Consider the following 69949-nt stretch of genomic DNA (forward strand, 5'->3'; position numbering starts at 1 on the left):
ACCGCCGCCCACCCCCCTTTGCAGCGCACCCACCACCATTACCGCTAGCAACACCAGCACCCCCCCTTCCCCTTGTCGCACCTGTTGCCTCGTGACACCTGCTCCATCACCGCCACACCACACCCCGAGCACCACCTCGCATACCTCTCGCCTATAAATTCCCCCAACAGCTCCCTCAACTCCCATCTCGCTCAAAGCAAAGCACACTCCAGATAAATCCCCTCTGCCAAATCGCAAGCAACTCCATTTTCCACTCCCTCGCCCCTAAGATCACAATGCTTGGTGATTCTTGGGTTGAAGACTGTTGCACATGGTTCATAGTCTTTGGTTTCCTCCAGTGTATGATAGTAATACTCTTTGATAGAATCCTCCAGTGGGAAGAGCAAAGAGAAAGAAAGAGGCAGTGAAAAGTTAAAAGTGAGAAGAGAAAAGAAGATAGTGAAGATAAGATAAGAAGAAGGTTCTCCCAGAATCAACCCTATGTCAGTCATCTCCCTGCAGCCTGCTCAAGCAACAACAGTAGAAGAAGGCCCCGTAACACCCTTGTTATGTGGTACTTCAAGGAGTTCAAATCCCCGAGATTCAAGAGTTCTACCCTCATTCCTTTTAAGTGGGGTAGTGTCCCAGTAAGGTTCCTGCTGTGGAGAAAAAGAAGAAGGCATGTAGCAAGCTTGTGAAGGACCAGATCATCAAAGCTTATAAGTTCTGGATGAGAAGTGGTCGCCCAAGTTTTGTTGATGAAGCACTAGAAGACCAATCAATGAAGGAATCCATGTGGGAGTTCGCAAGAGAAAGGTTTGTGTGTTGGCATCGATGCTTCCTCAATAAGCTAGCTACCAAGCGAAAGCTAGAAGCCTGAAGATGATCTTTGAGTAGCCAGAATCAGCGTTTGCAATCAGCAACCAGATGCTCCTCCAAGGCCGGATTTTGTTGAAGCTCCATCTCCTCGAAGAGTCTGCAAAGTGAAGATATGTAGCTGAAGTAAAGCTATACCCATAACCCTTCTAAGCCGAATCTCGAGGACGAGATTCCTTTTAAGTGGGGTAGATTTGTAGCATCCCAAAAATTCAAATCTTGAAATTTTCTCAAACTCGCTCTAAATTCAAAATGAATTTCAAATTTCATTTCAAAATGTTTGTTTGCAAGTTGATATCAACAAATAAAATTATAGTGGTTTATATTCTCTCTAAAATCCTCCTCAAAATATCCTACAAATATTTCCCCAGTGATCACCCTCAAACTCTTTCAGAAATACTGCCCAAATATTCCACCGATATATCTCCAAGTATTTTCTTCCTGAGAAATACCTTCAGAATCATTTTTCAAGTCCCTACAAATATTTTCTCCATAACTTTCCTCATGCTCATACGTATACGTATGCCTCCGGTGTCATACGGTGAGCTCTACATGCTAATTACACTCATATAAGACAAATCTATGCTAATCTTCCACTAATCCTCTCATCCTCCGACTAATCCTCTCATCCTCCCACTAATCCCCTCATCCCTCCCCCTAATCCCCCCACCATGGCTATAAATAGAGGGGCAAGGGCCTCCTCTCATCCCACCCCAAGCCATTTCATGGCAACTCTTCCCCCCCCCCCACACACCCACTCCATGTTCCACACAAGCACACACTAGCACAAGGATCGTTCGGTCGTTCTTCGATCGTTCGTCCCCCTGTTCTTAGTTTGTTCGTTCGTTCGTCCGATCGTTCGATCGTTCGTCCGATCGTTCATGGTTCGTTCGTCCGATCGTTCGTCCGTTCGTTCGTCCAAATAATCTTTTCCTGCCGTTATGCTGCCAAAATTCTAATCGTTCGTTCGATCGTTCGTCCGATCGTTCATGGTTCGTTCGTCCGATCGTTCGATCGTTCGTCCGTTCGTTCGTCCAAATAATCTTTTTCCTGCCGTTATGCTGCCGAAATTCCGATCGTTCGTTCGTTCGATCATTCAATCGTTCATCGTTCGTTCATAGTTCCTATCCATCGTTCATCGTTCGTTCATACGGACTATTCACCATCTCTATTTACCGTTACTATTCACTATTACTATTCATCGTTACTATTTACCGTTACTATTTACCGTCGCTATTTACCATCACTATTCACCGTCACTATTTATCGTCACTATTTACCGTTACTATTCACCGTGACTATTCACCGTAACTATTCATCGATCATCCGATCACCCCAAATTTCAACTACTCATCCATCATGTTGTCCAGTCCACATAAGACCAGCCAGACCCATATTTCAGTCTTACGAACTCCGGTGACTGTGATTTTCATTCCAGTAGGGAACTTCCCATCTGGTCACCCATCCCAGGTTTCTCCAAGTTGAGCACGCTTAACTTTGAGATTCCTTCGAACCAGGCTTCCAAACTCCGATTCCAATAATTCTTGTTTCTAAATTCTTATCGAATTATTCCCTATCCAACCATGTCATCCCTTAAGCATGGTTCATGTTCTAGAAAAATCCCAAAATACTCTTGTCCCATATTCTGCCTATAACTCTCCTGTTCATACTAAGTCAGACGATTCATTCGTCACTATTCTCACCAACAGTGAACTTCACTGCGCTACACCACACAAACCCAGCTATAAATTCACCCAGCTACCCTCTCCCTCTCCGCACACACTCAACACCCTCAGCCAAGGCAAACACCCCACCCACTCAGTTACTCCGCTCTGCCGGCTACACGCATAGTGTCGCTTCGCCTCCAGTCCACCCTCCTGGTAAGCACCTCCGCTCCACCACTAGTAGTATCTCAACACCACATGCCATAGATTCTACTCAAGACTCTACCCATCCATATATCGCTATTCTGACCACTATACTAAATATTTGTTGGGATACTTGCTTGTTTGTATGTTTGCTTATTCATGTTGCATAGTTATCGGAGCGTTCGTGCCGTCTCGTGGAGGCCAGATCTGCAAGTCTACGCCAGGCAGTGGAGCTAGAAGCTAGTTCCGCGAGCTCCCCTTCCCCCTTCGCCGAATAAGCACGGCAAGCTCACTGGATCCCTTTGATGCATAAATTACCTATGATTTTTCAACCACAACCCTCAGCCTGTTATTTTATGCATGATATAATTTTGAGACAAGTTATTATGGCCACCCAAGCCGCTTGCCGCAATCAATCCCTGATATATTTGTTACAAATGATTTGAGAAAAGGTGTGAGTTTTCAAAAGAAAATGCTTTTCAAAATGAGTATGATGAAGGGTTTTCACCCTTATCACCTTTGAGTAGGGATAATCAGGGACTCCCTGGTTTAGGGGAGGGCCTAAGGTGATGGCTCAGCTGGTTTAGGCGTGAGCAGAAGGATTGTCCCCTCACATAAGGACCGGTTTGTCATCCTTCACTACCTGTACTCATGATAAGTACAACCACTCGAGACTGTGTGGGCAGTCACTCAATCATAACTCGTACGGTCCAAACCCCAGGGTTATGAAGGCTGGGGAACACCGGGAGGATAAGGAGGGGGAATGTTTTGTCCGGTTTGGACATGGCGGTGGCCTGACTCCTTCCGGTATAACCGTTAAGGTTAGGACATGTGAGGAAAGAAAGAGATTCGGATTCGGGTCTCACTAGCTATGGGATCGCAGAGCCGGACTAGTGGGTAAAGTGTACACCTCTGCGTAGAGTTCAAACCTATTCGAATAGTCTGTGTCCACAAGAATGGACGAGTCTGGTGTGGTATGACAATTAATGTTTTGTTTTCCAAAAAAGGTGCTTTTGAGAAAAGTGGTTTTTAAAAGGTCCGGCGGTTGAGCCGTGAGCTATGGTGGACGGGAAGTACAGTAGCTGTTTTTGAAAATGAAAACCAGTGGGAAACTGCTGAGATACCTGGATGGTTTAGTCCAGGGGATTTTGTTCTATATTGAAAAACTTCCTGCTCCTTTGGGAGAGGATGCGCTTTGCAAAATACAAAATGTTTTGCAAAACAACCCTGCATAAAATATTGCTGTTTCTGCAAGATATCCTGAGCTCCAGATATTCCATGCATTATATCTGATTTCCCCATTCCGCGGGTGAAGGTGGGCTGCTGAGTACGTTTGTACTCACCCTTGCTTATTTGTTGTTTTTCAGAAAAAGGAGATCGGGTAAGAGTTACGACTGTTCCCAACCTTGCCTGTGGCTGTTGGACCACTGAGTTGCTTCGCTGCGTATATCGGGCTGCTTCAGCCCCACTCTGATGATATGTCCCGAGTTGTGGACCAACTCTTAAAGTTGTTCGCCACCTTTATAGGTTTGTATCGTTTAAGCAGATCTGTAATCATCTGATGTATAAATGTGTTTACTAGCCTCCTGGGACTAGTAATTGTATCATATTTGAGTCCCAGAGGATTGGGACGCTTCAGCCTTAGAGAGCTTGAACACATGGTCGGGGTACCTGTCATCCTCAAAGCCAGGGGGTTGTTCCACGTATACCTCCTCCTTTATTGGCCCATTGAGGAAAGCGCTCTTCACATCCATTTGAAAAAGCCTGAAAGAGTGGTGAGCGGCATAGGCTAATAAAATTCGAATAGACTCTAGCCTAGCCATAGGAGCAAAAGTCTCCTCGAAATCCAAACCTACGACTTGGGTATAACCTTTTTCCACAAGTCGAGCCTTGTTTCTTGTCACCACCCCGTGCTTGTCTTGCTTGTTGCAGAACACCCACTTGGTTCCCACAACATGTTGCTTTGGACGTGGCACCAGGCTCCAAACTTCATTTCTTTTGAAGTTGTTGAGCTCTTCCTGCATGGCCAACACCCAATCCGGATCCAGCAAGGCCTCTTCTACCCTAAAAGGCTCAATAGAAGAGACAAACGAGTAATGCTCACAAAAGTTAGCTAATCTTGAGCGAGTAGTTACTCCCTTGCTTATGTCACCCAGAATCTTGTCAACGGGGTGATGTCGTTGGATCGTTGCTCGGACTTGAGTTGGAGGGGCACGTGGTGCTTCTTCTTCCATCACTTGTTCTTCCTATGCTCCCCCTTGATCATGTCCCTCTTCTTGAGGTACCTGTTCACCGTCTTGAGTTGGAGGATGCACCATTGTGGAGGAAGATGGCTGATCTTGCTCCTGTTGTTCCTATGGTCGCACATCACCAATCGCCATCGTGCGCATTGCGGTCGTTGGAACATCATCTTCATCTATGTCATCAAGATCAACTTACTCTCTTGGAGAGCCATTAGTCTCATCAAATACAACGTCGCTAGAGACTTCAACCAAACCCGATGATTTGTTGAAGACTCTATACGCCTTTGTATTTGAGTCATACCCTAGTAAAAACCCTTCTATTGCCTTGGGAGCAAATTTAGAATGTCTACCTTTCTTCACCAGAATGTAACATTTGCTCCCAAATACACAAAAGTAGGAGACATTGGATTTGTTACCGGTAAGGAGTTCGTAGGAGGTCTTCTTGAGAAGGCGATGCAGATAGAGCCGGTTTATGGCGTGGCAAGCTGTGTTCACAACTTCCGACCAAAACCGCTCGGGCGTCTTGAACTCTCCAAGCATCGTTCTCGCCATGTCGATAAGCGTCCTGTTCTTCCTCTCTACCACACCATTTTGCTGTGGTGTGTAGGGAGCGGAGAACTCATGCTTGACGCCTTTCTCCTCAAGATACTCCTCAACTTGCAGATTCTTGAACTCGGACCCATTGTCGCTCCTTATCTTTTTCACCTTTAGCTCAATTTTGTTTTGAGCCCTCCTTAGAAAGCGCTTTAGGGTCCCTTGGGTTTCTAATTTATCCTGCAAAAAGAACACCCAAGTGAAGCGGGAAAAATCATCAACAATTACAAGACCATACTTACTTCCCCCGATGCTAAGGTAGGCAACGGGTCTAAAGAGGTCCATGTGAAGAAGCTCCAGTGGTCTTGATGTTGTCATCACATTCTTGCTATGATGAGTGCTTCCCACCTGTTTCCCTATCTGACATACTGCACAAGGCCTATCTTTCTCGAAACAAACATTGGTTAGTCCTAACACATGTTCTCCCTTTAGAAGTTTATGAAGGTTCTTCATCTCAACATGTGCTAGACGACGATGCCACAGCCATCCCATACTAGTCTTAGCTATTAAGCATGCATCTAGATCGGCCTCCTCTTTCGAAAAATCAACTAAGTAGAGTTTGTCGTCTAATACACCCTTAAAAGCTAATGAACCATCACTCATTCTAAAGACAAATACATCAACGTTTGTAAAAAGACAATTGTAACCCATGTGACACAATTGACTTACAGACAGAAGGTTGTAACCAAGCGACTCTACTAGAAATACATTCGATATGGAGTGCTCGTTGGTGATGGCTATCTTGCCCAAGCCTTTGACCTTGCCTTGGTTCCCATCTCCAAAGATGATCGTATCCTAGGAATCCTTGTTATTGACGTAGGAGGTGAACATCTTCTTCTCCCCCCGTCATGTGGTTTGTGCATCCGCTGTCGATAATCCAGCTTGAGCCCCTGGATGCATAAACCTGCAAGGAATTTAAGCTTGGGTTTTAGGTACCCAACTCTTGTTGGGTCCTACAAGGTTAGTCACAATAACTTTTGGAACCCAAATACAAGTCTTGTCTCCCTTGCATTTGGATCCCAATTTTCTAGCTACTACTTTTGTATTTTTGCATGTAAGTACAAAAGAAGTATTGAAAGCATGATAAATGGTAGAGGGTTTATTGCACATTTTTCTAGGAGCATGAGACATAGCATGATTTTTCCTAGGCCTACTTCTACCATAATCATGAGTGGAGCTAGAGGCAAACATAGCATTTGAATCATAATAAGCAGCATGAACAAAACTCTTATTATAATTGAAACGACTGGCAATTTTGCTATCATAAATAAAAGCATGGTTCCTTTGAGGACTACTAGCCATAGGGGCCTTCCCTTTCTCCTTGTTGAGAACGGGAGCCTTTTGGCTTGTTAAGTTCTTGGTTTCCTTTTGAAAACCAAGTCCATCCTTAATTGAGGGGTGTCTACCAATAGTGTAGGCATCCCTAGCAAACTTTAATTTATCAAAATCACTTTTGCAAGTCTTAAGTTGAGCATTAAGACTTACCACCTCATCATTCAATTTAGTAATAGCAATAATATGTTCATCACAGACATCAACATCAAAATCCTTGCATCTATTACAAATAACAACATGCTCTACACATGAACTAGTTTCATTTGCTTTCTCTAGCTTAGCATTTAATTCATCATTTAAACTCTTTAAACTAGAGATAGATTCATGGCAAGCAGATAACTCAGAAGATAGCATTTCATTTCTCTTAGTTTCTAAAGCAAGGGATTTTTGCACACTAACAAATTTGTCATGTTCCTCATACAATATGTCCTCTTGCTTTTCTAGCAGTCTATCTTTTTTATTTAGAGCATCAATTAATTCATTAATTTTCTCTACTTCGGCTCTATCTAAACCTTTAAATAAACTAGAGTAATCTACTTCATCATCGGATGATTCTTCATCACTAGATGAAGTGTACTTGGGTGTGTCCCGAACACGTACCTTTTTCTCCTTGACCATAAGACATGTATGGCGTTCGTTGGGGAAGAGTGAGGATTTGTTGAAAGCTGAGGCAGCAAGTCCTTTGTCGTCAAAGTTGGAAGAGGAGCAGTCCGAGTCCCATTCCTTTCCAAGGTGCGCCTCGCCCTTTGCCTTCCTGTAGTTCTTCTTTTTCTCTTTCTTCCTGCTCTTTTCTTGTCCCTGGTCACTATCATTATCGGGACAATTTGCAATAAAGTGACCAGTCTTACCGCATTTAAAGCAGGAGCGCTTCCCCTTGTTTTGTTCTTGTTGGGGTACTCCTTGCATCCTTTAAGCGCGATCTTGAAGTGCTTGATGATAAGCGCCATCTCATCCTCGTTGAGGCCAGCAGCCTCCACTTGTGCCACCTTGCTTGGAAGCGCCTCCCTGCTACTGGTTGCCTTAAGAGCAACAGGTTGAGGCTCGTAGATGGGTAGTGGACCGTTTAGAGCATCGTCCACGTATCGAGCCTCCTTCACCATCATGCGCCCGCTCACAAATTTTCCAAGAATCTCCTCAGGCATCATCTTGGTGTACTTGGGATTCTCACGAATAAGATTGACAAGATGGGGATCAATTACAGTAAATGACCTTAGCATGAGTCGGACGACATCATGATCCATCCATCTTGTGCTTCCATAGCTTTGGATCTTGTTGACCAGGGTCTTGAGCCTGTTGTAAGTCTGAGTTGGCTCCTCTCCCCTGATCATCACGAATCTCCCCAGCTCGCCTTCCACCAGCTCCATTTTGGTGATCATGGTGGCGTCGTTTCCCTCATGAGATATCTTGAGGGTGTCCCAGATTTGGTTGGCGTTGTCCAAGCCGCTCACTTTATTATATTCATCCCTGCAAAGTGAAGCTAGCAAGACAGTAGTAGCTTGGGCATTTTTATGAATCTATTCATTAATTATCACAGGGTTATCCGTACTATCGAAGTGCATCCCATTCTCTACAATTTCCCAAATGCTAGGATGGAGAGAGAATAAATGACTATGCATTTTATGACTCCAAAACGAATAGTCCTCTCCATCAAAGTGTGGAGGTTTTCCAAGGGGAATTGAAAGTAGATGTGCATTTGAATTGTACGGCATGCGAGAATAGTCAAAAGAGTAGTTTTGATTAACCGTTCTCTTTTTCGACGAAGAGTCGTCGTCGTCGTCTCTTGGTGAATAAGAGGAGGCATCGCTGTCGTAGTAAATGGTCTTCTTGATGCGCCTCTTCTTCTTCTCGTCCCTCTTCTTGTGACTCGATCCTGAGTCAGTGGGCTTGTCGTCTCTTGGCTCGTTGAAGAGGGACTCCTTCTCCTTGTCATTGACCACCATCCCCTTTCCCTTAGGATCCATCTCTTCGGGCGGTTAGTCCCTTAGATGAAGAGTACGGCTCCGATACCAATTGAGAGCACCTAGAGGGGGGGTGAATAGGTGATCCTATAAAATCAAATACTAAATAGCCACAAAACTTAGTTATTAAAGTGTTAGCGCGACTAAGTAGTTTTGAGGCGAGTTCTTGTGGATAAAACAATCATAGAGAAGGCAACACAAGAGACACGCGATTTTTATCCCGTGGTTCAGCCAAGTGACACTTGCCTACTTCCACGTTGTGGCGTCCCAATGGACGAGGGTTGCACTCAACCCCTTTCAAGTGATCCAATGATCAACTTGAATACCACAGCTTTCTTCCTTATAGTCTTTCTCCCGTTTGCGAGGAATCTCCACAAGTTGGAGCCTCTCGCCCTTACAATAAAGATCACAAAGAAGGCACAAGAGTAAGGCTAGGAGAGCAACACACACAACACACAAATCCATAGCACACACACGCACACAAGCCAAGACTTGAGCTCGAAACGTAGCACAGAGAGTTCACAACTAGAACAGAGCTCAAATCGCTAACACAATCGATCAAATGCGCGGAGGCGGAGTGTGAGAGTCTTAGAATGCTTAGTGAATGCTTGGAGATTTTCCTCCATGCGCCTAGGGGTCTCTTTTATAGCCCCAAGGTAGCTAGGAGCCGTTGGAGACAAACTTGGAAGGCCATCCTTGCCTTCTGTCGAGTGGCGCACCGGACAGTCCGGTGCGCCACCGGATAGCTACTGTAGCCTGTCCGGTGCGTGATTGCCTTCCAAATCGGGCACAGACGACCGTTGCAGCTCTGGGCCCATTGGCGCACCGGGCACTGTCCGGTGCACACCGGACAGTCCGGTGCCACCCGCCGACCGTTGGAGCTGCCACGCGTCGCCCGCAGATTTCGTGGCCGACCGTTGGCTCACCGGACAGTCCGGTGAATTTTAGCCGTACGCCGCTGATCCTTTTCCCGAGAGCGACGAGTTCGCCGCGGATGACTCACCGGACAGTCTGGTGCACCACCGGACGGTCCGGTGATTTTTAGCCGTACGCCGCCGTCGAATCCCGAGAGCGGCGAGTTCACGCGGACCAGCCTGGCGCACCGGACACTGTCCGGTGCACCACCGGATAGTCCGTTGTGCCAGGCCGAACTGGAATTTGGCTGCACAGAGCCAAGTCTTTTGCAATTCGATTCTCTTCTTCTCAGCACTGTTTCTAGCACTTAGATAACCTCATTAGTATTCAAAAACAAATGTACTAAGTCTAGAAACATACCTCGTGCCTTGATTTGCACTTTTCAACCTTCGGCACATTAGGACTTAAAGAATATATGTTGGGCATCTAATCACCAAAATACTTATAGAAATTGCCCAATGGCATATTTCCCTTTCAGTATTTCTAACCCAGATGGTCAATACCAGGAAGGGGGGAGGAATTGATCTACCCACTAATCCACATAACCTGAGGGTAATTAGACAACAACAAGAAGAAGGGATGAATCCTCCAAATCCTCCACCCGCTGGAACTGATCTAGTAGTTGCAGCTTAGATGCAGATGATGCAACAGATGGCTGATACAATGGCAGAGATGCATGCGCAGATGAGGCAGGAATGCCAAGAGATGTGTCAGGAAAGGCAAGATATGCGAGAGCAGATGTGTCAAGAGAGTATGGGGCGACAGCAGCAAGTCCCATTGCCACCGCCTCCACCACCACTTCCACCCTGGGACAAGCACCAGGAATTTATGAGCCACAAGCCGCCTACCTTCACCAGTTCTCTAGATCCTCTGAACGCCGATGACTGGTTGAAGTCAGTGGAGAAGATGCTAAACATTGCCCAATGCTCTGACCGGGAGAAGGTTCTTTATGCTTCTGATCGTCTGACTGGTTCTGCTGCTGATTGGTGGGATTCTTATGTTGCTGCCCATGATGCTGCTGACACTATTACTTGGGCGAAATTCACCACACAGTTTAGAAACTACCACATTCCTGCTAAACTGGTGAAGATTAAAAAGAAGGAATTTCTGTCATTGAAGCAAGGCAACATGTCTATCAGCGAGTACCGTGATAGATTCATTCATCTATCAAGATATGCTCCTAATGAGGTGGCTGATGATGAAAGAAAACAAGAGCACTTCACAGAAGGACTCAATGGGCCACTACAGTATGCACTGGTTGCTCATACATTCCCATCATTTTAAAGGCTCCTTGATAAAGCTCTAGCTATTGAACACAAGCGTGTTCAACTGGGTGACATGAAGCGGAAGGCCATTACCCAGGGGCAGGGTAGCATCAGTATTCGCCCTTGCTATGTGCCGCCCCAGGGTACACCAACTCGTCTGGGAGGAGGACCACGCCCAACACAGTACGCTCCATAGGGGACTCCACAGACACCCCACACTCGTCAGGATGCCCCCACTGGCACCCCGGCGAGACCTACAGGATAGAAGACATGCCCTACATGCTTCAAGTGCAGTCAGATTGGGCACTATGCAAATGCTTGCCCGGTGGGGAATTCCAGTGCACCAGCTCAGAACAAGCAATAGACTCCTGGCAAAGGATTCAACATTGCCAGGGTTAATCAAGTCAGTGCTGAGGCCACTACTGACGGTGTAGACATCGCTATCGATATGTTTTACATTAATGCAATTCCAGTAGCATTATTATTTGATTATGGAGCTACGCATTCGTTTATTTCTGCTCGATTTGCAACCGCCAATGAATTACCACTTCAAAATATGAAAACACCAATGGTAGTAATTACACCTAAAGGACATGGTGAAGCAAACTATATGACACAAAGATTAACACTGACAATTATGGGAAGAGAATTCTGGTCTACACCCATAGTGCTAGAAGAAAGCAGTATAGATCTAATACTCGGGATGTCCTGGTTGAGGAAAGCAAAAGCAGTTATACATTGTGAAAGGGAACCGTAGAACTCACTAGTTCCAAGGGAGAAAGATTCGAAGTAGAGATTACCATAACCGCCTCTACCAAACCTGCCATATTTCTAGTAGATGGAAAATTCGTGGGTAGAAACATCCGAGTTGTTAGAGACTTTCCATATGTCTTTCCTGAAGAGTTACCTGGTATGCCACCAAATAGGGAAGTCGAATTCATCATTGATCTCTTACCTGGTATGGCTCCCATTTCAAAAAGGCCATATAGGATGTCAGTGGAAGAGTTAAAAGAACTTAAGAAACAGTTAATGGAGTTGCAGGAAGCAGGGTACATTCGTCTGAGTTCCTCACCTTGGGGAGCACCGGTACTGTTTGTACAGAAGAAGGATGGTTCACAACGGATGTGTGTGGACTATAGATCACTTAATGATGTCATCATTAAGAACAAATACATGTTATCTCGTATTGATGACTTATTTGATCAGATGAGAGGTGCTAGGGTGTTTTCTAATATTGACCTCAGGTCGGGCTACCATCAAATGAAGATTAGGCCATCTGATATTTCCAAGACGGCTTTCTCTACCCGATATGGTCTATATGAATTCACAGTCATGTCGTTTGGCTTAACCAATGCACCAGCCTACTTCATGAATCTGATGAACAAGGTGTTCATGGAGTATCTTGATAGATTCGTCGTGGTATTCATTGATGACATTCTTATTTATTCCAAGAATGATAGTGAGCACGAGGAACATCTGCGGATGGTGCTACAAAAGCTATGTGATAATCAGCTCTATGCCAAATTTACTAAGTGTGAGTTCTCGCTTGATGAAGTACATTTCCTCGGGCATATCATCTCCAAAGGAGGAATTTCTATGGATCCGGCTAAAGTAACGACGATAGTTGGTTGGAAGATACCAAGTACAGTCTCGGAGGTCCGGAGTTTCTTTGGACTCGTAGACTATTACCAGCGATTCATTGAAGGATTTTCTAAGATAGCGAAACCTATGACCTCATTGTTAGAGAAGGGAAAGGAGTTTAAGTGGACTTGGGAATGCCAAGAGAGTTTCAATCAACTGAGGTTTAAATTGATGGCAGCCCCAGTGCTGATTATGCCAGATCTACAGAAGAGTTTTGATATATATTGTGATGCAAGTCGCCAAGGCTTGGGATGTGTGCTTATGCAAGAAGGACACGTCATTGCCTACGCGTCTCGCCAGTTCCGAAAACATGAGTTGAACTACCCCACTCAGGACTTAGAACTGGCAGTTGTGGTGTATGCACTCAAGATTTGGAGACACTATATTATGGGGACCATATGCCAAGTCTACACTAATCACAAGAGCTTAAAATATATCTTCACTCAGAAGGATCTCAACCTTAGGCAACGTCGTTGGTTGGAGCTCATCAAGGACTATGACTTGGAAATTCACTACCATCCGGGCAAGGCGAATCTGGTTGCGGATGCCTTGAGTCGGAAGAAGCATGTCTATGCAGCTTTTGTCACCCAGTTATCCGATGAGTTAGCAGAAGATTTTGAAAGGCTCAATCTGGGGATAGTTGCTCATACCGAAGGAATTACCATAGAAGTGGAACTTACCTTAGAGCATGAAATACGAAAGGGTCAGAACAGAGATGTCAAAATTCAAGAGATCAAAGATTTGATAACAGAAGGAAGAGGCCCAGATTTCACGGAGGATGAGCAGGGCACGATATGGTTCAAGAACCGGATTTGTGTTCTTGAGATCGACAGTCTTCGTGAAACCATTTTGAAGGAGGACATGACTCAGCTTACTCCATCCATCCCGGCAGTACCAAGATGTACCAGGACTTGAAACAGAAGTATTGGTGGTATGGACTAAAGAAGGATGTTGCTTCACATGTAGCACTATGTGATGTTTGCCAGAGGGTAAAAGTGGAACATCAAAGACCTGCTAGTTTGCTACACCCGCTTAAGATACCTGAGTGGAAATGGGAAGAGATTGGCATGGACTTCATTGTAGGTCTACCCCGCACATCTACTTGGTATGACTCTATATGGGTGATTGTGGACAGACCAACTAAAGTAGCCCACTTTATTCCAGTGAAGACCACATATTCAGGAGCCAGGCTGGTAGAGTTGTACATGGCACGGATTGTATGTCTACACGGTGTGCCTAAGAAGATAGTGTCAGACCGGGGATCACAGTTTACATCTCGGTTTTGGCAGATGTTGCACGAGTGCTTGGATACAAGATTGAATTTTAGTTCAGCCTACCATCCTCAAACTGATGGGCAGACCGAGAGAACCAACCAAGTACTAGATGATATGTTAAGAGCCTGTGCTCTTAAATATGGTGGCAGTTGGGATAAGAGTTTACTGTATGCAGAGTTCTCTTACAATAATAGCTACTAGGTCAGTTTGAAGATGTCATCGTTTGAGGCTCTATATGGCAGAAAATGCAAAACTCTACTGTATTGGGATCAAACTGGTGAAAGGCAGTTCTTTGGACCAGAAATTATACAAGAGGCAGAAGAACAAGTCCGGCAAATAAGGGAGAATTCGAGAACTGCGCAGTCAAGGCAGAAAAGATATGCTGATACCCAGAGAAGACTACTAGAGTTTAAGGAGGGTGATCACGTATATTTGAAGGTGTCACCGATCCGGGGTATGAGGAGATTTAAAGGCAAAGGGAAGTTGTCCCCTCGCTTTATTGGACCCTTCTTGATCCTGAAGCGAGTGGGAGAGGTTGCCTATCAACTAGAATTACTCGATCATCTTGCGGATGTACACAATGTCTTCCACGTGTCTCAACTGAAGAAGTGTCTTAGGTACCCGAAGAACAGCTATCTATGGAGGACTGTAACACCACAAAATCATATTTTGGATGAATTAGGGAACTTTATCTCGAAATTTAAATAAATATGTTTAGAAACAAGAGATTAAACAAAAGATCTTATATGAATCAAATTATCTTTGGCTGATTTATATATTTAGATACATATTCTCTAAAAAGCATTAAGTTAAAACAATCTCTTAATAAATATTTTACACTAGAGTTTATTCCCCTAAAAATGGCAAATAAGTGATGTACATTTATTTTGAGATAATTTTTTATTTGTCTACATATTCAAAAATAATATTTCCCTAAAATAAAAAAAAACGTGTGAATTATTCTCTTATGAAATTATGTATATAAAAGCATTTATCTAGGTGAATAATTAATCAATCAATAAATAAAATAAACTTTGCGTGGCATTCTGGATTTTTTACTGTGAATTTGAATTAAGCTTGAAATTTGAACTTTGTCTATGTCTGATTTGAATTTGGATTGTGAAAAATGAAGACACACAAAAAAAAGGAACGATAACTATCTTGGGACTAAAAGCACCAGCCGACCAACTCATTGTCTAGATATCCCAAACGACCAGCCCACAAGTCATTTGTTTATTATTTCTCCGGCCACTTGCCTCAGCACGACATCAGCATGGTATCACGCATTAAACTAATCCCACGTGCCAGGTGATTCTATTCTCCTTCTCCGCGCGGCCGGATGGCTCGAACAGACCATAGTTCAGGTCTTCTCATCTGCGTTCGCGTCCATGCGGAGGGGCCGTCCGCGGGACGTCTGTTTCCGTAAAAATCTCCCGAACAGACTCCACAGATTTCGGTGTCGTTACGATTCGACGATCTGGTCCCTACTCTTCCGCATTGACCCGCCCCTAGGCTATATAAACACGGACGAACTACTCCCAGGAACCCATCTGCTGTAGCCGTATCGCCTAGCTCGATTCGTGCTCCAGTCGGGATTCGGCTGACGCTCACGTCGTCAACGCGGCGATCCGCAAACACGCTGACGTCTGGGCGTTCTTACTTACCATCTCCGCGATCTGCTCTTGCCGCGGCGACAATAGTCCGCAGGGGCGTTCTGCTACTCTGGCCAGATCGTCACTGCCCAGTCACGGTAAGCTAGTCGAACTCGAGTTCAGGTCTGTCGTTTTTTTACATGGTCCTGTGTGCGTTGTGTCATTGGATATCTAGCGAGTGGGGAGCTCGGCTGTAGGCGTGAGGTAGATGACGGGTCTGTGGCCGTCGATCTCCAGATGGGTGGCTAGGATTAGATCTTAGTTTACCCTTTCGTTCCATCGAGACTATGCCGTTGGATCGAGATCGGGTGTATGAAATTTCATCGCGGCATTTTTAATCCCGAACGTCGAATTCCGATCCGAGGGTCGTGAGCACGTACTGGTTCGTCGCAGCCGGCTTTTAATCGGGGCCCTCGGTTCTGGATCGGGCGGCTCGGATTCCATCTTACCCCTTCGCCGCGGTCACTTTCTAAAAGAGACCTCGGGGTTTTTCTGAATTAACCCGCCGTCCCCGCGGGAGTAGTCTGAGTCTGGTAGACTTTTGCAAATTTAACCCTGGGCTCTCTGATATTAGTGTCCTCGGTCCAGAACACTTAGGATATTCAGAAATTAATAAAGAAATAGGTTTTTAGTATAAAAATAAATCCATAAACTTGTTTAATCCGTATTTAATTCATTCTAACTCCGAATTGACCCATTCCAGTTTATATAATTTTGTTTTAATATATTTCTATCAACTAGTAACACTGTTTAGCCATGAAACTTGAATTAAAATTGTTCAATTGAATTAATCTATTCTAAGCACTAAATAATTTCGGAAATTCATAACTTAATAATCGTTGCTCCGAATTTAGTGGTTCTTGTTTCTACGATCTCGTTACGATGCGTAGAATATTATTATTCGGTTTGTGTTTATGTTTGGTGTGTTGTTAACTTTTCCTATACCATGTATGTTTATATTGTTACGACTAGCAGTGAGGACACGTGTCATCTGAAGATCATCCTGGTACCTGGAATCTCAAGTCCTAGGCAAGTTGTGCCCTTGATCACTTCTTTTTACCCAGTCATGTTCTGATTAATCATAATGATCTGCATAGGTTAATTTTGATGGGACCCAACAGGTTACCCTAGTTTGATTATCTTTATACCTTGACTCCACTAAACTTTTTGGGTAGTACCTGCTATTGCTTTATGTGGTTTTGGGTATGAAGATTACACTATTCATGATTATACTTTTGTTATCAGTTGTTATTTATTGTTCAGGTTAAGATCATTATGTTAATTGGAACATGGAGAACCACCCGGGAAAACAGTGCTACCACAAGGGTTTATGGACGCCCTTGGCTGATTAACTAGGAAAGCTAGTGGATGATTACCTTACCCGAAAGGGGCAAGGGCAGTAGGGGAGTGGTCAGTGCAGGGAGGTCCTTGGTTGATTTTGCTGCGATGGCGGTCAGGCGAGGGATTCCTGCATTGGAGCTTCCTATAACTGTAGCGGGTTTTCTGAAGCTAGTGGAACTTTGTAAAGGCCTCGTAGTGTTACCCTGCCTCGCCTCCTCGGTAGAGGTGTATGGGATTGGCCGTCTCTTGGCAGATGGGTAACATGACTTATGGGTAAAGATGTGCAACCTCTGCAGAGTGTAAAACTGGTATACTAGCCATGCTCACGGTCATGAGCAGCTCGGACACTCACAGGATTAAATTATGGAACTTAAACTCAATTTGTCATATGCATTGCATCGCATGTGAGGTTGTTACTTTTGTTCTACTACTTAATTGGGTTGGTATTTACTTATACTTAGTAATTGCTAATAAAATTTTGACCAACTTTAAAAGCAATGTTCAGCTCTAACCATCCTCTTTGGTAAGCCTTACACTTCACGTGAGCTCCCACCTTTGGCGAGTTCATGCACAATATTCCCCACAACTTGTTGAGCTATGAACGTATGTGAGCTCACTCTTGCTGTCTCACACCCCCCCACAGGTCAAGAACAGGTACCGCAAGATGAGGCGCTTGGAGGATGTTGTGACGAGTTTGTGAGAGGTCTAGGCCGTCGTCTCCCAGTCAACTTTGGGTTGCTGGACCGTTGTCTCCTTTTAATGTAATTATTTATTTATTTTGTACAGAACTCCTATTATATAGTAAAGATGTGACATTCAATCCTGTGCCATGATTCATCATATGTGTGAGACTTGGTCCCAGCACACCTGGTGTTTATGTTCGCGCTCGGGTCTTGGTGCCTCGAAACCCAGGTGTGACAAGGACCTTAGTGTTCAAGATGATCTGACTTATACTGAATATCCTATCAAGATTATCGATACCTTGACCCATGTCACAAGGAGTAAAGTGATAAAAATGTGCAAAGTGCAATGGAGTCATCATGGTGAAGATGAGGCTACATGGGAAAGAGAAGAAGAACTACGAGTAGATTTTCCCCACCTCTTTCCTAGTCCATCCTAATCTCGAGGTCGAGATTCTTTGTAAGGGAGGTAGGATTTGTAATACCCAAATTATAAGACTTATAAAAGAGTTAATCTCCTTATGTGATTTGCCATCTACTTTTGAGGCATGTGATTAATCATAGTTAAGAGGGAATAATCCCTTATTAAAAATCCAAATAAGACAAGCATCAAGCTCGAGTTTTGTTTGGTTGTGCACTTAATAAAAAGAACAATAATATGAATAAAAATATAATAATAATGAGATGAAAATTTTAAGTAAAACCAAAATTTAAATTGAATTTGAAAATGAGAAAAAGGAGAGAAAAGAAAAGGGGAGGAGTATAAAATAAAAATAAAAATATATCCTTAAACGTGGAGTAGGCAAGTGTTATACTTGGCCGAACCATGGGATAAATCATTGTGTCTCTTGTGCTTGTTTTCTTTGTGACCATTGTGTTTCACAAGAGCTCGGTCCTTAGCCACTTAATTCCATTGTGCTAACACTTAACCAAGTTTTGTGGCTATAAGTTTAAGTTTTTACAGGATCACCTATTCACCCCCCTCTAGGTGCTCTCACCCTCTTCATTTAAAATCTACACCGTTGACTGGAGATCCGAGGGATCTCGTAGCATACATGTTTAGTAAAGTGACTGACCTAATCCAGACCGTCCAAGTTTGATCTAGCGACCAGGAATCGTTGATACCCCTTCGGCCTGACCATTTTGCAAAAGAACCCTTATTGTTTACAGAAAACAACCTGCAGTCTGTAGTTACTGTGGATTGAGTCTAGGAAACATTGCGCAGAGACCCCTGTTGTTCTCTGAAATCATGCGCGCAATCCAGACAGTTATAAAACCGATAGAATCATTTAGAAATTTTTTTTAATATAAAAACAATTACTATACCTTATTTAATTCATATAAAATTCATACTTAGTCAAATTGATCCATTCCAGTTCCTATAATTTTGTAATAATATTATCTATCACATAGTGTCTCTGTTTTGACATGAAAAATGTATTAAAATTTATCTCTTAATTAATCTTGTATCAAATACATAAAACCTTCAGAAATTCATAACTTAAAATCCATAACTCTAAAACTAGTGATTTTTATTCCTACGATCTCGTTACACAACGTAGAATAATATCATGCATTCTGTTTTGATGTTTGGTGTGATTTTAATTTCTGCTATACCCTGTTTGTTTGTATTGATGCGAGTAGACGAGCCACCCACAGAGGATCCTGGGGTTTAGCAGGTGGAGACTGCTGAGCAGGAGCTCGTTGAAGGCAAGCTGTGCCCTTGATCACTTCTTTTTACACAGTCATATTCTTATTAATCATAATGATATGCATAGGTTAATTTTGATGGTACCCTTTAGGTTACCCTAGTTTGACTATCTTTATACCTTGACTCCACTGAACTTTTTGGGTAGTACTTGATATTGCTTTATGTGGTTTTGGGTATGGAGATATACATTATTCATGATCATACTTTTATTATCTCTTTATTATTACTGTTCATGATAAGATCATTATGTTAATTGGAACATGGAGTGACCACCTAGGAAAACAGTGCTACCACAAGGGTGGTATGGGACGCCCTTGGCTGACTAACTAGGAAAGCTAGTGGAGGACTATCTTACCCGATAGGGGCAAGGGCAGTAGGGGAGTGGTCAGTGTGGGGAGGCCCTTGGGTTGATTTTGCTGCGATGGTGGTCTGGCGAGGGGTCCCTGCATTGGAGCATCCTAGACTGTTGCGGGTTTTCTGAAGCTAGTGGAACTTTGTAAAGACCTTATAGTGTTACCCTGCCTCGCTTCCTTGATAGAGGTGTATGGGATTCATGACCCCTTGGCATATGGGTAACATGACTTGTTGGTAAAGATACGCAACCTCTGTAGAGTGTAAAACTGGTATATCAGCCGTGCTCATGGTCATGAGCGGCTCGGACCCTCACATGATTAATTTATGGAATTAAATTCAATTTGTCATTTGCATCGCATTCAGATTATTTATTATTACTTTGATTTACTATCACTATGGTTTGGTATTTACTTACACTTAGTAACTGCTAATAAAATTTCACCAACTTATAAAAGCAATGCTCAGCTTCAACCTTTATTTTGTTGATCAGCCTTACACTTCACATGAACTCCCACCTTTGGTGAGTTCATGCACATTATTCCCCACAACTTGTTGAGCTATGATCTTTTGTGAGCTCACTCTTGCGATATATATACCCCCCCACAGGTGAAGAGCAGGTGGTCGAAGAGGAGCCACACAACGAGGAGTTCGACTTGATGTTGGTGGTGTCTCCTAGTCAGCTTTGTGGCGTCAGGAAAATAATATTTAGTTCGTTTTATATTTATTATTTATTTTTGTAAGACTTCCGCTATGTAATAAGTATATCTATGGTATTTATGACATTTATCTCTATACATTCTGTCATTATATGTGAAGTTCTTTCTTGGCGCACATATGAGATGCACCCGGCTTTATCTTTTAAATTCGGTTGTGACAGTAAACCTAATATTTATATATTTATAATTAAGATAGTTTTAATATTATGTCTTATTTTATAAAGTATAGATCAGACCTTTTCAAAAAGAATACCTTATATTATAACCCATGCGGTTGGACCGTTTTTTTGTATTTTAACCTTTTTTTTGAAAAATGTTCACGTTTAGACTATTCGATGACTTAATCTCATTTGTAGACTCTTTGCTCGGTACCATAGACTGTGGCGCCGAGGTAATACGGCTCGGCGCCACAGATCTTGGCGCCGAGATACGTGCTCCGCTGGCGAGAGAGCATGATACGACGCTGACGTGGCCGAGCCCGGCGCCATGATTCATGACACCGAGCTCGAGTCTCCTACCGTGCGGTTGGCTCGGTGCCACAGTTTACGGCATCGAGATACGTGCTCCGCTGGTGAGAGAGCATGGCACGACGCTATGGCCGAGCTCGGGGTTGGCTGGTTTGTCTCTCTAGTTGTTTTCGTTGGGCGTAGCACAAAATGAGTATTCACTTTTAAGACACAGTGTTTCCCTTGGATGACGGGTCAAGGCACATCATCATTGTCGAGGCACATCATTCATGGTCTCGTCGGGACAACTGTTGGTGTCAGTGAGCAGATGACCATCACGCCATCACCAACCCCCCCCCACCCCACCCACACACACACAGGTCCCTTTTCTGCCAACTTAGGGGGTGTTTGGTTACTCCTGCTAAAGTTTAGACCGGGTCACATCAAGCGTTTGATTTTTAAATAGGAGTATGAAATATAGACCCAACCAACTGGACTAGATTCGTCTCGACTTTTAATCTTCGGCTGACAAATTAGTTTTATAATCCGACTACATTTAATACCCGGAACGAAGGTTCAAACATTCGATGAGACATGGGCTAAATTTTAGTTTGGGGTAACCAAACACCCTATTAGAGCAGTCCCGTATGGGTTGTGATTTGTGAAGCCTCCTGCTCTATGAAAAAAAAAACAGAGAGAGAAACGTATCGTTGAAGCTTTTTATATTTAATCAGATTTATAAAAACATCAATAGTGTTACATTTGTAACTAAATTAAATATAATATGTAGTTAGGGATTTTTTATTGATACTAACTAGTATAAATATCGATATTTTTATATACAGTGTGTAAAACGGGACCCTTTCCTACTATCATATTCTTTTTTTCCCTCTCTCTTAGGCTATTTCTTTTGTAATCAGGTATGAGGCTTTGGAATTGTTGTTGCAAGCACACGCTTTTTTTTTCTTCTCTCTCCAGATGAAACTTGGAAGCACATGATTCATTCAAGCATGCCCGGCTGCATCATGCATGCAGGCGAAAAGGGCCACTACTAGTGATACCCATTTTTTTGCTGATAACCAAAACACCGAGAGAGAGAGAGAAACTACACAACCAATCCATCCAATCCATCGGACGCGGTGGTAGAGGGGAGCTCGGCCCCATAATTCATGGCGCTGAGCTCGGCCACGTCAGCGCCATATGAGCTTCTCTCGCTAGTGGAACACACACCTCGGCGCTAATATATGTAGCGTTAAGCCGTGTTACCTCGGCGCCACAGCTTACAGCGCCGACTAAAGGATTAAAAATGAGATTAAGTCATTTAAGAGTCTAAACGTGAATATTTTTCAAAAAAAGATTAAAATACAAAAAAATCGGACGGTTGGACTAGCAATGTCTGATAAGCTGTCTATTTATGTGGTACTGGCATACTGCTCACGACATATGGAATCTGGTCCCTCGCATAAATGTCTTCTATATCAGCACACATGGCATGTACCTGGACAACCCGCGGTGGGAAATAAAGCTTGCTTTAAGAGCAATGTCTATACGATGATATATAATTATACTTATTAACTATAAAAAATAAATTTAATGTTAAAGTCAACATATGGTTCATATATTAGATATTAAATTAATAAGAATAAATATTATATTTTATTTTATTCAAAAGACCGAGAAATATATGAGTTGAAAAGAAGCACATCATCCCATTTTTCAGAGTTCGCTCGATCGTTCGAGCTCCTTCATCTAGCGAAGTGGTACTGTCTGCGTTGCGTGTTGCTTTTGTCATGTTGAGCTTTGATGCTTTCTCACAAGGCATATCTGGTGTAACGTCCCATACTCCTATCTATGGTGTAATAGTCCATTAGGCCATTGTTAGACGATAAACAGAGAAAGGAATATATCTACACGCTTCACATGTGGTGCATGACGACGAAACTGATGCTTTAAAGGAGTAGAGATTCTAAAAAACTAGTTAGATAATTTTATTAAGCTAATTTTAGCTATTATATATAAAAAAAATATCCCCAATAAACTCTACAAATTACTCTTCAAATTTAGAAGTTTTTCATCCCTTCGCTCTATATTTTTGGATAGTCTGCTCCATTCGTCCTGTTGGTTTATAGAGTCTGTTAGACTAGCTATTCATCAGTAAATTTGGTTAATTTTTTTTTGGAGTTGTTCTAAGGTTGTCTACAACAGCTTACCCATCTTATCTCCTATCCTATCTTGTACTTTAAACTTCACACTATGAACAGAACAGTATAATCTGCAGTGCAAAATAGTGTTTTGCACGACCATATACACTATTAACTAAAGACAACCTAAGGACCAAGCCACCAAATAAAAACACATTAAAATTTATAATTTTTTTTCAAAGAGGTAGTCTCTTTTTCTCCCTTAAACTTAGGGTTTGTAATCTTGTATGCACATTTTTCATACAATAATTACAATAATGTAAGAACATCTTCAAACGAGAGTTCTACAATTGGGTCCTAAAAATCAAAATAAGACTTGATTTAAGTGATATGGGACCCAACAAAATTTCTTTACTCCAACAACGAGTCCTATAATCACGTTAATTGAGGAGAGATTTGTTCAGACGATTGGAGAGGGAGACGCACCAGCGATGAAATATCACGTGAAGGCAGACAGTAAATTTTATAAAATAAGACCCTATATTAGTTTAACCAAATTTTATAAAATAGAACCTCTCTTAAAAACTAGTTTTTGATCTTGAGCATTATATTAAAAATAGAACTTAATTTAGCATCTTTGTTGGAGATGCTCCAACATAACCAAGAGGACACAAAGTGTTACGCGCTCAACATCTCAAACCTCTATTAAAAAAATTAGCATATTATTTGAACTTAGTAGACATACTCAGCGGTACGAGAGATCACACTCCACTTCTCTAACAATCTTCCCTCGAGTACCTCTAGTATCCTGACAGATTATTATTAGAGGTAATAATTTGCTCTAGATTTTACATTATAAATTTTAAGGATCAAATCGGATTAGGATCGAGCTCTATTCCTATTTAATATTGAACTAAAATTATTTAAAAGCTCTAACTTTTGTGTAGAGACATTTGTATCTGATCTATTACCACCCTAAGGCCCCGTTTCAATCTCACGGGATAAACTTTAGCTTCCTGCTAAACTTTAGCTATATAAATTGAAGTGCTAAAGTTTAGTTTCAATTACCACCATTAGCTCTCCTGTTTAGATTACAAATGGCTAAAAGTAGCTAAAAAAAAGCTGCTAAAGTTTATCTCGCGAGATTGAAACAGGGCCTAATTGTTATCCAGCATCCTAGCCTATTAATAGCATGCAATATCTGACACATATGTTGCACATGAGAACTTGAGAAGTAATAAGGCATATTTAAAATATACATAGATGCCAAAAAAAATACAGATATGAACATATACATGTATTTGCCCCCTTAAATGGTAATTAATAACTTTGCTGTAACTAAATATAGAATAAATATAGAATATGGAGTATCTATTAGGTCTATTATTTTAAAAGGTAAATAAAGATAAAAACATAAAATTTAATATAGACACTCTTTATTAAAGATGTCGACAACTTGCGGTGGGAAATAAAGCTGTCGACTTTGGCATGGCATGAGACCGTCGACAACTTGCGGTGGGAAATTAATAAAGCTGTCGACTTTGGCACCTCATCAGGACCGTCGACAACTTTCGGTGGGAAATTAATAAAGCTGTCGACTTTGGCATCGCATCAGGACCAATCAATTACCAGAACGCCATATAAGCATACGTCGGTCCTCGGCGCTGGGCAACATCCAGCCAGCAGCACACGCACACTGTTCTTTCGACTTCCATCTCGGCCGGAGCAGAAGATGGAGGTGGCTCTGGGAACGGCCAAGTCTCTCCTTGGCCATGTTCTCAATAATCTCCCCGACGACTGGATGAAATCCTACGTGTCCAGCGCCGAGCTCGGCACCAACCTTAACATGATCAAAGAGAAGATGCGGTACGCTAGAGCGCTGCTGGACGTGGCCAAGGGGAGGGACGACGTCGTCGCCGGGAACCCCAACCTGCTGGAGCAGCTCGAGACTCTCGGCAAGAAGGCCGACGAGGCTGAGGATGCTGTGGACGAGCTTCACTACTTCATGATCCAGGACAAACACGACGGGACTCGAGACGCCGCACCGGAGTTGGGCGGTGGCCTCGCAGCCCAAGCTCACCATGCCCGCCATGCTGCTCGCCACACTGCTGGTAACTGGCTCTCATGCTTCTCTGGCTGCTGTCCCCGACCCCGAGACGATGCTGCTGCTACCGATGCCATGTCTGGTGACGGTGGCCATGTTGGAAAGTTGTCATTTAATCGAGTGGCTATGTCCAACAAAATCAAGCTCCTCATAGAGGAGCTGCAATCCAACTCTACTCCTGTCTCTGACTTGCTCAAGATAGTGTCAGACACTAGTAACCCTCAAGACAGTAGCTCCTCCACTAAAAGGTCCCCGACAAGCTCTCAAATCACACAAGACAAGTTGTTTGGGAGGGACGCCATCTTTCAGAAAACTATAGAGGATATTATCATAGCCAAAGATAGTGGCAAAACCTTGTCCGTTCTTCCTATATTTGGCCTAGGGGGCATTGGGAAGACTACCTTCACCCAGCACCTATACAATCACACAGAGTTTGAAAAACATTTCACTGTTAGGGTCTGGATATGTGTATCGACTAATTTTGATGTGCTTAGGCTCACCAAAGAGATCCTGAGCTGCCTACCCGCAACTGAAAATGCAGGAGATAAAATAGCAAATGACACAACCAACTTTGACCTGCTTCAGAAATCCATCGCAGAGAGGTTGAAATCCAAAAGGTTTCTGATTGTCTTGGATGACATATGGGAATGCAGCAATAATGAGGAGTGGGAGAAACTAGTAGCTCCATTCAAAAAGAATGATACCACTGGCAACATGATTCTTGTCACAACCCGATTCCAGAAAATTGCAGATTTGGTGAAAAAAGAAACTAACCCAGTTGACCTTCACGGTTTGGATCCTGATGAGTTCTGGAAATTCTTCCAGATATGTGCATTTGGTAGTATTCAAGATGTTGAGCATGGTGATCAAGAGTTAATTGGTATTGCAAGACAAATAGCAGATAAGCTAAAATGCTCCCCACTTGCAGCCAAAACAGTTGGTCGGCTATTGATTAAGAAACCCCTTCAGGAACATTGGATGAAAATTCTTGAGAACAAACAGTGGCTAGAGGAAAAACATGGCAATGATATTATCCCAGCCTTGCAAATTAGCTATGACTACCTTCCCTTCCATCTGAAAAAATGTTTTTCATCTTTCGCCCTTTTCCCTGAGGATTCTAAATTTTATAAGTCTGAGATTATTCGTTTATGGGATTCAATAGGAATCATAGGTTCTAGTATACAGCAAAAGAAAATAGAGGACATAGGATCAGATTATTTTGATGAACTATTAGATAGTGGTTTTCTTATAAAAGGGGGCAATGATTTTTATGTGATGCATGATTTAATCCTTGATCTTTCACGGACTGTTTCAAAACAAGATTGTGCCTATATCGATTGTTCTAGTTTTGAGGCAAATAACATCCCACGGTCTATCCGTTACCTATCCATTTCCATGCAAGATCATTGTGCTCAGAATTTCGAGGAAGAAATGGGTAAACTGAAAGAAAAGATAGACATTAAAAATTTGCGGAGTTTGATGATATTTGGAAAATACATTAGGTTACATCTGCTCAATATTTTAAGGGACACATTTAAGGAAATAAGACGTCTTCGTGTTCTATCTATATTCATATACTCCCATAGTTCCTTGCCAAACAACTTTTCAGAGCTTCTTCATCTCCGCTACTTAAAACTTTTGTCACCTTATTACTCAGAAATGTCATTGCCAAACACGGTCTCAAGGTTTTATCACCTGAAATTTCTAGATCTTGAACAATGGGGAAGTGATCGTTCTTTGCCTAAGGACATTAGCCGCCTTGAAAATCTATGCCATTTTGTTGTTTCGGAAAAGATTGATTCCAATGTTCCTGAGGTGGGGAAAATGATCTTCTTACAAGAATTGAAAGAATTCCATGTTAATAAAGAGAGTGTTGGATTTGAGCTACAAGAATTGGGTAAACTAGATGAGCTTGGAGGGAAGCTCAATATATACGGGCTTGAAAATGTGAGAACCAAGAAAGAAGCTAAAGAGGCCAAGCTGATGTCAAAGAGGAATTTAGTTGAGTTGGGATTAATTTGGAACATGAAACAAGAGTCCACCGAAGATGATATCCTAGATAGTATCCAACCACACTCTAATGTTAGGAGTCTTTTTATTGTAAATCATGGTGGTACCCTCGGTCCTAGTTGGTTGTGCAGCAGCGACACCATATACATGAAAAACTTGGAGACTCTACATCTAGAGAGCGTATCGTGGGCTAACCTTCCACCTATTGGGCAGTTCTATCACTTAAGAGAGCTAAGGCTGAGTAAAATTGTTGGCATATCACAGATTGGACCTGGCTTCTTCGATAGCACGACAGAAAAAAGTGTCTCACACTTGAAGGCAGTTGAGTTTAATGATATGCCAGAGCTTGTCGAGTGGGTTGGGGGAGCTAACTGGAATCTGTTCTCAGGAATTGAAAGAATCAAGTGTACTAATTGTCCTAGGCTGACAGGGTTGCTGGTTTCAGATTGGTCTATTTCTTCTATATAAGACAGCACTGTATGGTTCCCTAATCTTCATGACCTTTACATTTATGAATGCCCGAAGTTGTGCCTTCCACCCTTGCCTCACACTTCAAAGGTATCCCGTATTCATATGGGAGACTTTTCTTATGAAGGTCGTACCATGTTGAAAATTAATAACCCCTCTAGATTTGCCTTCGAAAATCTGGGTGACCTAGAGACATTGGTAGCTTGGGATGCACTACCCTTGTCCTTTATGGATCTTAAAAAGCTACATTCCTTGAGACGTATAAATGTCACTAGATGTGAGGAAACATTTTTGAGAGGACTGGATGATGGTGTTGTGCTACCCACAGTCCAATCTCTCTACCTTGGACGATTTACACCTACCAAAAATTATTTGTCAAAATTATTCAAATGTTTTCCAGCACTTTCTTCTTTGCATGTGATGGCATCACCATCAGATGAGGACAACGAGGAAGTGGTACTGCATTTTCCACCCTCTAGCTCGCTGAGAGATGTCAACTTCACAGGGTGTAAGAATCTGATCCTACCCATGGAGGAAGGAGCTGGATTCTGTGGCCTCTCGTCGCTCGAGTCAGTGACCATACACAAATGTGACAGGTTATTCTCTCGATGGTCCATCGGAGGACGAGCAACTCAGACTCAGAGCATCATCAACCCTCTCCCACCCTACCTGAGGAAACTCTTCCTTTCTTATATGGAAACTCTGCCTCAGGAAGCTCTGCTCATGAATTTGACATCTCTTGAGAAACTCACACTATGTAATTGTCTTGGCTGTGAGCAAAGCACCGAGCGAATGGCTGTACTCGCGAATCTAACATCTCTTACCACGCTATATTTATATAATTGCAGAAATATCACAATGGATGGATTCAATCCTCACATCACATCCAGCCTCAAGTATCTATGCGTGTACAATGAGAGAAATGATGGAACTGATCCGTATTCTGTAGCAGCAGATCTACTTGTAGCGGTGGTGAGGACCAAAACAATGCCCGACGTTTCCTTCAAACTGGTGGGACTTTATGTGGACAACATCTCGGGAGTGCTTGTTGCTCCCATCTGCAAGCTGCTCTCCGCTACCCTCGAGACGTTAAACTTCAGTAATGATTGGCGGACAGAGAACTTCACGAAAGAGCAGGACGAGGCGCTTCAGCTCCTCACGTCTCTCCAATTCCTTGAGTTTTATAACTGCAGGGCTCTGCAGTCCCTCCCCCAAGGACTGCACCGCCTTCCTTCTCTCCACGGAATAACTATCTATGGGCCTCAAAACATTAGATCACTGCCTAAGGAGGGCCTCCCCGATTCACTACGAATACTACGTATAACTAACTGTTGTGCTGAGATTTATGAGGCATGCCAGCAATTGAAGGGAACAAGGCCAGATATAAATGTACTTGCCTCCAAAGCTCGTGTGCAAAATTGAATACCTGCTTCTGCATGTCTTCACAGTCAGCTCTGCTTCAACATGCCTTTCACTCTACAGGTTAGTTGCAAATATATCTAAAAACAGCTCATTATGTTGAGTGATTTATGATTTCGTTGACTGCGAACCGAACTGTTTTTTTATTTTTTGCATATCGATATGTTCCATCCTCAGATGCTATTGTATTACAACTGCCAACTGGAGCCACCATTCATAATTCCTGTCCATCCATTCATTTCTTTAACCAAGAAATTTAATTTCTCTTACATACTATAGTTTCAACTTTTGGATCGTCATCTTACTTTCTAGCGTTTTTCCTGTTTAGGTAAATACTGTGAAAACATCTTCCTATACGTGAGATAGTTGATCTTCATCGATTCTACAGCCAGGATGATGTCTTATTGGATGATGTGTTGGTCATGGTTGGCACAAAATTCAGTAGGTAATTTTCATAATGTTTAATCAACCAATTTAATTTCTTCTACAATTTCAACTTTTGGGTAAAATATGTTTCTAGCATTTTTCTTCTTGAAGTACAATACCTCATTATTGCACCGTTCTTTAGTTTTATTTCAATCTCATATCGTGAATTGGTACTTTTATACTTTTATGGAGAAAAGAAAATTGTCTCATTAAACACCATGTCCTTATATTACTTAGGGGTGTTTGAATGCACTAAAGCTAATAGTTAGTGACTAAAATTAGTTGAGACATTCAAACAACCTAGCTAATAGTTTAGCTATTAAGTGTTTTTGGTAAATTAATTAATAGTTAGGTAGCTATTTGTTAGCTAGCTAATTCCACTAGCAATTTTTAGCTAACTAAGTTTTAGTGCATTCAAACACCCCCTTAGTTCGTTCTTGTTGTGGCAAGTCATGAATGGCTGGCTGCTCATTGTTGGATTCCACTTTATAATACTAGATGCCCTAAAGCATGATACATATGCTCAATTAGTGATCTCATATGCACGTAGACTTACCATAAGACGGCTAGGGGCTTGAGCTGAGAGCAGGCGAGGCGCCGCTGGGGCGCGGCCTAGGCCTACGCGGGTGACGCGTCCACGCCTGCACCGAATCGTCGTCCATCCTTCAAGATCCTCATCTTCAATGCGGTCGTAGCTTCCAGGGGGGCTTCAAACCAGCTATCGGGGCGGGGGTGGCATTATGGCTGCGGGATACGGGGGAGGGGTGGTGAATGCGGGGCGGCATGGTGCTTGTAGTGAATGCAAACCTCACCCTCTTGGTAGGGCGGGGGGCCGCCGGCGCACGGCTTACAGCTGGGTCGGAAGGGCGGGCCGGCGGTGGTGGTGGGGGCGGTGGCGATGGGAGCTGGGACACAGGAGGGCGAGCTGGTGGTGCTGGAGGAGGGTGCGGGGTTGGATCTGGCTTGGTGCAGCCGGCATGAGCTGAGGACGGCCGGTGGCGGGCGGATCTGGCGGCGGCGTTGTTTTGGAGCTCGGTCGCCGTGGGAGCGAGCGCGGGGAAGGAAGGAGCCATCCGCCGAGATTAGGGATTGATGATATCAGATTGGTCTATTTCACATATAGAAGATAACGCCGTATGGTTCCCTAGTCTTCGTTATCTTTACATGATGCCCGAAGTTGTGCCTTCCTCCATTGCTTGACACTCCGACGATATCGTGTATTGAAATGGGCTCCTTGTCTTATTATAATCGTGCTAGTTTGCACACTGAGTACCCCTCTGTATTGGCCTTTCAAAATCTTGGTGACCTAAAGAGATTGACAACTCAGGATGCATCACTCTTTTCATTTACCACCTGATTGGATACCCGAATCATCTCATTTTAGATCACTGCATGCATTAACTCTAGTTGAGATTATGTTTAGTTGCTTTGTATATAGTAGTAATGAGTGGATGCAAAATAAGCTATTTTGATGCTATTAACCTGCACTCACGCATACGCTCAAAATTGTTATATATGGCTGGTCAGGACAACGGCAGACTGCGCATGGACGCAGCCATCCAATCAGGTGGTTAATGATCTTTGAAATCTACATTCCCTAAGACATATAGAGGTCAATAGATGCGAGGATACATTTTTTAGAGGACTGGATGATGGTGTTGTGCTACTCACAGTCCAATCTCTCAAACTTGGACGATTTACGCCTACCAAAAATTCTTTGTCAAATTTGTTCAAATGTTTCCCAGCACTTTCTTTTTTGTATGTGACAACATCATCAAATGAGGACCATGAGGAAGTGGTACTGTAGTTTCCACCCTCTAGCTCGCTGACAGCATTATCTGGGAACTCTACGTCAGGAAGCTCTGCTCATGAATTTGACATCTCTTAAGAGCCTCAAAATATATAATTGTCTTTGCCATGAACAAAGCACTGGGCTGATGGCTCTGCTCACGAATCTAACATCTCTTACTAGTCTAGAGTTACTTGATTGTACAAATATCACAATGGATGGATTCGATCCTCACATCACATTTAACCTCAAGAATCTAAGGGTGTACAATATGAGACATGGTGAGACCGAGCTGTATTATGTTGCAGCAGATCTACTTGTAGATGTGGCAAGGACTAAAGCAATGCATATCAGTTCCTTCCAACTGGTGAGACTTTATGTGGACAGCATCACCGTGGTGCCTGTTGCTCCCATCTGTAGATGCCTCTCCGCAACCTCCAGATGTTAATCTTCTTTCATGATTGGCGGACAGAGAACTTCATGGAAGAGAAGGACATGGCGCTTCAGCTCCTCATGTCTCTTCAAGAATTGCAGTTCGAACATTATAGGGCCCTACAATCCCTCCCTCAAGGGTTGTATCGCCTTCCTTCTCTCTAGGAAATACATATCACTGGGACTCAAAACGTCAGATCGCTACCAAACAAGGGACTCCCTGATTCACTGCGAGTGTTATTTCTATACTATATACTTAAAGCACCAGTTTCAACGGTCTAGTAAACACAATGTCCTTATAGTTTACTTAGTTTGTTCTTTTTGGTTGCTGATTGTTTGGTTCCACATTATCATATTATTAGATTTCATAAACCATGATGCATATGCTCATTTCAAAATCACCTTGTTTCTGTCACAATACTTTTTTCCCCCACACAACTATGAGATGATATGCTGATTTTCTTTTACAAGACTATGCTTCATCGTAATGTTGCACAGCGTTCAAGGCAATAAACGAGAACAAGCATGGGATGTGGAAAATTTTAGAAAGTAAAGACAAGTGAATTCTTGACGACGTTGGCTTGGCACCTTAGTTTGAGTACATAATGAAAGAACAACCTTTTAGCAACCCTGGAGCATCTAGAAAATATCAGGTGAGGCAGTAAGTGGATCTGAATATGTGAAAAAATTGGCAGTCACTAATGGACTTCTTGTATATGGCATTGTCTCCCTCTCTCTGCTGTTTTATAGTTCAAGGCATTCTATTTACAGCTATTGCAACTTTTTTTGTAATTTCAGTCATGTAACTATCGTTAATCATTTGAAAACCACTGGAAGACAGGAGATGTAGCACCACAAGCCATTCCTTTGATCATTTGAAAACCATTGCGGCTCTTTCTGATTATATCAACCAGTTGAGTGGATGAAAGACCAAAAAATGCTTTGGAAGTAATGTGTTTTTACTTAACATTGTACATCTGATTTTGTTTTTATTTCTATAAATGGTATAACCGTGAACTGTATTGTGAATTGATGATTACTTGCTTCCTTTGTTTGACAGGAAGGGCTCACAATTGTGGATAATAAGGCATCCAGTATTATAGAGGAAACAAAGGAAATTCAAATTAGACGGAAACCTGCTAGTCCAAGTTCTTATATGCCAAATTCATCAGTAGATACACATACACTCTACACCCTAATCTTCTTTGTTATGACATTTATTGTTTTTTTCATGAACTACGTACATCTTAATTTTCAATTCATCTAGAATACTGAATAGGTGATGATTCATCACCAAATTGATAAGTGAATATTAATACATCTGAAACCTAAAATTAAATATATATTATATAAGTTGTTGTTAATGTTCATTCCATTTTTGAACACTTGCATGAATTTTAGTTCTCTGTTTCTTTTGAAAAATTCTGTGTTGCAAAAATATAAATTTATATGAAAATATATTATATGGTGATGAGAAGTTTGAGTTTAGTATATGGTTTCATATTAGCTATACATTGTTGGTACTATCGGCTTGTTCTCTTTTTGTTTGAAAAAAATACTATCGGCTTGTTCTTAAGGACACATAAAGGACTAGTTCGGAAGCAAGAGAATTAGAGGAGAGATGGCTAAAATCCCCTTCCTAATTAAATAGGAAGGGAATTTGAGCACCCTCAATCCCCTCTAATTCCCTTGCTTTCAAACTAGCCCAAAGAGTGTCACTGCATCCTCTGAATTATGATATATTGAACATGGTGTTATAATTGTGAACCGATGAGTATAACTTATTTTCTCCATATTCTGAACAACCCATTACTTAAACAGATTTGCATCCTACTGGAGACATTGCTGGCAGAGGAATTGAGACTGGCATAGGAGAACTCAATATATGCTTGTGAATAACGCATCCAGTGAAAGATAGTAGATTTTCATCAATTCACTACCCAGGATGTTGTCGCATTGGATGAGAATGACATGGAAGACGGCGAACTAGAGGAAGACAACAACCTCATCTAAGCTGAAAATGTGTTGCCTGTGGTTGAAGAAAATCTAGCAGATGAACAACACTGCCTTCCCTGTCCTCTCTAGACCTGAATCTCTCTGATGGTGAGCGCAGGCAACATTGCCCAAATCTAGTAATTTTCATAATGCCTTAAAAGCTAGATGTATCATCATCAGACTTAACTTGACGCATGTGACATTGCCACCTATGCTGGGTCATCATCAAACATTTTTCAAAGAACCTTCTAAAGAAGTATATCCTGTTTTATGTGGCCAACTAAGGCCCTGTTTGTTTCCACTTATAGATTATATAATCTAAATTATAATCTAGATTGTATAATCTGGATTATTTGCTCTGGATTAAATAAGCTATGTACTGTTGTTTGTTAGCTCAGATTATTTGGACTTGCTTATTATTCATATGCATACAAATACAACAATACCCTTGGCTGTTTTACTTGTCTGGTGAGTGAGAACGTCTATAGACAGGTGAATGGCAATTAGAAGTAATTTTAATCAACTTGCCATGAGTAGTGGGTCTTTCATAAAAAAATAATCTGAAATAAGCACCTTTTGATGAGCTTATAGATTATCATAATCTCAAGTGCTAGATTATATAAACTTATCAGATAAGTTGCTTGTTTGTTTCCTCACTAGCTTATTTACATTAGATTATATAATCTATCTAGATTATAATCCCAAACAAACAGGGCCTAAGTCCGCACACCAGCGCAAGTGGCCTCTAGGGCGAAAGAGGATATCGAGCAACTCAAAGGGCCCTTAATCTGGAAAGGGTAGAAATTTAAGAAAGGTTTTAGTTTAATGCACCTATATGGGTGTCCTATTTTAAGGGTGCTTTTATTCTCTTTAAACCTATACATAAACTCTTTCCCTATCTTAATTGAAAGGCAGAGCTCTTATCATTGTGCTTTAAAAAATTAACAATGTGTTTGGTTCTAGGTTTGGATTCGTCCATGATTGATCCTGTACGATGAAGGATCAGCTCGTCCAACGTTTTTCAAGGAACGAACTCAATCTGAGGAATTACCTTTTCATTGGTCACCTGGGGTACTACGAGGAATGACTTCACGATAGACGACTCGGTTTTGCGACGCAAACCAAACGCCATGGTTAGGCTCAGATGTTGGATCAGATGATTCCTCGTGGCTTCGTGACGCAAACCAAACGACATGGCTAGGCTCAGATGTTGGATCGTATGATTTCTCGTGGCTTCGTGACGCAAACCAAACAGCCTGTAAGTCCGCACACCTTATCTATCATGGTCATTGTTGAGCTGATCAGTAATTGGAGTCGTGTGATAAGCTTAATGGACCTCCTATTTGTCGTGATCTTCACAGATCAACAAGGTAATCATCTTGGCTACATTTTATTTGCAGCATGCTCTAGCCAAAGGCATGATCGTCATCGTTCTGAAACAAAGAAAATGATGTGTATTCCTTTCAGTGAGCGGCCTTTGCATGCTGCATGAGATCAAGCAAGCCGCCGACTGGCAATGCTCCACCTGCCATTCAGTTCGTTGGTGAGGTATTAATCACCAGCCATGTTGGCACTTGGCGGCATGCAGATGGAGCAGAACATCCAGGTGAAGCGGACAGATACATGATCGATCATGAGTTGGCGCAGACACAGGCCAGACAACCAGAGGCTATATTCCAATTCATACATTCCATGATAAGCAAAGGAAGATCCAAGACAACACAAATATACAAATAGTTAGTTATACAAGCAAAAATCCTGTTGTTTTGTGCCTCCCATTTTCTAGTCCAGAATTAATATGACAATTTTTCACTGAAACTGGTTGGATCAGAGACCAGGAAAAAAAGGGAAATGACAACTACAGCTGTGTTTTTTTTTTCAAAGAAGGCAGCTGCCCGTCGATGATGTGCTCACTTGAGGATTTCCTCTGCCTTTTCAGTGACACTGCTTCATCCTTTTCAGAGTCAAATGAATCTCTACCTCATTTCACTGCACATACTTCCAAACTGATTTGCTGTAACATACTTGAGTTTCGGTATGACATTAATTTTTAACTCATAAGAGAAGATCTCACCTTTTTCCATTGTGGGGCTAATCGGCCAGTACATGTAATGGCACATAAGTGCCATGACCTCAATCGGGTGACTCATTCAGAAGATTCAGAAATCCAAAGCTGCAATGACCAGAACTCTAGCCTTGGCTTTACCAAATTTCCGGGACACTTTCACTGTGGAGACAGATGCTTGTCAACCCATTGCTTACCTTAGCAAAGCCCTAGGAGAAAAACATGCCCAAACTCTGCAGATTTGCTCACTTCTTTCCTATCAAGCACCCATAGGTACCTCTACTGTTGCTCAAGTTGCCATGGACAACATCGTCAAATTACATGGTGTTCCCAACTCTGCTTTGGCTGGTAGAGACACACAATCTTTCTCAGTGTTTCAGCTGTACATGGTCAGCCTCTTACCCTGAGCACAGCCATATACCATGCCCAAACCGATGGGCACACAAAGAGGGTCATTAATTGTTTCAGATATATTATCACAAACCAGTGTATGGTTCTCATTCACTGTCGCTGTCCATCATTTCTTGTAGCTAGATGTAGCTAGTGCTGCCTTTTCATCCTTTGACCACTATACGCGCAACCCACACGCTATGAAGAAAGTCTTTAATCAAAGCCCATATGAAGTAGTAATAAGTGGCAAACTATGTTGCGTATGTCACGGCCAAAACATCATCGCGTCATGATGAAAAGGGAGTACTGATGCTGCGCACAAGCTACTACCTTCACTCTACAGCAAAATCAGAAGAAAAAAAAACAACAACCATGCTGGACTGATCTTACAACAACAACCATGGATGGTGGTCTTAATAAGGCCTCGTTTGGCAGGGCTCCGGCTTCTCTAAAACTGACTCCGGCTCTGGCTTCTCTTCAAAAACAGCTTCTTTATAGGAGTTAGTTTTTTTAACAAGTCGTTTGGTAAAACGGCTCCTCTTAATACAAGAGAAGGAGAGTGTGAGAAGAAGCCCGCTAGGAGCCTTTTTTTTGCTCGACTCCTCTGTATAAAAATGGCTCCAGCTCATCGATGCTTTTTATTGGGAGCTCTTTTTTGAAACCGTTTGACTAGGCTCCTACAAGAGCCAGAGTCGGTTTGGGAGCCCTTCCAAACAAGCCCTAAGTCAATCAACAAATAGCACAATGCTTCTGGGTGGAAAGTAGACTTAGATCCCGTTTGGCACGACTCCGACTCCTCTAAAAATGACTCCGTCTCTGTCTTATCTTCAAGAACAACTCCTTTATAGGGGCCGATGTTTTTTAACAAATCGTTTGGCAAAACGATTCCTCTTGACGCGAGAGAAGGGCTCCGGCTCCTCTCTATAAAAAATGGTTTCGGCTCCTCGGTGCTCTTTGTTGGGAGCTCTTTTTTTTAGACCGTTTGGGAGGGCTCCTCCAAGAGGCGGAACGAGAGCCCTCCCAAACAGGTCCTTAGTTATGTTCGTAGCCTTACAATTAAGGCCCCGTTTTGCACGGCTCTGGCACCTGTAAAAATGATTTCGGCTCTAGCTTCTCTTCAAACCAGCTTCTCTATAGGAGCCAGTGTTTTTTAACAAATCGTTTGGCAAAACGGCTTCTTTTGACATGAGAGGAGGGGAGTGAGAGGGGGAGTCGCTAAGAGCCAATTTTTTTGCTCCGGCTTCTCTCTGTAAAATGGCTCTAGCTCCTCGGTGCTCTTTGTCCGGAGCTATTTTTTGAGACCGTTTGGGAGGGCTCCTCGAAGAGCCGGAGCCACGGTGCTCTTTGTCCGGAGCTATTTTTTGAGACCGTTTGGTAGGGCTACTCAAAAAGCGAGAGCCAGTTTAGGAGCCCTCTCAAACAGGCCCTAATTCTATTTCGCTATAAATAATTGTTTTCCTATGCGAATCCAAACGGGAGGTTACTTTGGTAGACTAATTTTTGTAGCTGATGTAATAAAAAGTTGTTAATAAATGACACGAGGATAGAGACCGTTGTTATTAGTCCTGTCCAGTCCCAAAAGTACGAAATCCATATATATACGTTAGTAAAGACAGCCCTGAAAGTACTCATGACTCACGAGAGCTTTCACTGTCCAGCGGGGACACATCCGTGTGGTCCCACTTTCCAGCGAAAGAGACGCTCTCTTCTTCCGAGCCGTGTCGCATCAAGTCCTTCAGTAAGCCTAGACGTTGGAGCTGCAGCGGCTGGAGGAGGCGGCAAGCACACGGGCCCACATGCCATCCAGTGTTCCAGCTGCTGCTGCTGCTCGTACCAAGGCATGATCAGTACTCTACTAGAGCAAAGGTGTGTGTAGCTAGCTGCCTGGACGTTGCAGCGCTGGAGGAGGCGGCGGCAAGCGCACGGGGGGGCCCACATGCCATCCAGCGTTCAGAGAAGCTTCACATGCAAAAGGGCCCCTCCGAAGAATCCAAACGTTACGAAAAGGCCCGTGCCCCCGTGAGATGACAAAGCGGCAAACGGCGTGCCTCCACCCACCCACACACACACACTGACAAACGACCCCCCTCGGTATTCTCCAATCCCCAAACCCTCGTCGACGCCGTCGTCTTCACTGTTCAGTCCCCCCCACAGCCCCACTCCCTTCACTCTCCTCCCCTCCACCGTCGCCGTCATTCCATTCGTGGGGGGCGCATTACTTCTGCGGTTCTGCGCCCCGTCCCGAATCCCTGTAGCGTCCACCTTCTCCCTCCCACCGCCCGGATTCCGCAAGACTGAGAGCAGCGCTCGCTCGCCTCCTCCCAATCTCCGCATCGTTTCTGTCCAGGTCGGCGGCCCGATTTGTTGCCGGGCGTCGTCCTCGCCCCCGCCCTGCCTGCCACTCCTCGTAGGACTCGGTCCTGTCCGGACTCCCGCTCCACCTGTCCCCTCCTCGCTTCCATCGCCATTGCCGCCCTCATTTTGCCCCCCTCCCGCTCGAAGCCGCCTGCTGCTTTGGACCGTGCCGAGCGGGGCGGCGTAAATGCCCGCCCGTGCAGAGGATCCCAGACAGCCTTCTCCGCCCCCAAACCCCGTCCTTGTTTCCCACCAATTAGGAGCAGGGGAAGGTTCTCGCACGCGTGCCCATCCTACCAACGGCCAATTCCAGATGCGGAGGGCGTCCTGACTCCACCTGCCAAGCTCCGGCCTCTGCTCTGCTCCGCCCCGCACCCCACCCGCCGACATGGGCTTCTTGATCTGCCGCGTCTGCCTCCTCCAACTGCTGCTCCTCCTCCTCCTCGCCTTCACCTCCTCACCAGCGTCAGCGCAGCCGGCGGCGCCGCCCGGCAGCGCCAGGGCGCTGGACGCGGCGCTGCAGGAGTACGCGTTCCGGGCGCTGGCGGCGCGGCCGCGCACGGGCATTATCTACAACGCCACCATCCCATCCAGCCTCGCGGGCGTGGCGGCGTCCGCGCTGCGCCTGCGCAGCGGCAGCCTGCGGCGGAAGGGCGTCGCGGGGGGGTACTTCAACTTCGCGGTCCCGCCCGGCGTCGCCACGCGGCCGCGCGTCGAGCGGGTGGTGCTCGTGTACCACGACCTCGGCAACCTGTCGGACCGCTACTACCCGCTGCCCGCCGGGTACGCCTACGTGGCGCCGGTGGTGGGGCTGCTGGCCTACGACGCGGCCAACCTGTCGGCCGCCGCCGCCGCCGCCGGGGGGCTGCCGGAGCTCGGCCTCGTCGCCGCGTCGGGGCGCCCCATCTCCGTGGCCTTCAACGGCGGCGGCGGCGGCGGCGCCGCGGCGCGGTGCGTGGTGTTCGGGCTGGACGGCGTGCCGCGGTTCCGGGACCTGGAGGAGGGAGGCAACAACGTGTGCGCGACGTACGAGCAGGGGCACGTCTCGATCGTCGTGAACTCCAGCGGCGGGAGCGCCCCGGGTCCGCCTCCGCCTCCGCCTCCGGCTGGCGCGATCGCCCCGCCGATACCGACGGAGGAGGGAGGTGAGAAGAAGGGGGGCTCGGGCTCGGCGGCGTGGAAGGTCGCCGTCGCCGTGGGCGTGGTTGCAGGTGCGGCCGCCTTGGGGCTGGTGGGCGCGCTGATGCTGTGCTTGGTGCGGTACAGGAGGGACAAGAAGCTTGAGGCCATGGAGCGGAACGCGGAGGCCGGGGAGGCGTTGCGGGTGGCGCGCGTCGGGCGGGCGCAGGCGCGGGCGCCCGTGGCGTCCGGGACGCGGACGCAGCCGGTGATCGAGAACGAGTACGCTGCGTCCTAGTGTGTGTGTGGGGGGGGGGGGGCTTTCTGAAGACTTGATGGTTAGCTTGTGCTGACAGGAGCTATGCTGCTGCTACCTGCTAATATGAGAAACCAGGTTCTGGTCCGTGAGGGGTTTAGGGCATTCTTTTGTTGATCGGAAGGTTAGGTTTTGATACCATTCATGTTCATAGTTGGTTGCCGTGTTCTTGTTCATACGTGGGGAACAGTTCCTTTCGTCTCCAACTCCAAGCAAGCAATGGAGGGCAAAATGTCTGCAGTTGCATTTCTTTCCTTTTTTTTCTGCGGCATTTGATGACTGCCTAGCCGGTTGTAGTGGCTGTGTAAAAACGTTCGCTTGTCTAGTGCTGTGATAATTAGTCTGGTAATTGGTGTGATCATAGATAGACTCACTCGGTGGCCATTTGTGGTTACACCTGCTGGATATGGTATGGTTTCCAGCCAGCGTTTATTTCTTTGCTGTTGTTTGTTGTTTGGTAAACAACTTTAAATTCATAGTGATGGGGTCTTTTACGGTAACTAAAGGAATTATTAAATTCGTAGGCATGACCAGTTGGCAAAAAAATGAATAGAATTAAATTCATGCAGTCTGTAGCATGTATGTATCATCTGAATTCTGGCTCTCAGAAAGTCCAGGTTAGCCGTTTCCTCAAAAAAAAAAAAAGGATTGCGGGTTGCGTGAGGGGCGTGAACATGCTGTGGCTTTGGCTCTCTGTGGCAAGGATCAATACGGTGAGCTGGCTGGCTGGCTAAAAGCTTCAAGCCGTCTAGCTTTGTGCGCGCATGCCAGCGGTCTTTTGGTGGCGTTCGGTTTCATGCTGGAAATTATGAGGAGCGTGAGATCAGTTGGAATTTGGGTTGCGTATCTCTGTTCTCTCTGCCGAAGTCCGGCTCCTCCGCCGGGCCTATTTGGTCGGGTTTTTTTTCACTAGATTTTCTTAGAATTTAACTAGTTACGAAGAAAATCTGAGTATGGTAAAGTATCGATATCTGTCGAGTTTCGGGTTTATGAGTAGTAGCAGGAGTGGTAGACTAGTGCCATCACTTGTTGCATTGAGACTTTCCGCAGCGCATGCCGCTCTACCTCCCTCTGCCCTTACATGCCGGCTACAGGAGCTCACTACGCCCGTATCGTTTGCCTCTAAACAGCCCTCTAGCGAGCGGAGCTCTTCTCTCTGCCTCCAGTTCTGGCGTGTCACTGTTCACGCGCTCTAATACTGTTTGGTACTGCAACCGTGGGTCCGCGATGAATTGTTAGTAGATAAAAAAAATTGATAGGGGATAAAAAATATGTATATAAAATGATATTTTATGGTTGTAGTAGGGTATATGAGAAGTATTTAGAGAGAATCGCTGCGAGAGATGAAAAAGTAGAGAATGAAATGTTGATGATGTGATAGAAAAAAGTGATATAAGAGAAAAAATTTAAAGAAAACCTCTGCGGATAGTCTGACGAGCATATCTGTGATGTGTTCCACTCCATTGTAGTAGTGAGTGATGAGGTCAGGTGGGTGAGTGCCAAGGATGGCAGACGGGATGGATCTGTGGTGTTTGTGTTTCCCAGCTGGACTGCTGCTGGACTGGAGCCTTGTTGTAGCTCATGTGCGCTGTGAGGTTTTGCCAGGCCCTGCCACAGCTTTTGGGCGCCTCGATCAGCTACTAGTACTTGCTGTCACTGCGCACGGATTCGTTCTCATCACACAGCTCATGTGCGCTGGGCCCTGCCCCCAACCCATTGGCGTCTACTGCCTTGCCTTCTCTGGAACGGAATGTACGTACGCTTGTTTTTTGGCTGCAGCTGTAGTACTTGGGGTGTTGGATTGCCCATTGCAGTTTTGTCTTGTGCTGATTAAGAGCAACTCCAACCATGAGCCCCATAATTGGGCCCTATAATTTGATTTAGTTATCTATTCTATTTGTTTAGGGCCCAAATACAAGTGTTGATTCCAATCATGGACCCTAAAAACGATGTACTTTGCAACTAACCCTCTTCCCGTCCTACCGCTCTGTTTCTCCCGCACTCACCTATCGTCATTCCCGCAGAGGTTTTTTGCGCCGCCGCCAATAGCAGGCATTCGATCTGGAAGGCGTCGGGAGGAGTGTTGCCGTTCGTACGCAACAGTTTCACAAGGTTAGTTTACTTGGATCGTTTCTATGTGTATTTTACTTGGGGATTAGTATTACCTGCAAAGAAAAAATTGCATGCCTAGATAGGGCATGTGACATGTGACAGGAGAGCCCCATGTACGCTTGTTCAAGTGCCTTTTTGCTGCTGGCAGTAGCTACAGTTTCTATGTGTATTTTACTCGGGGATTCATGTGGTTGATTGAGACTCCGAAAAACAAACTGCAATTTTTAAAACTTTTACTCAGTACATGCATAATTGATATATGATGTCCTGCTAATTTGATGAAGTGCAGGATGATATCTAAACGTAGAAGATCCACCAGGCATCAAGAAGTTGAGGAGGTTGATGATGAATTTGACCACATATTAGATCTTATGATGGGTGAATACCAGAAGAGGAAGAATGAAGAACAACGTAAAAGACGACGGGGTTCAGTTTTTGGACATGAGGTATATGATCGCAGTAGAGGAGAACATGATTTAAAATTATTTAATGACTACTTTGCTGAGCGTCCAACATATCCTGAGAAGTATTTCCGACGACGGTTTCGGATGAGTCGTCCTCTTTTCATGCGCATAGCTGAAGGTGTTAAACAACATGATCGCTACTTTCATCAGAAAAGAAATGATGTCGGTGCTCTTGGGTTTTCCTGTCTTCAAAAGGTGACTGCTTGAACATAAACATTCAGAGTATTTATTCTAAAAAACTGAAACATATACCCAAGATGTTTTATGACTGCTTGAACACAAACATTCAGAATATTTATTCTAAAAAACTAAAAACCTAGTGCTGACTCCCAAAACGGCGAGCTAAAATCTCATCTTTCAGCAGCCTAAAGTACTGCTTTGCTTGGTCATCCATTGAACTTATGTCCATTGTCATTATCACCTTATCATGCTGGTCTTGCTCCAAGTTGAGTTTTTTTGTGTCAAGCTCGATAAACTTGTCATCACGTTCCTTTCGTTCTGTCTCAATTTTCTCTCTTGTTTCTCTCATTTTTTTGACTTCCTCAATGAAAGGATCAGGTTCTTCCTCACTACGGTTTTTTCCTTTAGCCTTTTCCTTTTCAGCTTTCCTTCCTAGAGGTCTTTCTGAATTCGGATGATTTTCCCCGTTGCCATTGTCTTCCTTTGCTATCTTCTCTTCTGCCCACTTTGGCTCATTCTTAAGAATATTCCATGCATGGAAGAGTGAAAATGTCTTTCCTTTAAGTTCCTGGAACATTGTACTAGCTTCTGCCAGCTGCATACACAAAGTTGAGAACATCACCTTAAAAACTATATACTAATTATGTCTTTGAAAAAAACAATTAGAGGTAATTAGTGTACCTTATCACTCATTGTCTTGCCACTTCCATTCTTCCTTTCTATGGCATCTACAAAACCTTGAAACATACTCATTTCTTTATGAATAGTACTACTCCATCGATGCTTCAAGGACGACCAATTGCGATCCGAATCAAACGTCTTATTGTCATGAAAGTATTTTTCAACTCTTTCCCAAAATCTACCATCCTTTTGATCCTTTCCAACAACAGCATCTTTACTTATATTAAGATATGCTGAAATCAACAATATATCTTCAGCTTCATTGAAATTCTTGGAACGACCCTTTGGTTTTGACTGTGAGATCAATTCGTTCACTGGTGGGTACTCGATAACTTCATTTTCAGTTCTCATGTTTTCCTCAAGGATAAAAACATCGTCATGCTCTCGGTTCAGTAGGTTAGTGAAGTACCCAGGTGACATCGAGCTGCAAAACATAGGAGTAAACTATGGAAGTGAACAAGACATTACTTGGGCATCAATTGAACAATTTAGTGTACATTTAACTGAACATGTCGTTGAACATACCAACCGCCATGTCTATAATTGCATACAAGGCATTACTACAACAAAAAAATGAATTCACACTTTAATTTCTACTTCTGTCCAATATATTATGTTTTAATTTTGTATATGATTTACAAATAAAACATGGACTGCAAATTTACTGGACCACATCCAGTTTCTGTTAATAGGTGAGTAACCTCAACTGGTAACTCAAATTGAAACCTAAAATTGCTAAAATTGCTTTGACCTCAAACTGGGAATTGGTTGCTTCACCGACAGCCTAAAATTGCTTTGACAAAAATGTTTCCTTCCAATCTACATGTACGCACATACCTAATCTACATTCAGATTACCTATAGCCATCCATGTTCGACAAAGGAGCCTGTTGTGTCGCCTGTGATGCAGATCGATGATCACCATCGGCGATTGACGGACGATAGCGAGACGCCGGTGTTGGAACTTGCTGAGACGCGGCACGGGCGGGCTACGAAGCACCTCCGATTGCATCAAGAACCTTATTCAAAGACATACACCTATTCTTCGCCGACGGCCGTGACAAGGGGGAACGAGACCGGCCATCCATCTAGTCTGTCGTCAAAACGAGTTCGGGAAGGGAGAAGGATAAGGGAACAGTGGAGAAGTTTGGCGGCGATGTTCCGGACGACGTACCAGGGGAACCGTGGAAGGAGACGAGACGCAACTTGCAGGACGATGGATCGAGGACTCTGAGGATGGCGGCACCGAAGGGAGACGAGACGGATGGCAGCCTGCAGCCTGCAAGACGGCGGATCAAGGACTCCGAGGATGGCTGTACGAAGGGGAGAAAGGGCTTTGTGAAATGTCAGTGGGGGTTGAGATACAAGGGAACAAGTATTGGGCCGCTCGTCCCAGGGTCTCAAATTTACTGCTCCTGAGATTAGGCCCTAATTTTTTTTATGAATTCTATTGAAATAGGGCCTCCGTTGGACCTCATTTTTCTGGATGGAGCCTCATATTTCAAATTGTTAATGAGTTTAGGGCCTCTATTGGAGTTGCTCTAACAAACAAAAAAACCCCGAGTTGCATTAGGCCGCGCCGAGCCATCTGAGCTGACGGCACGGTACTGTTATTTTTTTGTTATTGAACGAGCTGAGACAGTTCGACCCGTGCAGCATTAGGCTCCAAAAACAGACACCCAGAGGGTTTAGCCCGTTAGCTTCCACCACGAGCCAGCCCAACAACTCTCGTCAATAGTCCAATAACATGTCAGTCCATCCGAGTGGCCCATAACTCGTTGCAAAACAAACAAAAAAAACATAATGGCCCATCACCGAGCTGCACCGACGCAGCGCATGCGGGAAGTTGAAACTGTGCCTCTTTTTCTTTTCCTCGTCTCCCGTTTCTGTCTCTGTTCTATTTTCTCTTCCTCTTCTTATTCGCCAAAAAAAAAGATAAACAGAACGATCGTACGGCCCATCTAACGTGGTGGTGGACCGTCTGGCCTTTCGGCCTGTGTGTGTGCTGCGGATAACGGCCGTTTCTAGAGTCGGAAAGCACGAAAAAAAGAGGAAAAGGGACCGTCCGAGTTCCCATGCATGTCATGTGTTTTCCCGGTCTTGGATCCCGAGCTATAAAACCAACAGTGTCGTCGTCGTCGTCGGTACTCGAGAATCTTGAGACCGATGATCGACGACAGCAACGTCGTGAGAAAAAAGAAAAAGAAAGGGGCTGAAAGCTCAATAGCAAAGCAACTAGTAGTTAGGGGTGAAAACGGGTAGGGTACTCGAAACGGGTATCAGATACGGATACTGATTCGGGACCATTTTTCGGATACGGATACGGGTATTTTTTATATTCGGGACGGATACGGGTAATACCCGGATAGTACAGCTTCGGATTCGGGTCGGATACGGAGCGAGTACTACCCGGTAAGTACCCGGATATTCGGGTCGGATACGGGTACCCGGAATTCGGGTACCCGTTTTTTCTTTTTCTGCATAATAATATAGTTATAAAATCATAACTTTTACATATGAAATCGGATGAAGATAAAGTTTATATGAAAATTGTAGAGCTCGAAGAGATCTATAACTTTGTAGTACAACACATTTTTGTTTAAACATATCTTTAGGCCAAAATTATTGAAATAATGTCTAAATTTATATCAAAATAATAAACTTTATCATTTTCATGTGGGGACTTAAGATTATATCCATGTGGGAACTTAGGATTATCTTTTTATAAACTATTTATTAATATTGGTAACTTATTTGCAATTTCCGGTCGACGCTACAATATTTTTATGAATTTAATTATATTTTGATGATTTTCTACAACAAGAAATTAATAATACACCAAATAGTCTAAAAAATTCATGAATTTTTACGGGGACACAACATATATCCACATATAGTTCTCAAAAACATTTGGACTATAAAATCCACAAGATGTTGGTGTTTCTTCCATTCCGCTCCCACTTATTGCGTGAGTTACACGTGAAATCATTTTATGTATCGAAGTTTCAACATAATTAATATTTCACTTATCATTTTCACGCGGCGACTTGAGGTTTTATTTGAATAGAATGTTTATTTGTTTTGGTAAGCGTTTTGCAATTTTAGATCAAAACTAGTGTATTTATGAATTTTAATTATATTTTGATGATTTTATGTAGAAAGAAATTTATAATGTATAGATAGCCTCAGAAATCTATGAAATTATACGAAGGTACAATATATGGCCACATATAGTCATAAAAAATAATGGGACCATAAAATCCACAGGATGTCAACGTTTCTTCTATTTTATTTCCACTTATTGCGTGAGTTACACGTGAAATCACTCTAAGTATCCAAGTTTCAACATAATCAATACTTCACTTTACCATTTTTATGTGGAAACTTGAGATTATCTTCTATTAAATGTTTATTAGTATTAATTTACTTGCAATTTCGTGGTCGAACAAAAATATTTTTTATAACCAATTAATGTATTATCCGACAAGTATCCGATATCCGATCAAATAATATCCGTATCCGTCACTTATCCGCCCGGATAAATATCCGGTCCCTGTATCCGTATCCGTCCCGTTTCTAACTATCTGTATCCGAACCCGAATCCGTTTTAAATACATTAGGGTAGGATACAGGATGAGCTAATATCCGTCCGTATCCGCCCGTTTTCACCCCTACTAGTAGTACTGTAGCAATTGGAACATGCACATGCAAACCGAGATTCATTCCCATGCGTTCGAATTGGAACAAAGACAAGGCCTTTATTGACCAAAACAAAACAAAACAAAAAAGAAGAAGCCCAGCGCAACACATGGACCAGATTCTGTTTACATGCCGTGGTCTTTACTAATTTACTAACAAAGATGTGGCTTTCATAGCACTACACCGTGTGCCAAAAAAAACACACATACACACACAAAGGATATCACCTCGTATGTCTTTTGTCGCCATCATCAAAACAAACAAACAAAAAAGAGATAATGATTTGTTGGAGACCAAATGTGTCTCGCGAACGGTCCGGCCCTGAGGTCGGACGGTCCGCGGTCCGGACTGTCCGCGATGGTGGCGCGGACGGTCCGCGCGTGCGCAGAATCAGTTAGGGTTCCTAGTTTCTCGCGGGATTGGTTACCTAAAACCACGGGATTAACTCGAAAATCAGTTTGAAGCAGATTCAGACCTCCCCTTTATATAGATAAATGGCTACGGCCGATTGAAGCCCCACCAATCGATCAAATGAAGTCTATTTCTCGTTTTTATCTTATGCAATTAGGAGTAGTTCTAGTCTAGTTCTAGTTTAGCCTCTCAATCTCCAAATTTTCCGCCTCTCTTCGACTCTACGTCGATTAGAGTAGTCTAGGTCGGTCTACCCGAGCCTAGACACCACCTAGGATCTCTCCTCCCCGACGGGGTCCCTCCCGGGAGCGAGATCCAGGCGACGCCGGCGACCTTCGCCGCCCCCTGCGCACGCGCGGACGGTCCGGCCCCAGGGCGCGGATCGTCCGGCCGTCAGGCAGGAAACCTTTGCCCTGCTCCAGGTCGCGGACCGTCCGGCCCTGTGCCGCGGACCGTCCGCGCCTGACCAGAGAGTACCGACGCCGGTTTTTGTTGAGTGATTGGCGCTCCGAAAAGGCGTCAACAGGATTTAAAGTTGGTCAATGTCTCAAATGGGAAGTCATCCGATATATATCCCCGTGACTCGTTTGAACCCTAATCACAAGATTGTTGTACATGCCATTGGCGACTATGAGCCCAACATAACATACTTTATTGTAAACTCTACATTTTTTTCAAAGCCCGCCATATAACATTCTTTAGCACTTCGTTATAATTCTTCTCTGGCTTAATGAAAACCATCGCGTAGTTCCTTCTTTTGTTCCCTGCAACACTGCTCCATCACCTGCCTTACTAGGGGAAATGGCTTTCTATGGTTGATCTTGTATCCATGAAACCAAACTGGTTCGAAGAGATTCTCGCTGTTTGTCTCAGAAGGTTGATCGACAACTCTTTCTTATAGCTTTATAGTATGACTCAGTGACTCAATGTATCTGTATCTAATACGACTTTGACTACCTTCTGTATTCTTCTTGGTTGCTATCGATATTGTTATTCTTCACTTGTCAGTCATCTTGTTGGTGGTGGACCGAAATATACGTCCAATAATTTGGTTAAATTGACGACGATCAGTATTTTGTCTAGCCTTGGCGGCCCGGGCCCGGCCAGGCAGCGCGGAGGTGAGAGAGAGAGGGGAAAGGAAAGGAGAAAAGCGCACGCGCAGCCGCGAGCGACATGACCCTTCCCCTCCATCTGCTTTCCTCGAGTTCCGTGCCTAGTCATTGCCTCACCCCTCTCGTCCTCGGTCATGGTGCGATCATGTCACCTTGCTTGCCATCATCATGCATGCTACACACAGTAGCCCCCCACAGCCAAAAAAAAGGCGGTGCGTACCATCCATCCGTCATGTATACAGCTCGGCTCGGAAAAATGGATACAGTTATAGTTTGAGCCGAGAGTTCTGTAGAGTAACTGCTGCAGAGTAATTGTCTAGAGGACTCCTTAAATCAATAATTTACATAGATAATAATATAAAAAACTTCTTTTCCAATAGTTATCTAAATGAACTTTCTAAATTTAGTTTTTTTCTCATATAATCTCCTCTCCTCTCTGATCTGACCGTTCTGTAAATTTTATATTTGTCACTGCATAATTAAACTTTGCACTAACGAAGAACAAATAAAAAGTTTTTTTTTATTAATGTACCGTTGTCGACACAAAATTGATAGATTTCGTGACCTGACATAACCCCCTCCCTCAAAAAAAAAAAAAGATCGTCATAATTTCGCACGAGGCTTACCACGCGCGTGCGTGCGTGCCCACTAGCGAACGAGAGACACACACAGAGACAGAGAGTGACACGGTGCAGTGGTCGTTGCGTGTAGGTGCTCCGTGCTCGCGCCAGCAGTGAGACCGATCGATCTGTTCTGTTCTTTTGTGCGACGTACGGTAATGATCAGCCATGATGCGCCCTTGCGGCGTTACGTACCTTGTCAACGCCTCAGCCTACGTACTCATCAGCAAGCCAGCCAGCCAGCCAGCCGTGCTCTTGCTCTCTGGCGGTGGTGCCTGTGCCTGTGCCTGTGTGTGTGGCAAAGCTAAAAAAAGCGCCACCCTCGGTCTACAAGGCCGGATACAGAATTTTATTAGCTAGGTCTAGAGTAGCACAAACTCTTGTTATAAAAAAAAGAAAAGAAGCTGTGTCATCTCTTTATGTCATTGAATAGGTCTAGTAGATAAAAAAAACATGTTTCGTAATAATTGGTCAATGCTGCGTGTTTTGACAAGCACTGTGCATGCTTATTTTTACAACGGGAAAATCTTCCTAAACTTCGCCAAGTAAAGAAAGAAAGAAAGAAAGGAGGAGGAGGTACCACGAGTAGAAGCCGTGTACTTGGACGGACTTGGCCAGCAAAGCGAGCGGCAAGCTGGGTGGGGCAGCAGAAGTGACCGCCCGCCAAAGCGGTAAAAGCGAAAGGAGCACGGGGAAAGGAGGAGAGGTAGTCGAGCACGACGCCCACTCTCACTCTGACTGATGACTCTCTCGGGACGGCGCACGCAGGGCAGGCCGGCAGGGCAACATGCTCCTCCTCCGGCATCATTCCATTCCATTTCCCTCTCTCTTCACCGACCGACAGCGACAGGCAGCCTTCCCCTTCCTCCCGCGGTCCCGCCCCCATGACACGTCTCCACTCCAGTCCATCCTACTGTGCACTTATTCCATTCGGTTCCGTTCCGTTCAATCAAGCAGCAGCCAGCAGCTGACTGTCTGTCTGTGAGCCATTGCCATTCCAAGGCACCACCAGGCATACTGACAGTGGAGCAGGCGGTGTCCCCTAGTCACCCGGCGATTCCTCTTCCCTTCCTCCCCCCACCGTCGTCGAGTCCGAGTCGCTTTTCTCTCTCTCTCTCTCTCTCTCTTGGGTTTCTCTCTGTCTGTCTGTCTCTGACACTCACTCACTCTCTCTCTGGCCCAGGCCGCGCTCAGCTAATCTCGTTCCTAATCCCCCCCGCGTCAAGATCAAGACATAACACAACACAACACAACAGACGATGCTCTGTCGCTGTCTGCACTCTCTATCGTCTTCCTTCCGTCCGCTCCCCTCCCAGCAGGCCAGCAGGCTCCCAGTTTGTTTTGCCACGCGCCGACGACGACGACCAGCCGTCATTCCTTGGCCTCGTCCGTTTCCCTCCTCCAGACCAGACCAGACCTCCACCGCTGAGAGCATTTCAGAGAGAGAGAGAGAGAGAGAGAGAGAGAGAGAGAGAGGAGAGAGAGAGAGAGAGAGAGAGAAGAGGACGTACGACGAGGAGGGCAATGGGGATGGGCAGCGACGCCGCCGCGCTGTTCCCCTTCTCCACCAGCACCACCGCCACGTCGCCGCGGCTCTGCGGCGCCACCGCCGTCAGCCACAGGAGGTCAGGCCACCCCCCACCTCTCTACCTCTACCTCTACCTCCCCTCGCCGCCTTTCCATTTCCTTTGCATCGCATTGCATTGTCGACATACCTGGGCGAAAAAGCAACAGCGATAGCTTGCGGTGCCGGTGCCGGTGCCGGTGCCGGTGCGGGCGCTAGTCTTCCCTTCTCTCTAGATCTCTTCGCCATTCCGCTTCGGCACCTCTCTAGCTCTCACTCCTACGGCCCACCGATTCGGCACCGCTGTCCTGTCTAACGCTCCTGTGGGCGGGCATTGCGTTGCCCCTGTTGCTTGTGGTTCGTGCAGGATATTCTCAGACGTCGCTGAGGACGTGACGGTGTCGGTGGACGGCCAGTCGTTCCTGCTGCACAAGGTCGGTGCAACTGTTTTGCCTTTGGGAAGCAACAAGAGCTTAATGAATGAATGAATGAAATGTGCCGTTTTTTTTGTTTGTTTGCAGTTCCCTCTGGTGTCCCGGTGCGGGCGGATACGCAAGATGTTGGCGGACTCCTCCAGCTCCAACAGCAAGGACGCAGACGGCCACCAGAAGCTGGAGCTGGCGAACGTGCCGGGGGGAGCCTACGCGTTCGAGCTGGCCGCCAAGTTCTGCTACGGCACAAACTTCGAGATAACCGCGGCGAACGTGGCGCAGCTGCGGTGCGTGGCGGAGTACCTGGAGATGACGGAGGACCAGCACGCGGACAACCTGGTGGCGCGGGCGGAGGCGTACCTGGCCGAGGTGGCGCTGCGGAGCCTGGACGGGGCGCTGGAGGTGCTGCGCAGGTGCGACGACGGCGGGCCCGTGGCGGAGCAGGTCGGGCTGGTGGCCCGCTGCGTCGACGCCGTCGCCGCCAGCGCGGGCAAGGAGCAGCTGGTCTCCGGCCTGGCGGCGCACCTGGAGACGTGCGACTGCGCCGCCGCCGCGCGCTGCCGGGAGGACTGGTGGGTGGAGGACCTCTCCTTGCTCCGGATCGACCACTACCGCCGCGTCATCGCCGCGATGCGGCGGAGCGGGGTCCGGCCGGAGACCATCGGCGCGTCCGTGGCGCACTACGCGCAGACGTGGCTCAAGGGCGTGGACGTGGAGCAGCGGCGGCGCCAGCGCGCCTGCTGGGACGGATCGGGCCCGTTCGTCGGCGACGGCCAGCGGATGGTCGTCGAGACGCTCGTCGACGTGCTTGCCACGGAGAACGTCGCGGCCGTCACGCTCTCCTTCCTGTTCGGCATGCTGCGGGTCGCCGTCGAGGTCGACGCCAGCCTCGACTGCCGGATCGAGCTCGAGCGCCGGGTCGGGATGCGCCTGGAGATGGCGGCGCTCGACGACCTGCTCGTCCCCGCCGCGCAGACCAGCGACTCCATGTTCGACGTCGACACCGTCCACCGCATACTGCTCAGCTTCTTGCAGAGGATTGATGAGGATAGCTCGGGGGACCTGTCGTCTCCCCCCTGCGGGTACGACTCCGACGGCCTCAAGTCTCCCAGCCACGGATCGGTGCTCAAGGTCGGGAGGCTCATGGACGGCTATCTCGCGGAGGTGGCGCCGGATCCGTATCTCAAGCTGCAGAAGTTCATGGCCCTTATTGAGCTGCTCCCGGATTATGCGCGCATTGTTGATGATGGCCTCTATCGCGCCATCGACATATACCTCAAGGTAAAGCCATTAGATTACAAGTGTCACACTTTTTTTTTCTTTTTCTTCTGTAGCTGTTTCAGTGAATACAGAGCAGAGATCAGAGTTCCATATTCTAAGTATCTATCTTATATTCAGTCTTGATGGAACTGTGTATATGCAATCAAATGGAATGAATGAATTCTAGCTGGTCGCTGGACCTTGATCTGTGTCTGCTTAAACTTTTCCAGATCAATGTATATGCCTGGAGTTAAGTTGCATAAAAATTGACAAAAAAAACATGATATTTGTAGGATCAATCAGAACAAGTTTAGCTGATCAAATAGAATAAGAACATATTTTATTTAGTGTCAATGAATTCCATTCCTGAGCAGGCATATTTCCCATGCAATTAGATAGCATGGAAATATGTGTATGCAATAAAATACTATACTCTAGCCGACCACTGGACTTGGATTTCTGTGTGGTTGAAAACACAATTGTCTGATCAGTCTTCAGGCCTGAAGGTAATAACATCTTGCCTGATCAATCTTTACTATGTCTGACGGTAGCCTGAAGCCCTTTGTAATCAGGCCAAGCGCATCCTTTGCACTAGCTGTTTGCTTTGTCATTTCTTGATCGGTTTTGTGTCTAGAGAAAGAACTCGTTGGCTGACCAAATGTTTTGCTGCGGGGGGGAAAAAAACAAACAAAAACAGGCGCATCCATCTCTGACGGAGTCGGAGTGCAAGCGGCTGTGCAAGCTGATCGACTGCCAGAAGCTGTCGCAGGACGCGTCGAGCCACGCGGCGCAGAACGACCGGCTGCCGATCCAGATGGTGGTGCGCGTGCTCTACTTCGAGCAGCTCCGCCTCAAGTCGTCCTTCTCGGGCGGCGGGTCCGGGTGCGTCGGCTTGGGCGGCGCCGACGGGTCCTTCTCGCAGCGGTTCGTGTGCAGCAGCAGCGGCGTGCCGAGCTCGTGCGTGTCCCCGCAGCGGGACAACTACGCGTCGCTGCGGCGGGAGAACCGGGAGCTGAAGCTGGAGATCTCGCGGATGCGGGTGCGGCTGACGGAGCTGGAGCGGGAGCAGGGGCTGATGAAGCAGCAGGGGAGGATGCGCGGCGGGGACGGCGGTGGCGGCGGCGGGCGGGGCGGTGGCGGCGAGCACGGCCGCGCCTTCCTTGCGTCGCTGTCGAGGGGCATCGGCCGCATCACCATGTTCGGCGGCGGGCCTGCGGCGGCCGACAGGCGGCGCAAGAAGAGCGGCGGCCGGAGCTCCCAGTGCTCCGACGGCAAGGCCCGCAGGCGGCAGAAGGCGTCCTTCGCCTATGACTGAAGCTTCGCTGCTGGCGTCGACAATGGAGGCGCGGCAGGCGGCGATCGTGGATGGATGCGGTCTCAGCGTCTGGAGGATCGGTCGGAGCTAAAGCAGGGACGGTGGCTGCTGACAGCTGAGTGGGTGACGATGATCAAGAATTCAAGACTGCGGTTTTAGCTGTTGGTGATGGCAGTCCGTCGCTCAGACGAACAAACAACAGGGAGGAATGGAACGGATCAGGAGGAGTTTATTGCAGGAAATGCTACAGGCTAGCGAGAGATTTTTTAGCATGCAGGAACGACGCAGGATCAGTAAAGTAGTGTAGCAAACTGTTTTAGCCTGAACTCTGAATGCCTGCTTTCACTGGATTGCATTTGCATAATGCATCCATGCATCGCAGTATCGCACAGCTTTAACGCGCGAAAACGGAAACTAGCGTTACGACCACACCGTTCTGGAGAACGGAGATGTGCCGTTCTGGTAAATTCTAGAGCATGGCAAAAGACATATTTCACCGTTTCCTCAAAGTGTGGAATTATATTTGCGTACATCGCTATGGTTTTATATACCACATATGTATATCTTATTCAAATTCGATAGTTATTTAAAAATGTTTCAAATCTTTACTATAAACATGCAAAAAAGTCTTGAGCAAAAAAGCTTTGAGCGGCTTGCGAGAAAGATGGTGTCCTACTCGTGTCCTTGCAGGTACGACGGGCGACAGCGCCATAACTGGTGCCTACGCTCGTGCACATCCTCTTCTCAATTAAACAACTATAATTTACCAAATCAAAAACCGGTGTCTCAATCGATGACCCAGTAGCTCTGCTGCGCTGAGATAGCCCCGTCCGCTCTTGATTATGGTGTCGTCTGCCTACGCGGACATATGACTGGTGTACGGTATACGTGTCCAAATGAGTCGAGTCTACTAGGCGGCATGTGGCTCGACACGGTTTATCTCGGCCCAAGCACAATCTAGTATGTTGTCCATCGGACCTAGACCTATTCAAACGTCAGGTTAGATCAAAGTCGGGTCATGAGCTATTTATCACGACTTGTATCTGACTTGACCCGTGTCTAGTGTTGAGTCGGGTCGGGTCGGCCCGTGCTCTCTGATTGACGTGTCGGATCAGGTTTAGGGTTAAAAATCACGGCACGTACCTGACCCGTAAATTATTACAGGTCAAAAATTATGGGTCGTACCTGTTCGTTGCATTGGTTGGGTTGGTCGGGTCCGGTGTGTCCAAAATATGTGTAAATATATTTATTTTTTTCGTTTTCTAAAAAAAACATAAACTTGGTGTGGATTCTAGCTTCAATTTCATAATCATACTTGTTGTATGAACCGATTGATTAGTGCGCCGAACGACACATATATATTTTAGTGGCATTAACCTCGACTGACAACAATCTCATGTTGTTTAAGAAAGAAAGAAACGTTACCAAAATATCTGATCTGTTTGGCAAACTAGACGATCCTTTCCGTTTCGTTCCTGGCATGAAAAGCAGGCTGCCAGATAAATTCGACAGAAAAAAGGGGGAAAAATGACTAGACCGATCACGAATAATCCCCTCTCTTTGAATCTTTTGTTGCTCCTCCTGCTACCGTTGCTACGACTTACCTTGTGCCAAAGAGGAAAAAAGATTGAAGCATTCGCTATCTTAATTTGTCCTTGTACATTTTGTATAAATGTTTCTTAAATGAGACCACCAGGGCTTGCAGATTCAGAAAAGGTTCAAGCCAACCAAAATATCGTGGCATTTTTTATATAAAAAAAGACCGAAGCAAAGCAAGCAGGTCAGGGTCATCATCGTCACTCGTCAGCATGGTGTAATCTTTTGCGCCAGCTTATCTCGGCGGGGACGGGGCGGCACCCCGCGACGCCATATCTCCGACGTGGCGAGCCGGCACTGGCCCCGCGTATACGGAGGCCGGATTCCTGCGGGGCCCCGGCGCTATCCTCCGACGGCCGACGTGTCCTGCCGGCGTCCACACGGGGCTGGGGAAACTAGTCGCCGGCGTACGCGGAGGTCCGCTCAATCCGGCGGCGTCGTGGGGCCGGATCGAATCTGCGCCGCTTGATCGTTCGCGCGGCCGCCGCGGACAGCGGACTGAAAGCGAGGTGATGATCCTGCTGGCTCGGCCGATCGACAGGGCTGGGCCACCGGCGCCGCGCGCCTCGTGCTCTTGCGTGCTGCTGTTGGCTGTTGCCGCCGAGACCGAGAGCTGCTCCTCCTGCTCTCGTATACGTGCTCAAGGTTGTCGGGTACATGAGACGGCGCTTTCGTTCTTCCGGCGTGAGGTTGACGCTGACAATGGCGTGCGTGGAATTCCAGTGTCGTCGAGACTTGAGACGGAGGCCCTGTCTGCTCGTGCTCGTCTCGTCCAAGAGCAAGGAGGCCGGGCGGGCCAGGGCCCAGGGCCACCACGGCAAGCAATGGCCATTGGAAGTAACTGACAGGGACGAGGGCGAGTCGACGGCGACGCCGCCGTTCCAAGCCGGCCCCAACTTGCAAGCGATTTTTGGTTTTTGTTTTTTTGTTTTTGCTCGCGCCTCGCCGGTGGAGTCGACGCCTCTAATACTAATAATTCAAATAAACACCAGCCATGAAAAAACGCAGCTTGTTCTTTTTCTTTTTATGTTTTGTACCAGCCAAATAAGAATGCTATGAGCAACTGGAACGGGAACCTCTCGTAGTATATATATGAGAGGGATCGGGCAGGAAACTGCTTCGTGAAGAGGCTGAGAGCTCGCCTTGCATGCACGCGCACACCTCTGCTTGGGTGTACGTGCACAGCGGCAGCAGCGGACTAGGAGCTCCATGCATCTGTCTCTAGGGTGTAGAGATCCTGCTCATTGTACGGTAGCTGCCACCGTCTCATCGTCAACCATGTCTGCTGCTTCCACCGTGGATCCTCATCCTCCTCATCAGCAGCAGCAGTGGTATGTGCTGTGCTGTATGCATCTCTTGATGATATATATAGCCTTTCTTCTTCCCATTATTCAGTGGCGTGTGTGTTTGTGTTGGCTACAGCAGCGATAAGGTGTCGTCCATGGAGATGGAGATCCCCGCCGACCTTATCATCCGGATCGGCGAGTCCGTTTTCCCTCTCCACAAGGTATGGTGGACTGCTGCTGAAACGATGCAATTTATGATTCATGCATCCCAACAAAAAGAAAGAAAAAGAAAGAAACATCAAACATTGCAATAACAACGATCATGCAAAGACTGACGTGAACAACGGACTCTGCTCGTACGAGAACACTCAGGCGGTGATGGTGCCCAAGTGCGGCTACATCCGCCGGGCCGTCGAGGCGGTGGCGACCAGGCCCAGCAGCAAGGGCGGCGCCGACGCCGACGCCGACCCGCCGGCCACCGTCGAGCTGGACCTCTCGGCGCTGCCGGGCGGCGCCGACGCGTTCGACAAGGCGGCGCGCTACTGCTACGGCGCCAACTTCGAGATCACGCCGCAAAACGCGGCGGCGCTGCGCTGCGCCGCGGCGTTCCTGGACATGCGCCACGCCTCAGCGGACCTGGCCGGGCGCGTGGACGAGTTCCTGGCGCGGGCGGCGCTGCGCGCGCTCCCGGGCGCCGTGGCCGTGCTCCGCTCCTGCGAGGCGCCCGGCCTGCGCGCGGCCGCCGAGGAGCTCGGCGTCGCGCGCCGCGCCGCGGACGCCGTCGCGCGCGGCGTCTGCGCCGAGGCGCTGTCCCTGTCGTACTCGTCGGCGTCGCGCGGCCCCGGGTGGTGGAAGCTGGAGCTGGCGGCGCTGTCGCCGCGCTCGTTCGGGAAGGTCGTCACGGCGCTGCGGTGCCGCCGCGCCGAGCCGGCCGTGGTGGCCGCGGCGGCGGCGGCCTACGCGGAGCTCGTCCTGGCCGAGGTCCTCGCGGCGCCCCAGGACCGCGCGGACCACCGCGCGCTGCTCGAGTCCGTGGTCGACGTGCTGCCCTCGCCCGCCGACGCGCCCGGCGTCCCGGCGCCGTTCCTCTGCCGCCTCCTCCACGCCGCCGTCGCCGCCGGGGCGTCCGCCAAGACGTGCCGCGACCTCGAGCTCCGCGTCGCCGCCGTGCTCGACCAGGCCACCGCCCAGGACCTGCTCGCCGTCGCGCTGGACGCCACCGGGGAGCGCGTCAGGAACACGGACATCGTGCGCCGCGTCGTCGTCGCCTTCGTCGAGCGCCAGGCGGCGGTGACGCCCGCGGGTGAGCGGAGGAGCCGCCGGGCGTCCATGTCCGGGACGACGGCGGCGACGGAGCTCGGTGCCGCCAGGCCCGGCGCGCTGGAGAAGGTCGCCATGATGGTGGACGAAGTGGCGGCGGAGATCGCGACGGAGGAGGCGCTGCCCATCTCCAAGTTCGTCGGCGTGGCCGGCGCGGTGCCCAAGGACGCGCGCCCGTCGCACGACTGCCTGTACCGCGCCGTCGACATCTACCTCAAGACGCACCCGGAGCTGGACGAGATCCAGCGGGAGAAGGTCTGCAGCGTCATGGACCCGCTCAAGCTCTCGTACCAGGCGCGCACGCACGCGTCGCAGAACAAGCGGCTGCCGCTGCAGGCCGCGCTCAGCGCGCTCTACTACGACGAGCTCAAGCTCCGCAGCGCCGCGACGGCCGACGTGGTATTGGACACGCAGTCGTCGGCCGCGGGGAGGGCTTGCGCGCAGGCCAGGGCGGCGGACGCGGCGCTGGCGCGAGAGAACGAGGCGCTGCGGTCAGAGCTGGCACGGATGCGGGCCTACCTGTCAGGGATGGAGCGCAGCAAAGGGGGCCGGTCAACGCCGCCGTCCTCGCCGTCTCGGAGGGCAAAGAAAGCAAGCTTCCTGGGCTCCGTGTCCCGCACTATGAGTCGGCTGAACCCGTTTAGAAGTGGGGGGTGGATGGCGAAGGTTACGACCAGTAACGCCGCCGGTGGTGGACGCCAGAGCAAAACGATGATGCAGCATGTGGTGACACCCAAGAGGAGGAGGGCATCCATAAGTTAATAATCATGACGCTGTCGTGTAATTTTAGGAGGATACCGTGTGTGCATGGCTTGTAGTTTGATTATTATTGTGTGTTTTTAGTTTATTATTGTGCTAATATATAAATGAATGCGTGTGTAGTACCAAGTGGTTTGCTAAATCAGACGATAATTTTACATGTTCGCATCGTAGTCATCAATTTTAGGCCCTGTTTGGGAACAAAGTTTTTGAAAACCACAGTTTTTGAAATACTATACTATACTTTAGTTATGACAATACCGTAGTTTATAATACCGCAGTTTTGAAAAACTGAGGTCCAGAGCTAAGTTTAGAATGCCTTAAAACAACTATAGTACTATTTGCAATACTTCAGTTTTAAAAACAGAGATTTTACCCAGCTTGCCAAACACCATTATGTATATAATACTGCAGTATTTGAGAATACTGCAGTATTCTTCCAAAACTGCAGAAAAACTTTGTTCCCAAACACCCCCTTATCTTTTCTCTTTATCTCCCACAAACACGAGAAACTTAATTATGTTTTTCATGTGAATTCATGGGATAAGTTAAACCCACTAGAACTTCTTTAGCCATCGTGTATTATCTTTGCCAGTTTGCCACAAGCCTGAGGAGTTTCTGTTGAATAATTAGACAAATTCCAGTTTAAATTCCGAATATAAATCATGACAAAATCACAAGCACTGAAATAACAAGCAAAATCAGATGATGCGTACTGATTAGACTTACTGATAGATGGCACGCGCCGGAATCAGCAGGGTCGACGAGGTCAATCAGATCACGAGCAGTCGCGTGAAGACGCTTCCCAAAAACCTTATTCGGCCTCTCCTGGTGCAGGATCTAGAAGGCGAAGGGTTCCGGAGACCTGCTCTCCTAATCGCAGATGCACCTCTACGATCGGGACGAAGAGAACTGGAAGGCGGCTCAGCTGTGAAGAGAGGCGAAAGCGAATTGGGATGAATTGGAGGCTGGCTGTCGGGCTCCTTTTATAGGGCCGAGTCCGCGACCCCCCGTGCTTATCCGCCACGAAAATCTCGCAATCAGTTGAGATTTTATAGCGATCGGTTAGGATAAGCGTAACAGCCAAGAAACCAAAAAATCAAACGGCAAAAGGTAGCCGCGCCCCCGCAAGGCGAGGGGCCGGATTTCGGCGGACCATTCACGCGCATGTCGTGCGCCCGCGCCCTTCGCCCCGCCCCGCCCCGCCCCGGCCAGGCCAGGCGAGGCAAGGCGAGCGAGCGCGCGCGTGTGGCTCTCCACACTCTCTCCTCTCATCCATGACTTGGTGAGTGAGTGTGGCTTCCATATTTAAGCTAGCTCTACTCCACTAGAGCTAGCAATATGGTGCTAATGGTTCCACCTATCCTCTAGCCATCCTCTTGTATGGGTTTTTGAGATTTTCTGGGATTTATTTGAATTTATTAATTGGGCCAAGCCCATAAATCCTAACAATCCCCCACCAGATCTCAAATGCCCATCTACAGTTTTCGCCACTGTTCAATACTGTTTAATATACTAGTTTTTTCAGCAGAGACTGTTAAGTTGAACTTCCGCCTAGAACTCCAAGCTACACCAACCCACAACTTGGACAATGGACTATGCCTTGAATTGCAAGTTTTGCGTGAATGGGTTTCACTTGAAGTCATGACCAGTACTTGGCTACCAGTAGTCCCCTTCTCGGGTGGAGCATATACGTCGTACTCCAAGGTCTCTTCATGAGTTTACTAGAGATCACCCAGATCTCATAGACTGCGACGTTAGACAGTCTAACTCATATAGGTGTGTTCTTTCAAGAATGTTCTGCAGGACAACATCTTCGCTAATACAAGCCAACAGAACACATTAAGGCACAAAGCCAACCTGCCTTACAGCATTTGAGAGTATTGCATCTTTACTTAGAGAGGGTCAAAGGTTACTCTCCTCAGTTCACCAATGGCTTGTTCTTCCCAGGACCTAATTCACGGGATCTCCGATCACATAGACTGGGTTTCCACCATGGCAACTTTATTCGGGTCTCATACCCATCTCTCTCGATGCGATTTCTATCACATTACGTGGTAGTCCCTTGGTAAAAGGATCTGCCAGATTTTTATCTGTTGAAATATAAGTCACACTTATAACTCCGGAGTTTCTCAACTTTCTGACAGACTTCAGTCGTCTTTTGACATGTCTTGATGACTTTCCATTATCCTTAGAACTCGTCACTTTAGCAATCACTGTCTGATTGTCACAGTTCATAAGGATAGCTGGTATTGGTTTCTCAACCACCGGCAAGTCCATCAAGAGTTCACGCAACCATTCTGCCTCAACGGTTGCTGTGTCAAGTGCAGCTAGCTCGGCTTCCATGGTTGACCTCGTCAAAATGGTCTGCTTGCATGACCTCCATGATACCGCACCTCCACCAATAGTAAAGACATAACCACTGGTGGCATAAAGCTCGTCTGCATCAGATATCCAGTTCGAATCACTATACCCTTCAAGTACTGCATGCTGACCAGAATAGTGAATTCCATAACTCATTGTACCTTGCAGGTAGCGCATAACCCGCTCAAGAGCATGCCAATGATCAGTCCCGGGGTTTGACATGAACCTACTCAATTTGCTCACAGCAAACGAGATATCGGGCCTTGTTGCACCAGCAAGATACATGAGTGAACCGACAATCTGAGAGTATCTCAATTGGTCTAAACCAATTCTCTTGTTCTTTCGCAGTGTCACACTGGGATCATAAGGTGTTGGAGAAGGTTTGCACTCAGAGAAGCCAAATCGCTTCAAAACTTTTTCAACATAGTGAGATTGCGAGAGAGTAATCCCACCATCTGCCTTAATCAGCTTGATGTTTAGAATCACATCAGCTTCTCCCAGATCTTTCATATCAAAACTCTTTGATAGAAAAGACTTGACTTCATTGATCACATCAATGTTTGTGCCAAATATCAATATATCATCAACATATAAGCACAATATAACTCCTTCGCCCCCACCACAGCGATAATATACACACCTGTCTGCCTCATTAATGGCAAAGCCTGCAGACGTTAGAGTAGTGTCAAACTTCTCATGCCACTGCTTTGGTGCTTGCTTCAGACCATACAAAGATTTCAATAACTTGCACACCTTGCTTTCTTGACCCTTTACTACAAATCCATCAGGCTGTTCCATATAGATTTCCTCGTCCAGCTCTCCATTAAGAAAAGCTGTCTTTACATCCATCTGATGAACAAGGAGACCATACGAGGCAGCCAAAGAAAGTAGTACTCGAATAGTGGTCATTCTAGCAACAGGTGAGTAAGTATCAAAGAAGTATTCTCCTTCTTTCTGAGTATAGCCTTTAGCCACAAGCCTAGCCTTGTACTTTTCAATTGTACCATCAGGCTTGAGATTCTTTTTAAACACCCACTTACAACCCACGGGTTTGCATCCATAGGGTCGATCAGTGACTTCCCACGTACCATTTGAAAGAATGGAGTCCATCTCATTATGAACTGCTTCTTTCCAATCATCTGCATCTGGAGATGCAAATGCTTCTGCAATGGTAGTAGGAGTATCGTCCACAAGGTACACAATGAAATCATTACCAAAGGATTTTTCAACCCTTTGTCTCTTGCTCCTTTTAGGAGCATCATTGTCATCCTCCTCTAGGACAATTTCATGTGGCTGTTCAAAACTCTCAATAGGTGTATTATGTTCAGGAATTATCTCAGAAGAGTATCTAGAATTGCTATGAATGTCTTTCATTGGAAATATATGCTCAAAGAAAGTAGCATCACGTGATTCCATAATAGTATCAACATACACATCAGGAACTTCAGATTTAACTACTAAAAATCTATAAGCTATGCTACACGAAGCATATCCAAGAAAGACACAATCCACTGTCCTTGGACCAAGCTTGCGCTTTTTATTAATTGGTACATTGACTTTCGCCATGCACCCCCAAGTGCGCAAGTATGAAAGTGATGGTTTTCTCCCAACCCACTTCTCATAAGGGGTTTTCTCTTCTTTGCCCATAGGAATTCTATTCAGAACATGACATGAAGTCAGGGCTGCCTCCCCCCACCATGCCTTAGATAAACCACAAGTGTCTAACATGGCATTCACCAGGTCAGTCAACGTACGGTTTTTCCTTTCAGCAATCCCGTTTGACTCGGGTGAATAGGGAGGAGTCCTCTCATGAATAATGCCATGTTCTGCACAGAAATCATCAAAGACTTTGGGAAAGAACTCGCCACCACGATCTGATCTAAGACGTTTGATCTTTCTCTCTAGTTGGTTTTCAACCTCAGCCTTATAGATTTTAAAGTAGTCTAAAGCCTCATCTTTAGTTTTAAGCAAGTATACATAGCAAAATCTAGACGCATCATCAATCAATGTCATGAAGTATCTCTTACCACCTTTTGTCAACACACCATTCATCTCACAAAGATCAGAATGTATGAGTTCTAGCGGTGCCAGGTGTCTCTCCTCAGCAGCCTTATGAGGCTTTCGAGGTTGCTTCGACTACACACAACTATGGCACTTATAACCTTTGACTATGGTGATATTCGGAATTAAACTCATGGTTGCAAGCCGAGACATAGAGCCAAAATTAATATGACACAAACGAGAATGCCAAATACTCGCAAGATCATCAACATTAGCACAAATATGGTTCACAGACTTATTATTGAAATCTAACAAAGAAAAGCGGAACAAGCCTCCGCAATCATAGCCTTTACCAATAAATTGTCCAGACTTGGACACAACTAATTTATTGGACTCCAAAACTACCTTGAACCCATCTCTACATAGAAGGGTTCCGCTAACGAGATTCTTGTGTATAGAAGGGACATGATGCACGTTCTTCAGCTGCACGATCTTTCCCGAAGTAAACTTTAGATCCACCGTGCCAGTGCCATGAACAGAAGCATGTGACCCATTCCCCATTAGCACGGAAGAATCCCGGGCACCCTGATAAGAAGAGAACAAGTTAATGTCAGAACACACATGAACATTAGCACCAGTATCAAGCCACCAGCTAGGTGATTGAAATACTGAGAAGATAAAAGGTAAATTACCATACCCTTTGTCTTCCTCATTGCTAGCGACCACTGTGTTGACATTGCCCTTTTTGCCACGGCGATCCGCTCGATCAGGACAATCCTTGGCAAAATGACCCGCCTCGCCACATGCGAAACATGTCAATTCAGCCTTGTTCTTCTTCTTCTTGAAGTTGGTAGTTTTGTTGGGCTTGTTAGATTTTGGCTTTCCTTTGCCCTTGTTGTGGTTCTTCTGAACCATGTTGGCGCTGGAGTGGCCCTCGCCTCCTTTAGATCCCGTGTCCTTTGCCCGAGCTTTCTCCTCAACATCCAGAGACACTATCAGATTTTCAACTGATATCTCCTGTCTCTTATGTTTCAGAGCTGTGGCGAAGTTCCTCCATGTAGAAGGCAACTTTGCAATAATGCACCCAGCCACAAATCGGTCAGGAAGGACTATCTTAAGGTGGTCGAGCTCCTTGGCTATACACTGTATTTCATGAGCTTGCTCTACAATAGAGCGATTATCAACCATCTTATAATCATGAAAGCTCTCCATGATATACAGGTCACTGCCAGCATCTGATGCACCATACTTAGTAGTAAGTGCATCCCACAACTCTTTCCCGTCTGTGTACTGCATATTCGCATCAACCAGACGGTCAACAAGGGCGCTAAGAACGGCTCCCGTGAACATAGTATTGGCATGGTCGTACTCTTTCTCCTGTTCAGGAGTCAGTGGACCCTCAGGTCTGCCTTTACTAACATGGAAGACATTCATAGCAGTAAGCCAGAGCGTGGCCTTGACTTGCCATCTCTTAAAGTGCATACCATTAAACTTTTCTGGCTTCAGCGCGTCGGCAAAAGCAGCCATAGAAAAACTAGGAAATTGTCTACAATAAGGTTTTTGGATTGTTGAATAATTAGACAAATTCCAGTTTAAATTCCGAATATAAATCATGACAAAATCACAAGCACTGAAATAACAAGCCAAATCAGATGATGCGTACTGATTAGACTTACTGATAGATGGCACGCGCCGGAATCAGCAGGGTCGACGAGGTCAATCAGATCACGAGCAGTCGCGTGAAGACGCTTCCCAAAAACCTTATTCGGCCTCTCCTGGTGCAGGATCTAGAAGGCGAAGGGTTCCGGAGACCTGCTCTCCTAATCGCAGATGCACCTCTACGATCGGGACGAAGAGAACTGGAAGGCGGCTCAGCTGTGAAGAGAGGCGAAAGCGAATTGGGATGAATTGGAGGCTGGCTGCCGGGCTCCTTTTATAGGGCCGAGTCCGCGACCCCCCGTGCTTATCCGCCACGAAAATCTCGCAATCAGTTGAGATTTTATAGCGATCGGTTAGGATAAGCGTAACAGCCAAGAAACCAAAAAATCAAACGGCAAAAGGTAGCCGCGCCCCCGCAAGGCGAGGGGCCGGATTTCGGCGGACCATTCACGCGCATGTCGTGCGCCCGCGCCCTTCGCCCCGCCCCGCCCCGCCCCGCCCCGCCCCGCCCCGCCCAGGCCAGGCCAGGCGAGGCGAGGCGAGCGAGCGCGCGCGTGTGGCTCTCCACACTCTCTCCTCTCATCCATGACTTGGTGAGTGAGTGTGGCTTCCATATTTAAGCTAGCTCTACTCCACTAGAGCTAGCAATATGGTGCTAATGGTTCCACCTATCCTCTAGCCATCCTCTTGTATGGGCTTTTGAGATTTTCTGGGATTTATTTGAATTTATTAATTGGGCCAAGCCCATAAATCCTAACAATCCCCCACCAGATCTCAAATGCCCATCTACAGTTTTTGCCACTGTTCACTACTGTTTAATATACTAGTTTTTTCAGTAGAGACTGTTAAGTTGAACTTCCGCCTAGAACTCCAAGCTACACCAACCCACAACTTGGACAATGGACTATGCCTTGAATTGCAAGTTTTGCGTGAATGGGTTTCACTTGAAGTCATGACCAGTACTTGGCTACCAGTAGTCCCCTTCTCGGGTGGAGCATATACGTCGTACTCCAAGGTCTCTTCATGAGTTTACTAGAGATCACCCAGATCTCATAGACTGCGACGTTAGACAGTCTAACTCATATAGGTGTGTTCTTTCAAGAATGTTCTGCAGGACAACATCTTCGCTAATACAAGCCAACAGAACACATTAAGGCACAAAGCCAACCTGCCTTACAGCATTTGAGAGTATTGCATCTTTACTTAGAGAGGGTCAAAGGTTACTCTCCTCAGTTCACCAATGGCTTGTTCTTCCCAGGATCTAATTCACGGGATCTCCGATCACATAGACTGGGTTTCCACCATGGCAACTTTATTCGGGTCTCATACCCATCTCTCTCGATGCGATTTCTATCACATTACGTGGTAGTCCCTTGGTAAAAGGATCTGCCAGATTTTTATCTGTTGAAATATAAGTCACACTTATAACTCCGGAGTTTCTCAACTTTCTGACAGACTTCAGTCGTCTTTTGACATGTCTTGATGACTTTCCATTATCCTTAGAACTCGTCACTTTAGCAATCACTGTTTGATTGTCACAGTTCATAAGGATAGCTGGTATTGGTTTCTCAACCACCGGCAAGTCCATCAAGAGTTCACGCAACCATTCTGCCTCAACGGTTGCTGTGTCAAGTGCAGCTAGCTCGGCTTCCATGGTTGACCTCGTCAAAATGGTCTGCTTGCATGACCTCCATGATACCGCACCTCCACCAATAGTAAAGACATAACCACTGGTGGCATAAAGCTCGTCTGCATCAGATATCCAGTTCGAATCACTATACCCTTCAAGTACTGCATGCTGACCAGAATAGTGAATTCCATAACTCATTGTACCTTGCAGGTAGCGCATAACCCGCTCAAGAGCATGCCAATGATCAGTCCCGGGGTTTGACATGAACCTACTCAATTTGCTCACAACAAACGAGATATTGGGCCTTGTTGCACCAGCAAGATACATGAGTGAACCGACAATCTGAGAGTATCTCAATTGGTCTAAACCAATTCTCTTGTTCTTTCGTAGTGTCACACTGGGATCATAAGGTGTTGGAGAAGGTTTGCACTCAGAGAAGCCAAATCGCTTCAAAACTTTTTCAACATAGTGAGATTGCGAGAGAGTAATCCCACCATCTGCCTTAATCAGCTTGATGTTTAGAATCACATCAGCTTCTCCCAGATCTTTCATATCAAAACTCTTTGATAGAAAAGACTTGACTTCATTGATCACATCAATGTTTGTGCCAAATATCAATATATCATCAACATATAAGCACAATATAACTCCTTCGCCCCCACCACAGCGATAATATACACACCTGTCTGCCTCATTAATGGCAAAGCCTGCAGACGTTAGAGTAGTGTCAAACTTCTCATGCCACTGCTTTGGTGCTTGCTTCAGACCATACAAAGATTTCAATAACTTGCACACCTTGCTTTCTTGACCCTTTACTACAAATCCATCAGGCTGTTCCATATAGATTTCCTCGTCCAGCTCTCCATTAAGAAAAGCTGTCTTTACATCCATCTGATGAACAAGGAGACCATACGAGGCAGCCAAAGAAAGTAGTACTCGAATAGTGGTCATTCTAGCAACAGGTGAGTAAGTATCAAAGAAGTCTTCTCCTTCTTTCTGAGTATAGCCTTTAGCCACAAGCCTAGCCTTGTACTTTTCAATTGTACCATCAGGCTTGAGATTCTTTTTAAACACCCACTTACAACCCACGGGTTTGCATCCATAGGGTCGATCAGTGACTTCCCACGTACCATTTGAAAGAATGGAGTCCATCTCATTATGAACTGCTTCTTTCCAATCATCTGCATCTGGAGATGCAAATGCTTCTGCAATGGTAGTAGGAGTATCGTCCACAAGGTACACAATGAAATCATTACCAAAGGATTTTTCAACCCTTTGTCTCTTGCTCCTTTTAGGAGCATCATTGTCATCCTCCTCTAGGACAATTTCATGTGGCTGTTCAAAACTCTCAATAGGTGTATTATGTTCAGGAATTATCTCAGAAGAGTATCTAGAATTGCTATGAATGTCTTTCATTGGAAATATATGCTCAAAGAAAGTAGCATCACGTGATTCCATAATAGTATCAACATACACATCAGGAACTTCAGATTTAACTACTAAAAATCTATAAGCTATGCTACACGAAGCATATCCAAGAAAGACACAATCCACTGTCCTTGGACCAAGCTTGCGCTTTTTATTAATTGGTACATTGACTTTCGCCATGCACCCCCAAGTGCGCAAGTATGAAAGTGATGGTTTTCTCCCAACCCACTTCTCATAAGGGGTTTTCTCTTCTTTGCCCATAGGAATTCTATTCAGAACATGACATGAAGTCAGGGCTGCCTCCCCCCACCATGCCTTAGATAAACCACAAGTGTCTAACATGGCATTCACCAGGTCAGTCAACGTACGGTTTTTCCTTTCAGCAATCCCGTTTGACTCGGGTGAATAGGGAGGAGTCCTCTCATGAATAATGCCATGTTCTGCACAGAAATCATCAAAGACTTTGGGAAAGAACTCGCCACCACGATCTGATCTAAGACGTTTGATCTTTCTCTCTAGTTGGTTTTCAACCTCAGCCTTATAGATTTTAAAGTAGTCTAAAGCCTCATCTTTAGTTTTAAGCAAGTATACATAGCAAAATCTAGACGCATCATCAATCAATGTCATGAAGTATCTCTTACCACCTTTTGTCAACACACCATTCATCTCACAAAGATCAGAATGTATGAGTTCTAGCGGTGCCAGGTGTCTCTCCTCAGCAGCCTTATGAGGCTTTCGAGGTTGCTTCGACTGCACACAACTATGGCACTTAGAACCTTTGACTATGGTGATATTCGGAATTAAACTCATGGTTGCAAGCCGAGACATAGAGCCAAAATTAATATGACACAAACGAGAATGCCAAATACTCGCAAGATCATCAACATTAGCACAAATATGGTTCACAGACTTATTATTGAAATCTAACAAAGAAAAGCGGAACAAGCCTCCGCAATCATAGCCTTTACCAATAAATTGTCCAGACTTGGACACAACTAATTTATTGGACTCCAAAACTACCTTGAACCCATCTCTACATAGAAGGGTTCCGCTAACGAGATTCTTGTGTATAGAAGGGACATGATGCTCGTTCTTCAGCTGCACGATCTTTCCCGAAGTAAACTTCAGATCCACCGTGCCAGTGCCATGAACAGAAGCATGTGACCCATTCCCCATTAGCACGGAAGAATCCCGGGCGCCCTGATAAGAAGAGAACAAGTTAATGTCAGAACACACATGAACATTAGCACCAGTATCAAGCCACCAGCTAGGTGATTGAAATACTGAGAAGATAAAAGGTAAATTACCATACCCTTTGTCTTCCTCATTGCTAGCGACCACTGTGTTGACATTGCCCTTTTTGCCACGGCGATCCGCTCGATCAGGACAATCCTTGGCAAAATGACCCGCCTCGCCACATGCGAAACATGTCAATTCAGCCTTGTTCTTCTTCTTCTTGAAGTTGGTAGTTTTGTTGGGCTTGTTAGATTTTGGCTTTCCTTTGCCCTTGTTGTGGTTCTTCTGAACCATGTTGGCGCTGGAGTGGCCCTCGCCTCCTTTAGATCCCGTGTCCTTTGCCCGAGCTTTCTCCTCAACATCCAGAGACACTATCAGATTTTCAACTGATATCTCCTGTCTCTTATGTTTCAGAGCTGTGGCGAAGTTCCTCCATGTAGAAGGCAACTTTGCAATAATGCACCCAGCCACAAATCGGTCAGGAAGGACTATCTTAAGGTGGTCGAGCTCCTTGGCTATACACTGTATTTCATGAGCTTGCTCTACAATAGAGCGATTATCAACCATCTTATAATCATGAAAGCTCTCCATGATATACAGGTCACTGCCAGCATCTGATGCATCATACTTAGTAGTAAGTGCATCCCACAACTCTTTCCCGTCTGTGTACTGCATATTCGCATCAACCAGACGGTCAACAAGGGCGCTAAGAACGGCTCCCGTGAACATAGTATTGGCATGGTCGTACTCTTTCTCCTGTTCAGGAGTCAGTGGACCCTCAGGTCTGCCTTTACTAACATGGAAGACATTCATAGCAGTAAGCCAGAGCGTGGCCTTGACTTGCCATCTCTTAAAGTGCATACCATTAAACTTTTCTGGCTTCAGCGCGTCGGCAAAAGCAGCCATAGAAAAACTAGGAAATTGTCTACAATAAGGTTTTTGGAT

The 69949-nt window shown here is 45.8% G+C and overlaps 6 protein-coding genes and 1 pseudogene across 28 annotated transcripts; 5 read left to right on the forward strand and 2 right to left on the reverse strand.

The window, feature by feature from the left end:
- Nucleotides 1–21548: 21548 nt before the first annotated feature.
- LOC100274681 (uncharacterized) lies at nt 21549–35710 on the forward strand. Of its 19 annotated transcripts, none has more exons than XM_035963291.1 (8): nt 21549–29053; nt 29319–29435; nt 32109–32290; nt 32436–32550; nt 32698–32808; nt 33459–33740; nt 34596–35002; nt 35100–35710. In XM_035963291.1, exon 1 carries the CDS (start codon nt 24722–24724, stop codon nt 27569–27571), a length of 2850 nt encoding a protein of 949 aa, XP_035819184.1. In that variant the 5' UTR covers nt 21549–24721; the 3' UTR covers nt 27572–29053; nt 29319–29435; nt 32109–32290; nt 32436–32550; nt 32698–32808; nt 33459–33740; nt 34596–35002; nt 35100–35710. The 19 variants fall into 19 exon arrangements, with proteins under 19 accessions (XP_035819184.1, XP_035819182.1, XP_008662400.2 ...); XM_035963289.1 differs by having other exon boundaries at nt 32136–32290; XM_008664178.3 differs by having other exon boundaries at nt 32436–32585; nt 35100–35705.
- LOC103640698 (vegetative cell wall protein gp1-like) lies at nt 29867–32109 on the reverse strand (annotated as a pseudogene).
- A 1738-nt stretch (nt 35711–37448) lies between the features above and the next one.
- On the forward strand, nt 37449–40238 carry LOC103640699 (uncharacterized). Its single transcript, XM_020545637.3, has one exon. It carries the CDS (start codon nt 38831–38833, stop codon nt 39857–39859), a length of 1029 nt encoding a protein of 342 aa, XP_020401226.1. The 5' UTR covers nt 37449–38830; the 3' UTR covers nt 39860–40238.
- Nucleotides 40239–41411: 1173 nt separating this feature from the next.
- On the forward strand, nt 41412–44865 carry LOC103640701 (uncharacterized). Of its 3 annotated transcripts, none has more exons than XR_004853094.1 (4): nt 41412–41828; nt 41902–41989; nt 42279–42648; nt 44224–44764. XR_004853094.1 is itself a non-coding variant. In XM_008664182.3 (3 exons), exons 2-3 carry the CDS (start codon nt 42280–42282, stop codon nt 44545–44547), a joined length of 693 nt encoding a protein of 230 aa, XP_008662404.1. In that variant the 5' UTR covers nt 41838–41989; nt 42279; the 3' UTR covers nt 44548–44578. The 3 variants fall into 3 exon arrangements, 1 of the variants encoding a protein (XP_008662404.1); XR_004853095.1 differs by having other exon boundaries at nt 41678–41828; nt 42279–42435; nt 44224–44865; XM_008664182.3 differs by lacking the exon at nt 41412–41828 and having other exon boundaries at nt 41838–41989; nt 44224–44578.
- On the reverse strand, nt 42657–44652 carry LOC103640700 (glutathione S-transferase T3-like). Of its 2 annotated transcripts, XM_035963296.1 has the most exons (4): nt 44488–44604; nt 44172–44406; nt 43315–43738; nt 42657–43228 (listed from the first exon to the last, which is right to left on the reverse strand). In XM_035963296.1, exons 2-4 carry the CDS (start codon nt 44183–44185, stop codon nt 42770–42772), a joined length of 897 nt encoding a protein of 298 aa, XP_035819189.1. In that variant the 5' UTR covers nt 44186–44406; nt 44488–44604; the 3' UTR covers nt 42657–42769. The 2 variants fall into 2 exon arrangements, with proteins under 2 accessions (XP_035819189.1, XP_008662403.1); XM_008664181.3 differs by lacking the exon at nt 44172–44406 and having other exon boundaries at nt 44488–44652.
- A 5791-nt stretch (nt 44866–50656) lies between the features above and the next one.
- Nucleotides 50657–54152, forward strand: LOC100273151 (BTB/POZ domain-containing protein). The gene is made up of 4 exons (NM_001310616.1): nt 50657–50780; nt 51087–51153; nt 51241–52431; nt 53108–54152. Exons 1-4 carry the CDS (start codon nt 50680–50682, stop codon nt 53723–53725), a joined length of 1977 nt encoding a protein of 658 aa, NP_001297545.1. The 5' UTR covers nt 50657–50679; the 3' UTR covers nt 53726–54152.
- Nucleotides 54153–56336: 2184 nt separating this feature from the next.
- Nucleotides 56337–58850, forward strand: LOC100281201 (uncharacterized). 2 transcript variants are annotated; one of them, XM_020545037.3, is made up of 3 exons: nt 56337–56652; nt 56747–56828; nt 56980–58850. In XM_020545037.3, exons 1-3 carry the CDS (start codon nt 56531–56533, stop codon nt 58687–58689), a joined length of 1914 nt encoding a protein of 637 aa, XP_020400626.1. In that variant the 5' UTR covers nt 56337–56530; the 3' UTR covers nt 58690–58850. The 2 variants fall into 2 exon arrangements, with proteins under 2 accessions (XP_020400626.1, XP_035819190.1); XM_035963297.1 differs by having other exon boundaries at nt 56342–56652; nt 56744–56828.
- The last annotated feature ends 11099 nt before the right edge of the window (nt 58851–69949 follow it).

Source organism: Zea mays, chromosome 10 (genome assembly GCF_902167145.1).
Source record: "Zea mays cultivar B73 chromosome 10, Zm-B73-REFERENCE-NAM-5.0, whole genome shotgun sequence".
Lineage (NCBI taxonomy): Eukaryota > Viridiplantae > Streptophyta > Magnoliopsida > Poales > Poaceae > Zea > Zea mays.

Coding starts and splice junctions, on each gene's coding strand:
- LOC103640699 (XM_020545637.3), top strand. CDS start 38,831: ATGGGCTTCTTGATCTGCCGCGTCTGCCTCCTCCAACTGCTGCTCCTC.
- LOC100281201 (XM_035963297.1), top strand. CDS start 56,531: ATGCATCTGTCTCTAGGGTGTAGAGATCCTGCTCATTGTACGGTAGCT. Junction 56,653..56,743: donor CCTCATCAGCAGCAGCAGTG/GTATGTGCTGTG, acceptor TGTTGGCTACAG/CAGCGATAAGGTGTCGTCCA. Junction 56,829..56,979: donor CCGTTTTCCCTCTCCACAAG/GTATGGTGGACT, acceptor GAGAACACTCAG/GCGGTGATGGTGCCCAAGTG.
- LOC100274681 (XM_035963291.1), top strand. CDS start 24,722: ATGGAGGTGGCTCTGGGAACGGCCAAGTCTCTCCTTGGCCATGTTCTC.
- LOC100273151 (NM_001310616.1), top strand. CDS start 50,680: ATGGGGATGGGCAGCGACGCCGCCGCGCTGTTCCCCTTCTCCACCAGC. Junction 50,781..51,086: donor ACCGCCGTCAGCCACAGGAG/GTCAGGCCACCC, acceptor TGGTTCGTGCAG/GATATTCTCAGACGTCGCTG. Junction 52,432..53,107: donor CCATCGACATATACCTCAAG/GTAAAGCCATTA, acceptor AAACAAAAACAG/GCGCATCCATCTCTGACGGA.
- LOC103640701 (XM_008664182.3), top strand. CDS start 42,280: ATGATATCTAAACGTAGAAGATCCACCAGGCATCAAGAAGTTGAGGAG. Junction 42,649..44,223: donor GGTTTTCCTGTCTTCAAAAG/GTGACTGCTTGA, acceptor CCTGTGATGCAG/ATCGATGATCACCATCGGCG.
- LOC103640700 (XM_035963296.1), bottom strand. Junction 43,229..43,314: donor GCAAGACAATGAGTGATAAG/GTACACTAATTA, acceptor TTGTGTATGCAG/CTGGCAGAAGCTAGTACAAT.